The sequence below is a fragment of the Fundulus heteroclitus genome, chromosome 14, assembly GCF_011125445.2.
Source record: "Fundulus heteroclitus isolate FHET01 chromosome 14, MU-UCD_Fhet_4.1, whole genome shotgun sequence".
In the NCBI taxonomy this organism is placed as follows: domain Eukaryota; kingdom Metazoa; phylum Chordata; class Actinopteri; order Cyprinodontiformes; family Fundulidae; genus Fundulus; species Fundulus heteroclitus.
This window is the reverse complement of record NC_046374.1, coordinates 5,324,096-5,390,713: the sequence shown is the minus strand read 5'-3', so window position 1 is coordinate 5,390,713 and position 66,618 is coordinate 5,324,096. Positions and strand designations below refer to the sequence as shown.

At 41.8% G+C, this 66,618-nt stretch overlaps 3 protein-coding genes across 6 annotated transcripts; all 3 read right to left on the bottom strand.

The window, feature by feature from the left end:
- Nucleotides 1-6,447: 6,447 nt before the first annotated feature.
- Nucleotides 6,448-26,945, bottom strand: spata6l (spermatogenesis associated 6-like). Of its 3 annotated transcripts, none has more exons than XM_021307249.2 (10): nt 26,802-26,945; nt 23,553-23,690; nt 23,238-23,286; nt 22,814-22,855; nt 20,024-20,166; nt 19,767-19,859; nt 16,838-17,086; nt 7,981-8,102; nt 7,815-7,899; nt 6,448-7,594 (listed from the first exon to the last, which is right to left on the bottom strand). In XM_021307249.2, the coding sequence occupies exons 1-10, from the start codon at nt 26,847-26,849 to the stop codon at nt 7,529-7,531; spliced, it is 1,035 nt and encodes a 344-aa protein (XP_021162924.2). In that variant the 5' UTR covers nt 26,850-26,945; the 3' UTR covers nt 6,448-7,528. The 3 variants fall into 3 exon arrangements, with proteins under 3 accessions (XP_021162924.2, XP_036002014.1, XP_012735502.2); XM_036146121.1 differs by having other exon boundaries at nt 7,815-7,896; XM_012880048.3 differs by having other exon boundaries at nt 20,024-20,148.
- Nucleotides 26,946-28,258: 1,313 nt separating this feature from the next.
- On the bottom strand, nt 28,259-37,199 carry trmt10a (tRNA methyltransferase 10A). The gene is made up of 7 exons (XM_012880166.3): nt 36,895-37,199; nt 35,761-35,929; nt 35,591-35,662; nt 35,432-35,506; nt 31,894-32,043; nt 31,707-31,812; nt 28,259-28,812 (listed from the first exon to the last, which is right to left on the bottom strand). The coding sequence occupies exons 1-7, from the start codon at nt 37,038-37,040 to the stop codon at nt 28,616-28,618; spliced, it is 915 nt and encodes a 304-aa protein (XP_012735620.2). The 5' UTR covers nt 37,041-37,199; the 3' UTR covers nt 28,259-28,615.
- Nucleotides 37,200-47,114: 9,915 nt separating this feature from the next.
- Nucleotides 47,115-60,291, bottom strand: c14h4orf54 (chromosome 14 C4orf54 homolog). 2 transcript variants are annotated; one of them, XR_002426675.2, is made up of 3 exons: nt 55,429-60,291; nt 47,793-47,889; nt 47,115-47,357 (listed from the first exon to the last, which is right to left on the bottom strand). XR_002426675.2 is itself a non-coding variant. In XM_021307267.2 (2 exons), the coding sequence occupies exon 1, from the start codon at nt 60,054-60,056 to the stop codon at nt 55,449-55,451; it is 4,608 nt and encodes a 1,535-aa protein (XP_021162942.2). In that variant the 5' UTR covers nt 60,057-60,291; the 3' UTR covers nt 47,646-47,889; nt 55,429-55,448. The 2 variants fall into 2 exon arrangements, 1 of the variants encoding a protein (XP_021162942.2); XM_021307267.2 differs by lacking the exon at nt 47,115-47,357 and having other exon boundaries at nt 47,646-47,889.
- Between the last annotated feature and the right edge of the window lie 6,327 nt (nt 60,292-66,618).

Here is a 66,618-nt window from a genome sequence, read left to right as displayed (position 1 = left end):
CACATTCAAAGCAATGCTGTGTATTTTTTTGGATACTCTGGTATACCGTCGTACTTTTCTATCCCAATAGTTTCATCCTATAACGACGTTCGGTGAAAGGCCTTATGGGAGTTGTGGTTCTTAAACAACTTATCAAGGTTGCTGGTTCCTAGAGGTGGCCTCCAATGGATCATGATGGTTTTATCAGTGCAGACAACCATTGATATGTATTAACAGATAACCACAGGTTTCAGTTACTATTTCTGAGTTCCAAGTTAGAAAATCAAATCAACTGGAACGCCCCCTACAGTGAATTTCCATGTTGCACCACATGAAAACTGATGTTCCTTTCCAATGCTGACTGTAGATACAATACTGTGTGTCTGCATTGGTTTGGACTGACTGGAGTTGGCCTGGTAATCACCACAATAAGCAAAACCTCATCAATGCCTGGCTTACAAACACGGTGGCTGGTGTTTGCACATTGCAAGTCATTTTGTGTCAAAACCAGACAACCTAAGATGGACTTTTTACCTTTTTACAATGATTTGGGTCTGACTATGTCAGAGTTATAAGTTGTTATGAGTTTGTCAGGGATGGCAAGCCAGGAGTATGTTGTGTATTTGGAAGTCTGAATTGCTGAATTTGAAGTCAGAGAATGGAACAGATAGACCTTCATTGAAGGCAGAATCTGGCTTGCATGTTAGGAAATCTCAGATATTTAATTTAACAGCCCTTTAATTAGACAGCATAGCAGATTAAACAGCATACATCTCTGACGGCCTGGTGGAAATGTCTGAGTGAATAGGTCTTCAGTTCTCCCGTGCACATGGACACCCATTTGGAACAACCCAGATATCCTGCAAAATAAAAGGGCTCTCAGCTTTTCAATATGAAACAATAAACAAATTACTCATTTAGAGGACATTCCACATTTGATAAAGCAATATTTAATTCTCTTTAATGTTGTTGAATGTTTATATGGTAATGATAAAAATACATTTCTTGAATCATCATTAGCTAAGATTTGTTATTCAGTCCAAATTTAGGATTAAAGAAATGACGATAGAACTTTCTCTAGTAATAGCTAGCTCCCTTAAACTTCAACTCCCCAAAGTTATGCTCAAAAACGTATACAAAACTCTCTGAGGTAGATTTATGAGAAGTTGATTTATCTACCTGGGCAAATTTTAGCTAATGGAATAGAATTTGCACAAAGGCCTTTAAAATGACCCAAAACACAAATCTGCCTCTTGTAGAATATGGATTCCCCACATATCACGGTATACAGGACAAGAGATGTCCCACAAGGCTTTTTATAAACGGACACATGACCAAACATCATAGGACATTTACCTCATGACTGTCTACATCAGGGGGGCCAAAGTGTGGCCAGGAGGCCATTTGTGGGCCCTTGTTTGGGACATATTTGGCCCTCCAGCACAGCCAATCGGTACAGATGGAGACATTTTTTCAAATTATTGCAAAACAGTTACAGAAATATTGACATTTTAAAATGTTAAACCTTTGAAAATACACAACGTATTTATCATTTAAAATGTATGCTTTTTGCTCCCTTTTTTGTTTTCTTGGGTATGGGACTACAAACATTCAGCAACTTTTACTCGATAGCCGAGATGGATACATTCAAATCTGCATTGAATTTAGTTATCAAACTTAACTAAATATAGGAAACGTTTTCAAAGAAAGATTGACTCAAATCCCATCTTTCTCACTGAAAATACGCAAGAACATGATTAATCCGTCCACTCCCCCCGAAAATTTGAAAACTGTCATTTATATTTCAGCAACCCTAAATCCTGCATGCAGAGGCTGCAGCAACAGGAGATGGCTTTGAGCAGAGCAGGAACATTTTAAACGAAGTAGGTACAGGGGCTGGAGGCGAGATGGCCGAATGTCTGGAGATTCTCAACTATGGAAATAAAGTTTTAGAGCAAAAACCTGGAGCAGACTTTAATCCTTATATATTCATACTACAGTATTTAGTTCAGCTCAACCTAATTTTAAACATTTCTTCCTGCTGTTCTACATCGTGTCTTGATGCCTTGGGTTTCTGGCCAGTGTAGTACGGGACAAGTTGGAAGAAACTGTGAAGTAGTCCAATATATATATAAGAAAAACATGTTTTACTAATATACAATAGCTACCAGGCTTGGCTTTGGCAACTTTTGTTTTGATGGAAAAGCAAAAACAGCTTTCTGACACCCAGCAGGCTTCTAACTACACTATCGTGGGTGCAGGCAATATTGGTGACAAGATACTTCCAGATAAAATGTCTTTTTCCATCCTTGGAATATAATTGACCAGTGAAACATGTAATGGTGGGACCATGGACCAGAACCTGGAGCTAGAACAGCAGGTTCTGTCCAAAGCAAGATATTCCGAACTGGTATTACGGCTATGTTTACTGGTTAAACTTGTATGTTGTGATTGATTTATTGTTACGGGAAGCCTAATTTCAAAGCAATCCAACAGGTCCAGTTCTTTTGCAGCGTTCTATCAGGTTTGAAGGACCACATATCTCAGGCTTTTTCTGCTCAATGCCTTTAAAGTTACCTTGGAGAAATCAGTATGTTCAGATCAATATTCAGCATGTTGTCTTTAATCTCATCATTTCTCCTCTCGAAAACTGTCAGAATGGCCGTATGTAAAACGACATGTGGGTCCATGAACATGCCTGCCCGGTCATTTCCCACATCTGAAAAGCACAGTCTGATGGCATCCACTAATCCTTTCCTGTCGAGCCCACTGCCTGTTATATGAACTAACGTGTATTACGCTATTTCAAATAGAACAAATAAACCAAGTGAAAACCTCTCTTTGTCTTCTTTTCCAAGTCACTTAGGGGTGCAAACGTTCCATTGACGGTTGTAGTGAAATTTGGCTGAGGGGGATTACTGTCCTCAGCCCTGTTCCCGTGATTAGGATGGACTAAACCAAGAAGATGATACTGAATGAAAGTTGGACACACGACAGGACCCAAACTTTCCAGGGTAATGTGGTGCAGAGGACACAGTCGGAGAATCTCAGCCGGTTGCACATCATCACTGAGCATGAAAACATTCTCCTTAACTTCTATATCTGCATCATCCACAGTATCCTGACCCGCTTCATCACCGAGGTAACGCACCACACTAAAACAAGTATCTGCAGAGGTATGTCTGGTCCAAAGGACATCTAATACCACTGCAGGGCTGAGCGCAGATCCATTGACCATACACATGCCCTGCAGATTGTTTTCACTCTGTCAGCCTCAGCTAGAGAGTCAGATGTGTGAATTGTAAGGTGGCTGTAACGTCAGAGGCAGCACATGTTCCGCTGCAAGCAGCACTAGAGCCAAAAGTAAGCAAGAAGAGCACTGATGAAGCAGCACAAAGGCTGCAAATATGTTGATGAGGCCATCGGTGGTTAACCAGTTTATATTTGTTCAGCATCACATGGTACTCACTAAGCCCAGAGTAAACGGACTTCAACGAAAGAAAACCAACAGCAAACAGGCTTAAATCAGAGGCAACTGGACTTTGACTCAATTTTCTGAGCGAAGGTCAGGTTGCCTCCGAATTAAACCCATTTGCCGTTGCAATAACCCGGATAACGGAGAATTTGCACCGGCAGATAGAAAAAAACACTTTTCTGATTTTGGAGTGAGATTTGTCTGGGCAGGGTGAGAAAAAGTGTGAATCTCATGCCATATAGGAGAATTAACAGCTAGTCAGGACTGGTGGCCAGTCAAAACGACACCAAAACTTTTTTTTTTTTTTTTTTATCATGTTCAAAATAGATCACCTTTGGCTTTATTCACAGCTTCTTCATAATAATTCTTGTGCTGGTCCACAGTATGTTAGCATTAATATTACACGTGAACAGGGGTGGAAAGTATTTTGGCACATTTACTCACATTACTGTAGTTAAGTACAATTTGTATGTAGGCTACTTTTACTTTTTTAATTAGTTTTTAAACATTTACTTTTACTTGTACTTGAGTGTGATTTGATTCAAATATTTTACTCCGTTACATTTGAAACCATGTCCATTATTGAGTAAAAAAAACAGAAAAAGAAAAGAAAAAAAGAAACAGAACAAAAAGACCCCAGATTCACCGAGTGGGTTTGAGGTCAGTGTTATCAGATGCCAACATGGAGGCACATCAATCAGACATCAGTAGCACTACCAAGAACACATCAACTACAGTTGAAGTTGATCACCAAGAAAAAGAAGACAGTATACTGAGTAATGTTCAAGATGTTTTATTTTTGTGCAGCATATTCATTTATAAATATGGTCCTTTAATTAAAAACAGTTTGAGGCCAATACATTCTATTTTCCTCTGTGAAATGCAAAAGAGGGACTTTCTTCTGCTCATAAAAAGTAACTAAGTAACTTTTACTTAAAAAGTACAATTTTACTGAGCCTTTTTCTTTTTCTTACCTTAATATCTAAGTAAAATCTTATGAAAGCAACTGTACATTTACTTGAGTACATTATTTTGGTGCTCTTTTCATCTGCATGTGAGAAAGTATGTGTATGAGCAGGCAGAGTAACAAGCAATCATGAGTTTTATAGAACTACAAGAACTAAAAACCAAAATACAGGAACAATTTACTGACTGCCGGCTATTATTTTGATGTTTTAAACAGAAAACTCTGCTTGCACAGCTACTCTCTCAGATGCATCCTTAATGAGACATGCTGAGCAAACTAAAGTACAGAGTTAGACTATTATCAAGGAGCCACAAAATATCGCCCACAGCACATGAAAAGATCTAATGATGCTTTTTGTGGATCTTTACATATCAATATACGATCAACATGAAGCAGATAAAACAACACATTTACAGTTTCAGCACACATTTTAGAACCACTGCACAGAGGATGGAGCAGTATCTTCCCGTCTGTTTCCCAATATATTTTAGGTGTCAAGAGCTCATCTTTCTATATATAAGCAGTGTGATACAACTTCTCCAACAGATCCTAATGTTCCTCATACAGCCAGTGTTTATTGCTTCACAGTTAGAACTATCAGCTATTTTTGTAATATGCTGCAGTAGCTCACATTAAGCACCACTGCCACAGACCCAATTTGCTTTTAATGGCCTGTGGCTGATTTACCTGAGGACTCCACAATGTCAGCCGGATAGATTACGAAGCTAAGCCTATAACACTGCCGCTGAGCTCCGAGTTTCAGAGCAGATGACTTTATTTCACAATGAAACAGTTTATTTCCGTTTTGCCATTTATCAAACCATGGCTAACAGAATATACGTAATTCAAAATGCATGCAAACACCTGCAGAGGTCACAGAGTTCACCGAGGGTGTGGTGGTCTTCTTTCCTGAAGAAAAAGATTAAAAGGAAGGCAAGAAGTCAAATCAGGACAAATCTGTTTACCCTTAAGCAGCGATGATCCGATCCAGCCCAAATGACCTGATGATGGTACCAGTCAAGGTATTTTTTAAATGATTGTTACTGAGAGCCTGACTAAACTTAACTAATACTACCTGTTGTTTGGCAGCTGGCTGCAATTTTATGTCAGCTGCAAACCAAATGAGCAATGCAGCCATGCACGGCACAGCAGATTCTTAAACATTAGACCACGTGTTCATGTACACAGCATGCATAGCTCTGTTATTGGCTTCACAATGACATTAATGGTAAAGAAGAGACCGTCTTGGCTGCTGCAGCTGTCGGGGTCATGTGACCACACCTGTGTACCTACATTGCTTCTCATGTAGGGGAGAGTCATGCGGAGAGAAGCTGAAATTCCAGCAGAGGTCCCAGACTCCAGTCCTGGAGGGACTCAAGGGTTGCAAAAAAAAAGTTGCAACGATTTGAGTTTGAGACCATTTTGAGTTTGAGCTTCTCTCTGCATGGCTCTCCCCTACATCAAAGGTTGTGTAGGTACAGCAAGTCACACAGAGCTGCAGCAGGCAATAAGGGCTCTCCTTCACCATCAGTGTCACTAGCTGTCTTTAGTTTCCATCAACTTTTTTTTTTTATATATAAGCACTTTGAAATATTGCATGAGAAAAGATTGATGGAAACGGCGAAATCCTAAATAACTTCCTCAGTTTTGCAATAAAAGTTTTGACGCTCGCTTGAAGTGGTTTTTGGATTTTGCAAAACAGACTTTGTGCAAAGCCAGAAATGGAAACACATTTGATGAATAAGTTCTGACGTAGCGAACATTCACCCCACAAGACTGATCAACTGTTTTCACTATCAGCATCCTCCCAGATATTCCCATAACGCGTATAGAACTACACTTTATTCTCAACGCCTCTGAACATCAGCAACACTAGTTGACATGACAGAACAACTTGCCTGATAGCAACACATTCCTGAAAACTTTTCTCCTGTAATTAGATGAGTGATCCATGCTAGTTTGCAACCTCTGCTTCTTGTTTATTACAGCCAAGAGTAACGTCAACCTCTGGTTAATTCGCCTGGTTAATTTGCTTTAAACCAGTGCATGGAAGCACATCTAATTCACATTTTCGTTTTTCAACATTTTCATAAGCTTGCTTAAAATTCACGACAGTTCGATGGAAAACATAGCTATTGTGAAGGGTGAAATAAACACCACTAAAATGTACAATGTTCAAAGCAAAATGCTAAGTTTATGAAGAAGGAAGAGTTTTTCTTGTTAATTTGTTGCTGTTTTTTTTTATCTGCAACAGGAACCACATTAAAATACATGTACATTACAATTGCCTTATCTGAGAGTCATATCAACATAGAGCGGCAACATGCAAGTGTTCACCGAGCACTTTGGTAAATTGCTCCACTTGTAAACGTTGGAAGCAGAAGCAAAATGTGATTATTTTTTAAAAAACAAAACTGCATGTGTTAGGTAAATCTATCCTTAGAAACAGGTGATACAGCTATGTGTGCTTTGGTGAACATTATATCAGCTTTTTTAACTTAGTGACAGTGTCGGGGCCAAATGTTAGGACTGTCCTGCACAAACTATGGCTGGAAAAAAAGTCCCTGTCAGGAGAAGACAGTAGGAGAGGCCGCAGCATCTGGAGCATCATGGCTGTCTAAGGGTTTATATATACAACGTGGTGTGTTATTTTGCTGCACTTGAAACCTTCTGAGTTTTGAGGGATTTGTATGACATTCATTTCATTGGCTATAACTCTGTATTCCCAAATACTTATTCTTAAATAACTTGAATCTTTAAATGAGACAAAAAAACAAAACAAAAAAAACTTATTGGGACATCCTGCTTTTGAAGATTCTCTTACCTGGGCAAACACTGTTAAGGGGATAAAAACTAGACCTAACCCCATGTTTATTAAGACATTTTACAGCAAATTTAGCATTCAAAGCAACCTTTCAAACTAACACACTGGGTTGAGAAAAAAAACCAAGTTAAGTTTTATATTATATCAATATTTGTTTGATCATACAAACATCGCCTAACCAGAACCACACCATTGATGCTCTGGTATTTATCTTGGACCGTAGATCCTGAAACTCACAGCAGCAGAGCGGCACCATCTGAGCTCTCCTTACTCTGACCAGCCATCAGGGTGGACCTGGAGAAATGGACCTCCTTGCTAACACTTCATCTACCTCAGAAACTGTGGTACCCTGAAAAACATGAAGCATTTTTCTAAATTGCAGATATCATCTTTGTGGTGCTGAGTGTGTTTCCACAACTATTTCATCCATTAGGACCAAACAACCTGGCCTTTAGCTATAACAACAAAGAAGAGGCCAATGTAAAACCAGCAGAAGTTTTGAGGCTATAGCGACTGCTTCTTATGCTCAAATGCCCACAGTCTGAATGAGATCACCTGTAATTACTCACATAGACAAGTCGACGTACAGCTTTTGGTGTTGTTAGAAGACCTCGAACACGCTCATGGAGCTCTTCCCATGTTCTGTGACACCTTCTAAAATGAGTGACAAAACAGAGTGAACCTTTTTCCCGATACTTAAATTGTTTGAGTTGGACCTGTCGTTGAGAAACAAACCTGCTGTGCTGGGGTGGTTCTCTGTAGGAAAGCTGTAATGTTGAGGGACTGGGACCATCATGCCAGTCAGAGGGCTCATGTGCTTCTAAACAGCTGGAATCACACTCAGATCTTTCTCTGACCTGCTGAAGCAGGAACAAAGAGTTACAGCATGTAAAATGCCACACCATCCATGTCACTGAAAAATCAAGCAGCTCTGATAAAAGTTCAGCTGACGAAAAGAGGACACGTAAGCAGACGGTGATGTGACCGAGGTCAAAACTGTTCCTGTCTACAATCCTTGGGTTCTCCAGAGGGAACGTTACATCTGCACCACGCCCACAACAGCTCGTCCAGCTGTTCAATTAAGCTTTCTACATCCAGCTGAAGGAACCTGAATTAACTTAAATGAGGGGGAGTCTGAGCCAATGCAACTCGGACGTTCTTGGCTCTCACCTAAGGATAAGGACAGATGGTGCAGAGAAGGGCGCTTGTATGTACTGCAGTCAACTGGGGCATTTAGTAGCCCAATGCCCAGAAACGCCATCTAAGCTGTTGGGCCTAACTACAGCTAAACCCAGCGTCTCTCCACTTCTACCTGCCTCTCCACTTATTAAAGGCCAGTCCCACTGTCTTACTGCTCTAATAAGTTCTGGTGTTGACCAGAAATTCATTGATTTAACATCGGCTCAAAATGTATTACTAAATCTCACTTCTCTCAAAAATCTGTTACAGTTGCACTTGATGGGTCCCCATTACCTCAAGTATATATTATTACTTATTACTTACTTATTACATGGAAATCACAAAGAAACAATAAGGTTGCATGGGTTTAAATGTCCATTCTCACCAATAGTTATAGCTCTTCCACAAGCGTCATATAAACTAGCAGGCAGACAGGGCCAACCCAACACTTTCATGTAACACCAGAAAATACCTTCACTGGTTTGTCTCCTTTTCTCTTTTTCTCTAGGATACCAACCACCACTTTTCCACCTCAAGAGCTAGAATTGCCAGAAGCATATACTGAGGATAATATTATATTATGGTTCTGGATCTGAAGACGAACCAGAGCCTCCCTTGTCCAGGCTTCTGTGAATATGCAGCATTATGCCAACTGCCGTCGTTCTCCAGATCCACAGGACAAGGAGGGACAAAGTTTGAAGTATCTCCCCTTAAGACAAGAATCTAGGAAACCATCTCTGCATTTTATATGTTGATATTAAATCAAAGGCATTTTCAACCTCTGTGCTGTTTATCTCAAGTTAACCTCATGAGACTGGTTAAATCAATCACTGGGCCCACCCTCTCCAACCCCTCCTCCTCCCATGATGATTGACCAGTGGCCAGCATACTCTATGTGCGGTCTACTGGATGTTTGCCGTTTAGGACATGGATTCCAGTACCTTGTAAACTATAGAAGCAGAAGCTGGCTCTTGGGACGTGGAATGTCACCTCTATGGTGGGGAAGGAGCCTGAGCTTGTGCGCGAGGTTGAGAGGTTCCGACTAGAGATAGTCGGACTCACCTCGACGCACCGCTCTGGCTCCGGAACCAGTCTCCTTGAGAGGCGCTGGACATTCTTCCACTCTGGAGTTGCCCATGGTGAGAGGCGCCGAGCTGGGGTTGGCATACTGGTTGCCCCCCATCTCGGTGCCTGCACGTTGGGGTTTTCCCCGGTGAACGAGAGGGTGGCCTCCCTCCGCATTCGTGTGGGGGGACGGGTTCTGACTGTTGTTTGCGCTTATGCGCCAAACAGCAGTTCTGATTACCCACCCTTTTTGGAGTCCTTGGAGGGGGTACTGGAGAGTGCCCCTCCTGGGGACTCCCTCGTTTTGCTGGGGGACTTCAACGCTCACGTGGGCAATGACAGTGGGACCTGGAGGGGCATGGTTGGGAGGAATGGCCCACCTGATCTGAACTCGAGTGGTGTTTTGTTGTTGGACTTCTGTGCTCGTCATGGATTGTCCATCACAAACACCATGTTCAAGCATAAGGGTGTCCATATGTGCTCTTGGCACCAGGACACCCTAGGTCGCAGTTCAATGATCGACTTTGTTATCGTTTCATTTGACCTGCGGCCGTATGTCTTGGACACTCGGGTGAAGAGAGGGGCGGAGCTCTCCACCGACCACTACCTGGTGGTGAGTTGGCTCTGATGGCGGGGGAGGAAGCCGGTCCGACCGGGCAGGCCCAAACGCACTGTGAGGGTTTGCTGGGAACGTCTGGCAGAGTCCCCTGTGAGGCGGAGCTTTAACTCCCACCTCCGGGAGAACTTTAAACACGTCCCGAGGGAGGCGGGGGACATTGAGTCTGAATGGACCATGTTCCATGCCTCTATTGTTGAGGCGGCTAGTTGGAGCTGTGGCCGCAAGGTTGTCGGTGCATGTCGCGGCGGCAACCCTCGAACCCGCTGGTGGACACCAGCGGTGAGGGAAGCCGTCAAGCTGAAGAAGGAGTCCTACCGGGCTTTTTTGGCCTGTGGGACTCCGGAAGCAGCTGATGTGTACCGGCAGTCGAAGCGGCAGGCGGCTCGGCTGGTTGCCGAGGCAAAAACTCGGGCGTGGGAAGAGTTCGGAGAGGCCATGGAGAAAGACTTCCGTACAGCTTCGAAGCGATTCTGGTCCACTATCTGGCGTCTCAGGAGGGGGAAGCAGTGCAGTACCAACACTGTTTACAGTGGGGGTGGTGTGCTGCTGACCTCGACTCGGGACGTCGTGCGTCGGTGGGCGGAATACTTCGAAGACCTCCTTAATCCCACCAACACATCTTCCATTGAGGAAGCAGAGCCTGAGGACTCTGGGTCGGGTTCTCCCATCTCTGGTGCTGAGGTTGCCGAGGTTGTTAAAAAGCTCCTCGGTGGCAAGGCCCCGGGGGTGGATGAGATTCACCCTGAGTACCTTAAGGCTCTGGATGTTGTGGGGCTGTGTTGGTTAACGTGGCTCTGCACCATTGCGTGGACATCGGGGGCAGTTCCTCTGGATTGGCAGACTGGGGTGGTGGTCCCCCTATTTAAAAAGGGGGACCGGAGGGTGTGTTCCAACTACAGAGGAATCACACTCTTAAGCCTCCCAGGTAAGGTCTATTCAGGGGTTCTGGAAAGGAGGGTCCGTCGGATAGTCGAATCTCGGATTCAGGAAGAGCAGTGTGGTTTTCGTCCTGGCCGTGGAACACTGGACCAGCTCTATACCCTCAGCAGGATTCTTGAGGGGGCATGGGAGTTTGCCCAACCAGTCTACATGTGCTTTGTGGATCTGGAGAAGGCATTCGACCGTGTCCCCCGGGGGATCCTGTGGGGGGTACTCCGGGAGTATGGAGTACTGGACCCTTTAATAAGGGCTGTCAGGTCTCTGTACGACCGGTGTCAGAGTCTGGTCCGCATTGCCGGCAGTAAGTCGGACTCGTTTCCGGTGAAAGTTGGACTCCGCCAAGGTTGCCCTTTGTCACCGATTCTGTTCATAACTTTTATGGACAGAATTTCTAGGCGCAGCCAAGGTGTTGAGGGGATCCATTTTGGTGGCCTTAGGATTGCGTCTCTGCTATTCGCAGATGACGTGGTCCTATTGGCTTCATCAGGGCGTGATCTACAGCTCTCACTGGAGCGGTTCGCAGCCGAGTGCGAAGCGGCCGGGATGAAAATCAGTGCCTCCAAATCCGAGACCATGGTCTTGAACCGGAAAAGGGTAGAGTGCCTTCTCCGGGTTGGGGAGGATGTCCTGCCCCTAGTGGAGGAGTTCAAGTATCTTGGGGTCTTGTTCACGAATGAGGGGAAGATGGAGCAGGAGATCGACAGGCGGATTGGTGCAGCGTCTGCTGTGGGCGCTGTACTGATCCGTTGTGGTGAAGAGAGAGCTGAGCCAAAAGGCGAAGCTCTCGATTTACCGGTCGATCTACGTTCCTACCCTCATCTATGGTCACGAGCTTTGGGTCGTGACCGAAAGAACGAGATCCCGGATACAAGCGGCTGAAATGAGTTTTCTCCGTAGTGTGTCTGGGCTCTCCCTTAGAGATAGGGTGAGGAGTTCAGTCATCCGGGGAGGACTCAGAGTAGAGCCGCTGCTCCTCCACGTCGAGAGGAGCCAGTTGAGGTGGCTCGGGCATCTGGTCAGGATGCCTCCTGGACGCCTCCCTGGTGAGGTGTTCCGGGCACGTCCCACCGGGAGGAGGCCCAGGGGAAGACCCAGGACACGCTGGAGGGACTATGTCTCCCGGCTGGCCTGGGAACGCCTTGGGATTCCTCCTGAGGAGCTGGTCCAAGTGGCTGGGGAGAGGGACGTCTGGGCCTCCCTACTGAAGCTGCTACCCCCGCGACCCGACCCCGGATAAGCGGAAGAAGACGGACGGACGGACGGACGGACGGACTTTTTATAGTCAGACTTACCACTAATAGCCACATTCACACACCATTACGCAAAATAGTAGGCAACTTCATTACCTTGAACAGGGACACGTGAAGCTAAACTCAAACTCGAACATGCAACCCTCCAAGTGCAAAACAACCACCATACCCACTAAACCACAGTCTCCCCAACTGCTGGTCTCTGGTCTAGCATCTCTCCCTGGAGCTTCTCTCAGGACACTGAAGTAAAAAACCTCAAGGACCCTACTTCAGTTTTGCCCATCACAAGATTTGTAATGAAACACAAACTGCCTTTGAGTCTTGATCTGTTTTTTGGGTCCGCTAGTCATGCACTTTACACAGATGTTGGAATGGAATAATCCTTTATTGTCTTACAGTGGGGAAAATCAGGAGCATCAGCAGCAAGCAAGGGGAAAAGTCCACAACAGAAGGAAAAATACTGTACATCTATTAAAATGGCATACTCAGATTAAATAAAATGGGCAACTGTGTAAGATGACCAGAAAATATAAACAAATAAACACATGTAATTGTGCATAAAAACAGCAGCAGACAGTCTACAAAAAAATGGAAAGCACTGCACAATTGACAGAAGGGATATAAACAACTTCTGGAGCCTGTTGGGAGCAATGCTGCTTATGAAGTCTAACAGCTCCTGGGAGGAAGGATCTGTGACAACGCTGCAGCAGGCTTTCACTAAAGGAGCTCTCCAGCTCTGCAACAGCTTCATTCACGGGGTGGGAGACATGTACCCAGAACAAAATGCATTGTATCTACTTAATTCAATAGTGTACATTGGTTGCACATACACCTTTTGCTTTCGCAACAATCTACAATGTTGAGTTAATTCAAGATGAATTGGTCACTTCACTTCAACACAACTCAATCACTTCCCTCTAAAACTATTTGATCAATTAAAACTTCAAAGTAGCTACACAATATTATTACATTACTTTTATGACATGAAACAATATTAGTGTTAGTGTAACTAAAGATGCTTAAATAGAACCTCTTATGCTAGATTTCTTCTGTTTTGTAAGTGCAGTTCTCACCAAACTTTAGGATAAAGTCATCTACTGGAAGCAAAGCAATGGCTCACTACAAAGTAAACTGAAAGAAAGAAAAATAATGCTTTCTTGGGTAGAGAACTGTAGGCTACAAAACACTGACTGCACAAAACAAGGAGTGTGTTTCAGATAACTGGGTTAGGTTAACAGGGCAGTAAAGCTATAACTTTGATCAAATAAGCTGGAAAGGTCAGTTCTCAGGCAGTAAAGTGTAATTAGTATGAGCAACAACAGTTTTATACAAGGGTTTCTACCTGTGGAGGAAGACCTGGTCAAAAGGGAAGAAGAGAGGCTGGTAAACATTGCAAAGTGTTTTGGGCAAGGCAGCTCTTGGCTGAGAGGACAGCATTTGGGACAGTCGAGACATAGTGTGAATGACTTCAGTTAGTAATCCTATGTTCCTAACAGAGCACTTCACTCTCAGACTGCAGGTCTGCTGGTGGTTCCTAGAGTCTCTAAAAGTAGAATGGGAGGCAGATCCTTTACCTATCAGGCTCCTCTCCTGTGGAACCAACTCCCAGTTTTGGTCGGTGAGGCAGACACCCTGTCTACTTTTAAGACTAGGCTTAAAAACTTTCCTTTTTGATAAAGCTTCTCGTTAGAGTGGCTTAGCTTATCCTGAGTTATCTCTGTAGTGGACCTGTCCAGGGTGTACCCCGTCTCTCGCCCATTGACCGCTTGAGATAGGCACCAACACCCCTCGCGAGCCTACAAGGGATAGACGTGTTAGAAAATGGATGGATGGCTGGATCTCTGTAGTTATGCTGCTATAGGCTTAGGCTGATGGAGAACATCAGGGTCTATTTTCTCACTCTGCTGAGTTCTCCTACTGTTCTCCAATTTGCATTGTTTGTTGTTATTTCAACTTTTAACTTTTTGTTCTCTGTCTTTTTTTTTCTCTTCATAGTAGGTACACCTGGTCTGGTGTTCTGTTAGCTGTGACGTCATTCAGGGGAGACAGATGATCCGCTATGACCATCCATCCATCCATCCATTTTCTGACCCGCTTAATCCCTCATGGGGTTACGGGGGTTGCTGGTGCCTATCTTCAGCGTTCGATCTGCTATGACCATATAACATAGAAAGGATTCCTGGATCAATGTGTGCTTCTGTGCTTTTTTGTGTCTCTGCTCTGTCTTCTGTAACCCCCAGTCGGTCGAGGCAGATGACCGTTCACACTGAGCCTGGTTCGGCTGGAGGTTTTCCTTCCTGTTAAAGGGGAGTTTTCCTCTCCACTGTCACTTCATGCATGCTCAGTATGAGGGATTGCTGCAATGCCATGGACAATGCAGACGACTGTCCATTGTGGCTCTACGCTCTTTCAGGAGGAGTAAATGCTGCTGGTCAAGACTTGATGCAATCTGCTGGGTTTCCTTAGATAGGAAACTTTTTGACCAGTCTGTATGATTTGATTGAATTTGACTTTGTAAAGTTCCTTCAGATGACATGTGTTATGAATTGGCGCTATGTAAAAAAAATTTTTTTATTGAATTGAATTAATCCACGTTAACAAGGTGGTGGCATATAACATGAAATATGCACTCAGATGCTTATTGCTTTCCCATCTAAATGCTCCATAATCCAAGAGGTCTGTTGCCACAACAAAATCTGAATAAATAAGTGAGGACATCTGAAAAGCAAGTACAAATAGAGAACAGTCTTGATGCTAAAGCTTTACTGGCTACAAACAAAAGCTTATGATGTCAGAAAAAAAAACATTAAACATTTCTTTCTTTGTCTTCTTTTTTTTTTTTTTTTTGCAATGGTTACCTCAAAAGAATAATGAGCCTCCATTACTTATTTGCGCCAAAATGGCCTCACGCACAGGAAAGTCCTGCTAAAGTTGTTGCTGCTGACAGAAGAGTTTTCTTAATCAGCCAGAACTTCAATCTGAAAAAATCAACTGCAGAAAAGTAGCCCCCAAACACTCGGACTGACTCCTCCTGGAGACTGTGCTTCTGGTGTAAAGTTATGAACATTACCAGTTGCATATAAGTGCATCTGCATGTAAAACATAGTAAAAATTTTCATACAAGGGTATTGAAGAATCCACAATAAGAGAAACATCAGAGCGGACATTAGGCAAGAGGTGGGGTACACCCTGGACAAGTCGGCAGTTCATTACAGGGCAACGATACACACACTCTAAACACAGTGGTTGGACCGTGGAAGGAAGCTGGAATGCTCTGAGTTAACCCACCCACACACAGGGACACATGCACACTCCATGCAGCAAGACCCCAGACTGGGATTCGAACCCAGGACCTTATTGGTTTAGGGTCAACAGTGCTAATAACTGTTCCACTGTGCATGCCTCCAGGAGCATCTTCCTTCAAAATTCAGGAATATTATTTCCCATCATGATGGAGGTTAAATTGTCAACAACATAGATGGAAAATCATGAACACCACAAACTAAGATCACATCTAAGCACCAAGACAGAATGGCTCTCCATCAGTCGGGGTTTCATCAATAAGTTAATGTCTATCATGCCAGTGTGGTTTGCAGACTTTATGAAGAAAAATGTTACTTAAAATGTTGTCTCTTCATATGTATTCTTCTTCTAATTATTATTCGTATTATTATTATTATTCATATTATTATTATTCATGTTATTATTATTATTATTATTATTATTATTATTATTATTATTATTATTATTATTATTATTATTATTATTATTATTATTATTATTATTATCTATCCATCCATCCATTTTCTAACACGTCTATCCCTTTTGGGGTCATGAGGGGTGTTGGTGCCCATCGTCAATGGGCGAGAGGCTGGGTACACCCTGGACAATGTCTGTTATTATTATTATTATTATTATTATTATTATTATTATTATTATTATTATTATTATTATTATTATTATTATTATTATTAAAGCTTTAATTATACAGGTAGTCTCGTTGACATACAGGTTCTCATTAAAAAGAGATATCTGTACATTTGATGCATTTCCTAGGAAAAGCATTAGAAAACTTTTTACAATCTTTCTAAGGGAATATGTTATATATCCAATAATGTTAAAGCCACAAAACACAAACTCTGTGTCCCTACAGACATCGGTATGTCAAGAATGATATCTTCATTAATTACACAGTACATGTAATACACACATTACAGTTGTATTACATGTACTGTTACATTTACAGTTGTGTTTAATTCCAATCTGTCATGTAATACTAATCTGTCGTAATGGAATCATTCGTATTCCAGTTTAATTCTGTTCTGATACACAGAAGGTATCTATGGGAGGAAACATGTCCAGAATATATACTGAATAGGCCACAAGAGAAAAGGTTCTAGTATTTACAACTTAGTGCAGGAGCAGGATATGCTGCATGGAGATGCCCCACACAGCTCTTCTCTGCCCCCTGCTGCCTGTAAATGATGGTCAATTCATGGTTTTAAAAAAACTGTCAGATGTAGAAATTGTGTGTGCTTACAGGTTGAGAGGTGGTGGTCTCCCAGTCAGAGGGGCAAGAAGGTGCAGAGTAAATACTGAGCTGGGTCAGATTCTGGGTGTTCCCAACTCTCAGTGGAACCAGGGACTGGGATCTGGAAATGTACGGCCCAGGTGGGGCAGTGCTGGGTCTTTCTCTGTCCATCCAGACACTTTTCCTTCCCTCAGGGGTCTGAGGAGATGTGGATCGTGGTATGTTGGAGCGTCCCTTGTTTCTTTTTATCACTGGCCTCTGGGGAAAACAAATGAGTGACAGCTTCTGAATTGCACAAGTAATAAACAGCGACCTATGGTGCAACAGTTTATCTGTAGCTGACAGGAAGCAGCTGGATAAACTCATTAGGAGGACCAGCTCTGTCCTGGGATTCTCCCTGGATCCAGAGCAGATGTTGGGAAAATCCCATCACTGATGGACAATGTCTACAACCCCATGCATGGAGCTGTTTCAGAGCTAGAGAGCTCTTTCAGTGACAGACTGCTGCATCCCAGATGCTCTAAGGAGCGCTTCCACAGGTCCTTCATCCCAGATGCTGCTAGACTTTATAATCTCTGCTGCTCACAACAGACTCAGTAACTGTTTACATCCTGCTAATGGTAACACGGGGTGTGATCTGATTATGTATCATTTAAACTGCCTCTCAGATGCTAATATCCATTTGCACACGACTTAGCTTCTTTGAGTGTTTGCTTGTGCAAACATGCATAATGAATATTTTTCTTAAATTGTTCTGTAAGTTGGCTGATGTCTTTCCTCTATTTAACTTGAATGTTGCTCTTTTTTAAGCAATGTAAGCATTTTACCTGAATATCGCCATGTTATCAATTAATCACTCAGTAATTTTCCCTTTGTGTTTTTTTTTTCTCTTTTGCTTTACAGCTTAACTTTTAATTTGCCATGCTTTCTGTCAGTCATCTGATGGTTTTTGGGTTGGCTGGCTGTTTCTCTCTGCTCTGCTGCCCTCCTCTCAGTTAATTAGTGGAGTAGCTTCACCTGCACTGAGCCTGATTGCCTGCATGAGCTTCACCAGGGACTCTGCCTATTAATGTCTATTTATGCCTACCTCTCACAGCCAGGCAGCACCAGATCTGTCTTCAAGCCTTGTGCGAGTTGCCTTCCAGCATTTGTGTTTGCATCATCTGTTTCTGACCCGGTTTTGCGTATTGGATTCTCTGTCTCGCCTTTTGCTCGCTGGATACCTGATCGGCTTTCTGATTCTTGTCATGACCTGGTTTTAATTCCTGTGTTGCTCCTTTGACAGTTCTGCTTGGTTCTGCCGCCCTATCGTGTATGACTCCTGTCCATCTCTCGGATCTGCTCTGTGCATCCACCACCACACTCAAATTTACTCATTGTGGGACAGTAAAGGTATTTATATTCTAAATCGTTATCAACATTTTTTACAAATAAAAATGTGAAAAACTTGGAGTACATTTGCATTCATCTATCCTTAATTTTGACACTTAAATAAAATCTGGAGAACCAATTTTCTGTAGAAGTAGCCTAAATTACTAAACAGAATCCAGCTTTGTGTAATTTAATCTGCATTTAACTGCAGCTGATCTGTTTCTGGCCTTACAGGTTTGTTAGAGTGCTTTAGAGAATAAAAAGCATCATGAAGATCAATAAACCATGGTAACTCTGGATGAGCTGCAATGATCCACAACTCAAGTATGAGAAGCATTTAGCAGGACAGTCATTTATCGTGCATTTCACAAATCTGGATATGTTTGTTTGGAAGAGCGGCAGAAAGAAATTGTTGAAAGACAGACAGCCTTAGGGGTTCTGTTTGCAGTGTGCCATTAGTCATGTACAGTTGTGTTCAGAATCATTCAGCCTCCACAGCAGTAAAGTGAGTTTGAAATTAATTTTTATCTTATTTACAATCGGATCAAATAACGCATAAAATAACCAAATGCAACTTGTATTTCAACAATATCTTTGTAAAATCCCAACAAATGTGTTATTTTGTGATTACCTCATTGACAAGCTTATTCAACCCCTTAGTCACATACGTCCACAGTAGTTAGTTGCACACCTTTTGGCAATAATAATGTCCTTCAGACATGAAATATAGCTTGACACCATTATCTTGCTGCGATCTACAGGTATTCTAGCCCATTCCTCATGGGTCAAAGGCCTCCAGTTCATTGACAGACTTGCATGCTGCGAATGCCTTCCTCAGTTACCAGCAGAGGCCTTTTATGGGATTTAAGTAAGGAGATTGTGATGGGCATTCCAGAATCTTCCAGCCTTTCATCTGCAGCCAAGTCACTAACTGTATGACATTTACATCCATCATCTCCAGGTACCTAATTGAATTCATGTGTTGTGCAATCCAGCCATGAGGAAAAATCAGGCTGAGTTGTAAGCAACTTTTTTTTTTAGATTTTTACAGGCACCAAGGGACTGTCTCTCACAACAGGGGAGCTCACTGTATAAGACTTGCTGTCCACAGACAATCACTTTCATTTCACGCTGCTACATTGGAGCAGCATAGGGGACAACACTCGCGTCTCTTGCATTTCCCTCACAATTATGTCCTACTTTGTGTTGGTTTGTGATAGAAAGGCCAAAAGAAATAACTGCAGTTTGTAGTTGACAAAATATGCTAAACTTCCAGGTTCAAGGCTCTGTATGATAGATCTCTTAAAATTATTCAGGGTAATTGAAGTCTTAGAGTAAGGGTGCACTACTATCTTCTCCCAAAGGCCCAAATGCATCAGAAAAGAAAGCCGTGCTTTAATCTGACTGCCTTTATATTTCATAGACTTACAGACATTCATTTTCAATTTCATAGTGACTGGATCTTCTCTGATGGGCAATGAACTGTACGTGACAATTCAGAAAAAAAAGACTCATAACTATTCATTACACTTCTCCATACATTTAAATGTGCAAAATATGTTCTTACAAGTAGAGTTTTGGGGTAAATGGAGACCTCCGTATCATGTGGGCACTCAGTAATGGTTGTCTTGGTAGAAAACTCCAACCGAGGAGCAATGCCCTAAAGAAGAGACAGTAGCATTTACAAAATGATGCTTCACAATCCACCGCTGATGAAAGGAAAATGATCTAATAGAAAAACATTTACTTCCATTAGATCAGAGACTGAACCGTTGTTTTAGAGACATTAGTCAGTGAAGCTAAAAAAGGCCTAACTGTACTTACAGGGAAGTGACCGGCTCTCGTCATTAGAACCTCTCGGCCTACTCCAGAGAACGGGGCAACAAGCTTGGGCTCTGGAAACAAAAAGCTTCGGGCGTCTTCTTCAAAGCATGCCAGCGTGTCTCCATCTACAAAATGAATATGGTCTGAAAATGAGTCAAACATCAGTCTTGTGCCACCATGCTTTGAGTTAACAGCAAAGTCTTAATTTTTCTGCATCAACTCTATTGCTTTTTTTTTTTTGACTCCATGTGTTAGTTAGTATTCACCAGAAGCCATATTTACTGCCATGTTCTTGCTGTTCTTGTGTTTTTCTCATCATTCTGACAGGAACATTTCAGATAGTAAGTCCTTCATTCCCCCAGCCTTTGAAAACTCAAGGTATCTATTCTTTTAAATAATCCTAATTGAAAGTGCTCAACAAGAAGTAACCAAAGGCTCATTTAATGAAACAGTTTTGACAAGAGTCATTGAAATAGTAAAAGAGTTTAATGACACGTTGTTGTTTTTTAGAGAGATGCTTAAAAAACTTTTGTTTTGGTGTCATTGAATGTGTTGCATGCCAGAATGGGTGTCCCTTGATAATTATGAATGAGAGTCAAGTAAAACCACAAGTGCTTTTCCTCAATGATCTGTTCTTAGGCCTCTTGTCTTTTATTACTAATTACAACTTCAGTTTAATAGTATTGAAACATGTCTTCCCATACTAATGCCAATGACACACAACTCTATATATCACCTCATGATCACAGTCTCTTAGTTAGTCTCTTGCAATAACAGTGAGTTAAAACTTTTTACTTTACTGCTGCAAATAAAATAGTTTATAATGGCCAAGTATTTACTAGGTTAGCATTAAGAAGCACACAGAAAACTGACCTTGGGCTAATTTTCATACAACAATCTCAACACTCATTTTCTGACCAAGAATTGTGACATTGCAATTAAATAGATACTGTACAGGTATTACATTTCCAGTGGAAGTGTTAATATTGTAATTATGAAAATAAATATATTTTCATCACGTGTGCAGTTTGGGCTCCCAGAAAAAGAGAACTTGCATTCAGACAAGACTGATTTGATAAATGTGAGACTGATAAAAATAACACATTCGAACTCAGATCAATTTAAAGCGTAAATAAAACTATTCAACTAACTATCACAGTTAGTGATACATTGTATATGAAACGTATCATTTCAGTACATACTGGTTCTTCCCATGCACCATATGTCAGCTTTAGGGAAACATTACCAACCTATTTACTGCACTGGAACCCTACATGTTCACTATTTCACTTGTAAGTTAATGTTTTCTTTTTCTTCAACCTATTCAGACAAAACTAGAGGCACCCTGGTTTAATCAGTTGGACATAATATTCCTTCTGTTTCATCCCTCCATTCTGCTGTATGCCTTTACTTGAAGCCATGTGAAGGTAACGCAAGCACCATTCATACACAAGCCAATCCAAAGTGTTTTACAAGCAATAGAAGGAAAGACAAAAACACATTAATTATAAAAACATTACATTACAAAATACAGATGTAAAGATATCAGATATTAGATTAGATTCAGCCCAAATCCCTCTCTCATAGACTGACTAATCCAGCCTATAGAGGCATCTGCGGTAAATAGAGAAAAACTAATTTTACACTTAGGATAATTTTAAGGTCATTGGAAAGAAATTAAATAATATTTGACTTTAAAAGTTCTAATATGCACCTTTAAGTTGAAATGTACATTGCATCCAAATCGAGACGTCCGTCTCACACTTCAAACTGAAAAAACTGTCCATTATTCAGACTCTTTGAACACAGGTTGCTGTAAACATAAATGCTTTCAATGCTCATATAAAGGAACCAACAGTTCTAGTCCATCCCTACTGAGTGCCAGAGTCAGTGCTGAATATTGTTACGTACTAATGTCATCAAAGTTACGTGTGACCCCCAGAGATCCCCGTAAGTAAGTCTAGTAGTAGCACAGTCACTTTTGATCTTCTCGCGCTCAGGTTTGTTGAGTCAAGTGGAAAGAGCTTTTGCTTCTATTGCTGTCAGGATCTCCAGGGTTTGATTACTTCTTGTAGCTCCTGAGGATCCTGCAGACGTTTTAGGTTTGCACCTTTTAATATTGCATGTATGTAACCTCCAGAGGCTGCACAAGCTAACATTCACACAACTAGTGTTTTTCTCCAACTGGTAAGACATATAGATGTGACCACATACACTCACTTGTATCTCCAAGGGTCACACATGACTCTGTTGACGTACGTACTAGACCTGCACATCCACATGAATGATCATTCAGTGCCTAAAGCAGCCTCTGGCAGTCATCCAGAGTAACAGAACTACAGTTACTGTTGTAACTTTCATTTCTGCACATCTCAGGTTTTCCTTCAGTTTGTTCCAGAGCTGAGGGGCAGATAAACTAGATGCTTCTCTACCTTGTTTAGTTCTGCTCCCAGGAATCCTGAGAGCAGAACTGGTTCATACAGTATTTTATCAGCAACTCTCAAATGCATTTCAGCTAAAGACCATTTAGGGCTTTTTGGACTAGTAGCAGGATTTTTAAATACATTCTTTGACAAACAGGGATGATTTGGGCTTTCAGAGGCTTATGAGGGTCAGCTCACTCACATGTGCTGTTAACGTGCCTGTCAGAAAAGCTAGACCAAACAATTTAAGCTGCTGTGAGACCGACCATCAAATTAAGCTGAGTCTATCAATACATATAAATTAAATAAAAAATCTGATAATAAATATAGTTCTTTTGTATTATATTTCTTATTTACTGTTTCCTACCTGGAGGTATCAGCTGCACCAGTTCTATCCTGACAGCTTCATCTGCAGAGCAGTTCAGAGATGAACATTATTAAAATTAAATGCTCACGTAGCCCACCTTTTCAGTACAGTTGGTATTATTTATAATACAGTCTACAAAAAGAAATCTAACATATATCATATTCATGATCTGCGTTCTTTATTTTCTCAGTTTTTTGTTAATTGTTGCTTGTTGGCATCTCAGTGTGATCATCAGCAGAAAAGCTTTCTTAGCCATGGCAGCATCTTAACAGCACTTTGTTACTGATAAGCGCTTTATAAATAAACTTGACTTGCCTTGCCTTAACCTCCAAAAAAATAAAATAAATGTAAGTAACTTCAACAAAATTAGCTGTATATTGAATGAATCTGTGGACAGAAACTAGGACAAAAAAGAGTTACCTACACTCAAGCAGTGCAGCAACGTCTCCAGGGTCAACTGCCTCCCAGAAAATCTGTAGGAAAACAAAGAATGATGTTTCTGAATGCACCAGCTACATGTGTACATTTATGGAAGATAAATTACGTGTTGTAAGAAATTCAGTTTATATAATGCAAGTCTTTTATTGTAGACAAACTTCTACCGTAAAAGCTAAAGTAACAGAAAAAATAAGGCACATACAAAAGAATTTGCTTATGAGCTCCTAATAAATGTGAAACTCTATAGTCTGGCTTCACTTTATTTTACTGTGGCAAATGAACAATAAATGTATATATCTGCCTTTTCAAACGTCATCTTTTCGTGGAACAACAAAGGAAAGACGGCAGGAAGGCCTTCAGACTGGTAGAACTGGCCCATGAAGAACACGCTGAGATAAACATCATCTTTGGCTGACAGATGAACTCCAGGACAAGAAACCTGAGAACATTGGAGAAACAAAAACAAACAGAGTCAAAACGATGGAAGATCGTTACGATAACCATTAGGCTTCATTCATTCCCTCCTGGCTACCAGTAGAGAGAGAAGAGTTAAATGTCTGAATGACTATGGCCTGGTTTCCTCTCACCCGAATCATCATTGTTTTCAAAGACTCGTCCTCCCACACATTAAAACTGCTCCATGACCAACGTTCATCTTTATACAGACCCTGACCCACCTGGAGAAGGACAACACCTATGTCAGGATGTCAGTTCTTTAACATTGTTAATCCCCATAAACTCGTTGGTAAATGGAGCAATGTGGGCCTGGGTAGTTCACTGTACAGATGGATTCTGGGTTTCCTCAGAAACAGACCACAGACCATCTGGATGGTAAGAACACATCCTTAGCCCTCATCTAACCACAGGGACACCCCAGGGATGTGTCCCCAGCACCCTTCACTATTCAATATTCACGCAAGACTCCAGTCAGGTTTGCTAATGGCACCATTGTTGCAGGTCTGGTTTCTGATAATGATGAGATGGTCTACAGAGAGGAGGTCCAGTACTTGACACTATTGTCTTGGAGAAATAACCTGGACCTCAAGTTCTCAAATATGAAATAAGTAACTATGAACTCCAGGATATGTAATCACACCGGCCACACTCCTCTTTCTACGAGAACTACAGGTTCCTGGGTGTCTACATCTCTGACCTCACCTGGAGCACACGTGTACCAAACATGGTGGGGAAAGCCCAACCAAGACTTTATTTCCTCAGGAAGATTTCTGTTCTTCTGAGAGCAGCTCAGGAGAACAAAAAGAACCTGCAGCTGGTGTTGAGGTCAGCGGAACACGTTATTGGATCACAGCTGCCCGCTCTGGTGGACATTTACATCTGCAGTCTCCAAAAGAAAGCGATTTCCATCGCTACAGAGTCCATTCACACTGGGTAATTTTTTTTTTTCCTCCACTCCCATCTCGAAAAACTTTATTTTATTTTTGGGTGGGGGTTGATGATCACTTTTAAGTCTGGTCGGTCCAGTCCAGCAAAGTTCCTTTATCCATTTTTTTCCTTTATCAAAAGTGTTGTGAAATTTTATTTTGTAAATAAATGACTGAATTTTCTTTCGCTGTCGACATTGTCTTCTGCCTTCGTTGTTATAGTCTGACTTTTCCATTTCCATTTGTTTGTTTCACGTCTGCGCATCTGAGCAAACAGGGATGTGGTTTTGATCCACAGGTATGACTGATGAAGAATGACACAAGAACTGCTGACAGGGCGCAGAGAGGTGCAACCCAAGGAAAAAGTTTAAGTAACCAGTTAGAGACCAGAATGAAATCACAAGGAAGGTAAAAAGTTAAAAGCATAACTTACAAACACACTCATCTGTCTGGCATCTGGTGGCTTGGAAACATTAAATTTATGAAGCCTATACACAAAAAATAACCCAAAATACACCCACATGGAATGTTAGAAAATTTAAAGTCAGAAACATTTTATGAGAGAACAGATTTGATAATGACTTTTTATTTCGTAATTTATGCAACTTTCTTGCAACTTTGGCAGGTTGGGGCTCGTCTGATTTTATTCTCTGCAAAGATGCAGGCTGGAATTTTCCTTTAAACATTTTTTTATATTTATATTTGTGTAACAATAGTGTGATATAATTCAGTTTTAACACTATAAATATACTGTAAATGTTTAAAAAGTTAAAATAAAAAAATATGGAAAAAGGTCTGTCAATTGGAATGAGTTTGGGAATTACCCCAGAGCTCCTTTTGAGCTATTTCTAAAGTTATTTTTCATAATAAACAACAAGGTTACATAATTTAATATCCTAATATCACAGAAGTTAAAAATCAACATCAAAAGAAAAAAATAAATAAACCACCTTGCATTTAATGTTGGAATCAGTCTGAGTTTAGCCGCTGACAGCCTTAGCCTCTGGTCATTTTTGACATTTTAGAACAGTTTTGGTAAAACACAATAAAATGTCTTAAAGTCTAAATTCAGCAAGGAATTCTACATGAACAAGATCGACATGATGTGATATGTTTTTCATATGGCATCAAATTGCCAGTTTAATTCTTATTTGGGGGAAAAAACAACATCACAGTTTGTAGAAGGTGAAGATTTAACGTGACATGATTGTGAACCAAAGTACTAAAGTACAATCGCTGGTGGCTGACTTCTCTGCACCATATGCATCTTATATTTGTTAAATTACAATATGCATTCTAATGAGGCTTGTCTGTCTACTTAAACGTACCGTTTGAAAATAACATTGTATAGGTCTGATGTGATATTTTAATCTTAAATGTTGTTTTCATCAACTGTAAGCAGGAAATCATGATTAACACAAATAACACAAATGTGAGGTGTCTATTGACTAAATGTTGGACCTGTCGGTTAACAAAGGATGAGTTTAAATGTGTCATGCAACCTGCTAAATACACACCGGGACACAATTAGAATGTCAATAATGTGTATTATAAAGCTTTGATGTAAGTTACACATCATACAGAGCTTTAGATAACAGCTTTTATTAGTGCGCTAAAAATGTGTCCACACTATTTTAAATTTATTTTAAGAAACATCACAATTTATCTAAGGATCTTAACTCCCGTTAATCTTCTTCCTCATTAAAGTAAAGAGCGTTGATAAGCCAGCAAGATGTCTACCTGTAAACCGATAAGTTTGCCCTCATCGTGGGCAAATGTGTCGGTTTACAGGTAGACATGAACATGTGATCTCTACTATAGGAAGAATTTATGGACATTGTCAAACCTTAAACAATGTGTTTTATTCTGTGCGTCTATTTTTAAACACTTCCAAAAATAAGATGATGACAGATGTTTAGACTTGAAGTAGACCAACCTCTCAGGAAATAACGGGTCATGTTTCAACGCGTGTGGGATGAAGTGGATCAAAAACTAATTTTCTGTGTCAATAAGCCCCAGAGCGGCTCTAGCAGACCCGCGCCGCCCCGGACCCGCCCCGGCCCGCCGCCCGGACCGGGCCGGGGCGGGCGCACCTACCGGTAGGGCGCACCTACCGGTCTTTGGTTCCCATCCAAACGCATTGCTATCAGGGGACAGCGGGTTCTTACCGCTCTGAGCGTTACTTCAGCCAACACCTTAAGCGCTTTCCGGGACATCCTAGTCTTCTTTCAAGCAACCTAAATCACACAGAAAACAACGTCTACGTGTAGGCGCGCTCCGCCTGTTTAGCGTGATATGGTTACCGTGGCTACCAGCACTTCCGGCTAGACCTGCTACTAAAATATCAGTATATTTAAATGTCTATATGGTTTACAATATATTTTGCCATTGTCGAGGGAAACTTCACAAAGAGCTGCACGTCCACCATCAGCAAACTGCAATCTATACAGCCAGAAGAAGTTCCAAAAAAAAGGAAAGTTTGAAGACGTTTCGCTTCCTAAGTCAGAAGAAGTTGTTACTGTGACCAAAAAGCATCACCACACAGGCCAACGACTATCCATAGATGTAAGGGACGCAAGCTTTCAGCCAGACACACCAGGCAACAGTTTTATTGACATACTCTTATCTTTTTATACTTTTTTTTTTTTTTTTTTTTTTTACCTTTTTTGGGGTTAATATTGTTGCAGTGCTGCGAATTTTATACACAAAGTGATGCAGTTTCTGCGCCTGTCCTGAGCCGTTGGAACTAATCTCACCTAGATATTTATTTGATGATGCTACTCTGAAAGACAATAAAGTCTAAGACTAATCTAGGGCTAAAAGAACAGCCTGAGTAAATAAAAATGTATTTCATAGTTAGATATTTCAGAATGACTAAAACATGTAAATAAATGCACTATATATCTCTGAATTAATATAGACCAATATGTTTTGATTAAAACTAAACTTCATTGTCTTTTAAAGTTGGAACTGATTATTATTTTACAGATCCTGTGCTGCAGTAGACCATGGAAAAATTTTAAGTGTCCACCTACACCAGGGGTGTCAACAACTAATTTTTATATAGGGCCACTTTGGCATCATGAAGTCATTAAAAGGGCTGCTTGCATGTGTAGAGACGATACTTTTCATTTCATAATTTCATTCCACTTCACACAGTAGTATAAAAAATGCACATAAAAGTAGCACCCTTAGGCCCAGTTTATCTGCAAAAAAAGTTGATATTGGGGTGAGTTACACTTACAGGAGGCACAGATTTAGCCACTTTATACACTTTAAAAGGATATATGCCTTTTTTTTTGGCTCTTGAAGGCCGGATAATTTACCATAACGGGCCGGATTTGGCCCGCGGGCCTTGAGTTTGACACCTGTACCCTACACCTTACCAGAACTCTTCCCACAGACTCTATATCCTGTTTGGCCTCGGACGCCTTGGCTGTTGCTGTGAAGAGGAATATCTGGGTTTTCCTACTGGAACTTTTACCCCCTGACCTGATGCAAAGCATCTTAAATGCTTTGAGTTTGCACTGGTATGTGCATTTTCAGGATGAAATATTTAAACCTGGTCTGATTGTGTGAAAAGGGGGTGAACATGACTTGCACTGAAGTGACCAATGAGCCTCAAAAGAGCCAGAACATAAATTTATTCAGATTAAAGTCCAGTTAGGTCAACAAACTGGCACGTGTTTTATTTTCTATGCTTTATAAATCTTAACATTCTTTAAACAAGTTAGTTTGGCACAGGTCAGACAGTTCTGCTTTTAAATCCAAACAGCAGAAATATTAAAAGGAAATGATGTGCCTGAGAGCTGCTGAGAAACACATAACTTCTACACATACCTGAAGCAAAGTAAAACATTTCAATAAATATCCAGTAAAACAAAATGAATGGGAATGAAATATAAAAAAAACTAAAAGTTTACATTTTCCTGCTTTTACATCAGATGTTGGAACTCTGAGATGCGTCCATCTAGCCATCGTTTTAGTCTCTGATTTCCGTTTGCTCTGCCGCGTCCAGGTCCGAGTCAGAACTGGACTCTTCTTCTTCGTTGTCGTCGTTCTCCTGGGGGTTTGTTTGGTCCTGGCTGACGGCCACGGCTCCTTTTCTCTGAGGGAGGACGGTGAAGAAAGCCTCCTGCCAGCTGCCCTTCTCAAGATAAGCCAGGATGATCTCAAAAACTGCAGGAGAAATGAGAACATCTATTCACATGAACCACACTCAAATACTGAACAACACTTGTCACTTGCACTTCTATAAGTCAGGTTCATTTAAATGTTAATATTTTTAAATGTGAAATTTTAGTGAAAATATAAAATATTAGTTAAATTATCCTTTACCATTTAACATGTATGGATACAGGTAAATCTAAAAGTATTTGAATATTGCGAAACAGCTCAATATTTTTGTCCCTCATTTCAGGAACTGAAATTCATTATATAGATTCATTACACAGAGTGAAACCTTTATTTATTGTAATTTTTATGACTGTTGCTTACAGATAACAACAACCCAAAATAAAGTGCCCCAGAAAATTGGAATATCACATTAGATTCATTTGGAAGAAAAGTATGTTTAATGTATAAATGTTCCATAATGGCCAAATTATGCCTTCCAAAATCCCGGGGAAGACTGCTATATGCTTATATATCAGCTCGAACCAGTCTGGCCATTCTCCTCTGACCTCTAACACCAACAAGTCATGAGATGGTTGTGGGTGAAAATCCCAGTAGATCAGCAGTTTCTGAAATACTCAGACCAGCCCTTCTGACAACAACAATCATGCCACGTTCAAAGTCACCTTTCTTCCCCAGTCTGATGCGCGGTTTGAACTGCAGCAGATAATCTTGACCATGTCTACATGCCTAAATGCATTGAGTTGCTGCCATGTGATTGGCTGATTAGAAATTTGATCTAACGGGCAGTTGGATAGTTGTACCTAATAAAGTGGCCGGTGAGTGTAGGTTATCACATTGTTCCTCTAACATTGACAGTTTTCATCGTTTCAGCTTTGGCTAGTTAAAATCGGGGGAATGGGTCTTTTATTGTGCTGCAGTGAACAATTCTCCGGGTCCAAAGAGCACAGTTTAAAGTCATTTTTAGTGACTTTTTTATCATCCACCCTGAAACTGTCTAGACTGCAAGTAGTTGAGGAATTCAACACAACTACGTAGTTTATGGCTACGTTGACACTGCAGATCTTGACACTCAATTCAGATTTTATTTTTTTTTGGCGGTCATTCATACCACTAATAAATGCCACCGTCATCAGACTTCTGTCTGAACAGTTCAATACCCGAAAGTGACCAGCATGCGCAGATAACAGAAGGAGACGTCACAGAGCATAGCACAGCTATTAATAAAGGTCTTTCTATGGAGCGCTAACTGCTACTACTGTGTGTGGATGTGTAGTGAGAGACAGGAGAGTGATGTGAAAGATGGATAAAATGTGACATGACCGCTCAGACGGCAGATGTTTTGAAAAATATCCGATACATATCCGAATTAGTACCACATATGGAAGTGGCAAAAATCTGATATTAATCGGGGGGGGGGGGGGGGGTGAAAATACTGGAATTGGGCCGTTCACACTGCCATGAAAAAGAGATCAGATTTGGGTCACATTTCCCTGCAATGTGAACGTAGCCTATGAGGATCATAGAGACTTTATATTTTATCCAGCATGTGTCTGGGTCAGCTCACACCTGCTGCTGCTGGTGGAGGAGTATAAACAAGCAAAGACGACCGTAGATCATTCTCTTTGTCGTTTTCTGTTGAAATGGAGGACCACCCATACTCTTTGCCCAGCAAGAGGGAAGAGAAAGTAAGTAACCTCAAAAAAAAAAACCAAAAAAAACACAAGAGCCTATATAAGCGTAGCCATTATTACCAAGTGGAGTGGAGATAATTCTGAGGGAGTAGACTCAGAACGGAAGCGGAGGTTGCAGGTTTTTTTGCTGGACAGGTAAGTTAATTTAATATATTTTTGCCGTTATGTTTGAAACAGGGCAGTTTAAAGCAGCAGCAACTCTGTCCTTCTGGCAGAAACAGGTCGTTTTGTTTGACTCTCTCTACCTGACACCTCTCTCTCTCTCCCTCAGGAATTGAGAGACAAAGGGTATGTATGTAGAGTACGCAGAGGGATGTCGGCCCGCCCCTTCACTGTCTGCAGTACAGCAATAAGATCGACCAGGTCTCTTTACTCGTGTTTATAGTGTCTTATTTTCGAGCCCAAATAAGCGGCTGCACGTTCAGAAAGGAGCCCAAAAAACTCATGTAATTTACGACTTTAGAAAAAAAATAAAAAATAAATCAGACTTGACAACGGTGCCCAAAACCATCTCACACGATGGCCTATGTACCTATTAGCTATTAGCAGTAGCTAATAAATGGAAGGCATATTTACATTTTCAGACTATAAACAGCAAAGTCGTTTGTAATTCATTTAGCGCACCACTAGATGGTGTGAAAATCTTACACACTGTGACTTTTAACTTCAGCTGTCAGCACAGGGGACCATAACGTTCTGCTTTGTAGGCTGAAGTACTGGGGTGTCGCATCAGGATCTGCCTTGGAGTGGTTCTCTTCATAATTATCTGACAGACCATTTTCTTTAGCTACCTCTAAGCATAGATCTTATCCAGAACATCTCAGTGTAATCCAAGCTTCTGTTCTGGAATCTCAAGTGTTTAGTGTTGTATTTGCCTCCCAAAGAGCATATTGAGTGTCTTGACTAAAGATTTCTCTTAGCACTGCTATGCAGATCCTATTCAGTTGAACAGATCATAACTACTAAACTCCACAAGGTGTTAAAGTGCTTAGACTCCGGTGAATAATGGATGGCTGACATTTTTCTTCAGTTAAATCAAGACAAAACTGAAATATTGTTCAACGTGAAAAGACGGGATTTAAAAGCATCGTCCCCTTATGAGAAATACTTGTTTTCGACAGGATAATGATCCATAAATCAACGCAATGATTAAACAAATCAACATTCTCCCATGGCCACTTCCGCCCTGAACCTTAAACTCATATAGATTTGTTTGTATGGCGATCAATGAATGTCACAACTTACCATGGTTGACTGCCAGAACCTTCCGACTGTTCATTTTAACGAAACTGCTCAGAGGAAGCTGTGCGTGCTCGATCCCCAGCTCCTTCGCTCGCTCGTAAGTGATGCCCTGCAAAACACATCCCTGCACGTTATCCTCAGAATGAGAGCGGATCCCCACGCCTGGCTGACGCTGGGAAGCAGGGCCCACCTTATGGTGGTTGTGGTCCACCAGACCCCCGATCACGTAGGCCTTCTTTTGGTCCAGCTCCCCCAGCACATTGGGAGAGTCTGAGGTCAGGTACATGAGCTCATCCTTGGCCACAACTTTGCTGTAGTGCTCCTCTTTAATGGTAATGTCCTGAACACACAAAAACAACCAAACACCCGTGGGTTACTCACAGGGACACGAGAAGAGCCAAAGAAGCAGACAGCTAAAGCACTGCAAAAACCGACCTAAAAATAAGTAAAATGTTCTTAAAATTTGGGTTTTTCTCCTTGATTTGAGCAGGTAAATGATATTATCTGCCAATGGAACAAGTATTTTGACCCCTAAAATAAGATAATTAGACATCCTGCACTTGAAATAAGATGATGGAGATGATTTGTTTTTACCTGCTCAAATCAAGGACAGATACACTAATTTTAAGAAAATTTAGCTTATTTTTAGTTGCGTTTTTGCAGTGAGGGGCTCTACAGCCAGGTATGTAGGTAAATTATGGCTTCCTGACACAGACCTATGCAGTGTCTCAAACATTTTTAAACCACTTCATCTAGAAAGAGCTATAAGTGGCACCACTCTGAGTGTTTTTACTACCAAAACAGCCTATTTTATATTTCATAATGAAGGGAACGGCTTAAGCAATTTTACTCTGATCCCATCCAAAAAACACAGCTGCATGAGAGTCCACAGCAACTAGTGTGGGAGGGGTCGGCAGCTCGCCGTTCTGGGGAAAAAGACCTGAAAAATCCCTGAGCTGTTACTGACATTTGATTGGCTGTTTAAGTTGCAGTAGCAAGATGACTTGTCTGTAAACCCATGCTTTACCCTGAAACCCAGAACAGGTCCCAGTGGATCCACAGAGCGATAAACCAATCAGCTCTCTACCTCTGGAGAGAAAGAAGGTGATTACTTTATCGATAAAAGGAAAACTTCTCAATTACCATGGCAGCGTTCCCAGACAAAGGAACAATTACCTCTACTAATGTTTAAATTGAAGCATTATGACCAGCTACAGAAAGTAAATGAATCAGAAATAAGAACAAGGGACAAGTGGTGAACACAAACTGAACCTCTTTGTCACAGGGACCAGGATTTACCATGTTTGTGTAAAAATGCCACGCTCTAAATTGGGCTTTACTCTCCTGTCTTTCTTTTGCTTTGCTTTTTTTTTTTAATCAAATCTTTGCAAAAACATCCGTTGACTTCCTGCAGATAACGTGGGTCTGTGCACGACACCATCTGCCAAACACAGTCACGGATCTGAAGACGAAGCTGTTAAACTTCATAGTCAGCTGACTATTCCAGTTTATCTGCGCCAAGGATGTCAGAGTTCACAGAATGAAACCAGAAGAGGGTAAAAGTTGGGCGCAAGTGGGAATTTCTAACAGGAAAATATTCCAAAACAGGCCAGCAGAAAATGAAAACCAACTAGTTTAAATCAACTCTACCATTTCTGTTAAAATACTCAGCCAGAAGTATGGCAGCAGCTGTTAAAGGTCTCATTTTTAGAAAACATTTATACAAGCATAAAGGTTTTGAGTTGGGATCCCACAAAAAGTCTAACTTGTGCTCCCAGTTAATTTTTTTCCCTTTTTTTTTTCTTTTTTCTTCTTTGATCATTTATCATGTCTTTGTTTATTTTGCCTTTCTCATTTTTCATGTTTTTCCATTTGTTCAAATAAATTTACTGTTACTTCAATGAAAAACTGCACGTGAAATGATGCTTTGCTACTGTTTTATTTGTAACAGAAAAAAAAGTTATTTTTGCAAGGTTTTTTTTCAACATTGCCGTTGCCAACATTTTTTTAAATGACTCATGACTTTGTTAAAGTATCACCTGTAGTTTCGGTACATTTTTTTCACTACTAAATTACATTTTTAGCTCATGGAAGGTAGACTGGAGAGATGTAAATTTTTGTCTTGAGCAAATATTTCATCCATCCATCCATCCCTTGTCCCTACTGGGGTCATGAGGGGTGCTGGTGCCTATGTCCAGCGTTCACTGGGCGAGAGGTGGGGTTCAACCTGGACAGGTTGCAAGTCTGTCACAGGGCAACACAGAGAGACAAACAGGACAAACAACCATTCTCGTACACACTTACACCTAAGGAGAATTTAGAGAGACTAATAAACCTATAAACCTAACAATCATGTTTTTTGGACTGTGGGAGGAAGTCAGAGTACCCGGAGAGAACCCACACATGCACAGGGAGAACATGCAAACTCCATGCAGAAAGACCCAGGGCAAGGACTTGAACCCAGGACCTTCTTGCTGCACGACAATATTTTCATATTGCTTATGTATAATAACATGCTTAAAACATTTTCAATTTATATTTGTCTTTTTTTATGATTACTATAGCTCTGATTTCACTCTGGTTGGACAGATCAAGAGAAGGTTTCTTATGTAAAGGTTTAATAACAGCTACTTTAAAAGCATGTAGTACATATCCAGTGACTGGATAGATTAATCATGTCTAAAATGGGGACATTAATCAAAGACAACACTTCCTTAAATGACCTGGTTGGGATTGGGTCTAATATACAAGTTGAATGTCTAGATTAAGCTAAAATTTTAGATAACTCAGAAAGCTCTACTGCATCTAAACAGTCAAAACACCAATACAAACACCGTTGAGGTTCTAAAGATACCTACAACGCTGCCTCACTTACTGAGGATGAAGTAATCATGTTTAGGAAAATGGCAATTCTTTTACTTTTAATAGCATCAATTTTATTTATGAAGAATCCCATAAAGTCAATAATGCTGAGAGCTAAGGGAATGGATGGACTCTGGGTAAGTTTGGCAACTGTACTAAAAAGAAACCTTAGATTATTTTTATTCTATTATTTATGAAAAATATGCTGCTCTAACTCTTTTTATACAACATTAGACTTTTTTCCAAATTAGGCAGGATTCCTCTAGATGTGTAGAGCAGCATTTTTCACTCCAAATTCCTAACAATGTGCTTCAAAGAACGAAGCTCTAAATTAAACCAGGGAACTAGCTTTCTGTAAATAATCACTTACTTTTTCAAGAGGGCTACGTTGTCTAATACAAAAAGCTATGAAGAAGTAGGAACATCAACAAGAAAACATTTATACAAGCATAAAGGTTTTGAGTTGGGATCCCACAAAAAGTCTAACTTGTGCTCACAGTTAATGTTTTTCATCGTTTGGGGCGAAAGGGGTGCAGAAGCTAGAAGTTCGTCCTGTAACCAGTGGGTTGCCAGTTCCAATCCCTGCTCCGCCTTGCCTGCTTGCAGTGGTCAGAGGACCTGGCAGCCCTGCTTCTGGCTACAATGTAGCTCACCGCTGTTAGTGTGTGAATGTGTGCCTGACTGAAAGTACAGTAAAGGCCTTTGGGTCCTCAGGACTTGTAAAGTGATACAGAAGTACAGGAAATTTACCATTCGTCATTCCCATCTGGAAAAACGGCTCAAATGCACTAAAGGACCAAATTAAATGTGACAATAACAGTCATGATAAGAAGTTGGAGAAGCAGCTTCAAAGCTCTTTCAGGTACCTTCCAGTTCACCCATCCTTTGTCCTTTTCATCCATGCTCTGTTTAAGCTGTCCTCCCAGACTGGTTAGATACAACTGGAGAAGGAGAAAAAAGACGCCGTGGTTCACGCTTGTGCAGGATATCAGACGCTCACATGGACCACGGCGGTAATCGCTGACCTGAACAGGATGTAAAGCCCGTCTGTTCTCAGCGTAGCAGCGCTGGATCTGCTTGTGCAGCTTCCGAACATCCTGGAGATACAGCAGCGGTTGAAGTGAGGGGGTCTGGCAGTTAATCCGGCCACAAGCCGAGTCCTCAAACACGTAGATGTGACATCGGACCTGATTACCTTGATGAGCATGAGGTCGTCGAAGCTGCAGTCCACCACCAGCCTCAGGGCGCTGGGCGCCACCTCTCGCCGTGGCCGTTTGCGGGCGCTCTGACCGTCTCCCCTGTTCTCCTGCTGGGTATTCTGCCTCTGCTGCTTGCGCTGCTGCTTCCTCTCCTTTCTTTTCTGCCTGTTGCAGACACAAGAGAGTGATGATCACATGCTGGCCATTGTAGAACACTGAATACTTGCCGTAACTGGAGCAATACATGAATTCGACACTCGTGGCTTCTCCTCCAGTCTACCTGTTCTACAGCTTTTCTCGTTTTACGTGTCTGCCTCTCAGTCTTGCCTGTTTGGTTTTCCTATGGAGCTAGTCCTGGATCAGTGCTTCTGTGATGTTTTTATGTCTCTGCTCTATTTTCTCAAGCCCCCAGTCGGTCGTGGCAGATGGCCGTTCACACTGGGCCTTTCCTCTCTACTGTCGCTCTATGCATGCTCGTGTGAGGGACTCCTGCAGAGCCAACAACACAACGCAGACGATTGAGCTCTGTGGCTTCACACTCATCCAAGTGGAGTGAATGCTCCTAGTCAATGAATCTATGCAATTTGCTGGGTTCCCTTAGATCAGGGGCCACCAGCAGGGGGCCCGCAGGCACCATGTAGCCCCCAGGACCGTAGGTGGTGCCCTCAAGCCTTTTCAAACAAGTAGCACAATCCTCCAGTGAGCTGCATTTAAAATGCTATTTTATAAAGTTGCTCTTCCTTTTTAATCACACTTGTATTTACATAGATTTCAAAATGAAAAAGCATTAAAAACATGTTTATATTACATAAAGTTAAGGTGATCATGGACTCCTGTAGTTCAAAGATCGGGACAGGTATCACACAGTACTAATGAAGTAGCTCCCAGTGTCACAAAGGTTGGTGATCTCTGCATTAGATAGAAAACTTTGAACCAGCCTTTCTGTATTATTTGATTAAAGTAACTTTGTATAGTGCCTTGAATTGACATGTTATGAATTTGTCCTATATGAATACAAGTGAATTGAATAAATTGGACATTTTCCTTCATCTCTGTATTTATAAAGGAAAATGTCCAGCTTTGAACGGAGTTCTAAAAATCCTCCATCTGGGAGACAGTGCAGTGCTTACTTTCGCAGCTCCCTCTCTTCTTCCCATTTCTGCTGCTTCAGGAGCTTCTTCATCTGCCTCTTGGACAGGCTCTGGTTTCCTGAGGCAGAGTCTCCGGTGCCGCTCTGCCCAGCAGAAGCTGCAGCCTCCCCGCTAACATCAGCCATCCGGGCCGGTGGCTGCTCGCTGCTGCGGGCCTGTCGATGGCAGCTGACCGGCGGGGCTCAGTGGCCGCTCACAGGTCCGGCGGAACACTCAGATCACCGCAGCAGACGACTCTCCCGTCCACACATGTTGTCATGGGCGCATGTGTGACGTCAATCAGGCGCGACAGATACCTTCACAAAAAATAGGAATTATCAGAGATCTAGGTTTTAGCAAAAGTGATTTTAGACTTACACTGAAGGAACTTTTCAACACAAATTACTAAAATAATGTCTAATCCGAGTGTAAAAAACTACAACTAAGCTAATCCAAAGGACAACACCACACACAAAAAAAAAAAAAACAGACTACGTGTTTGGGGCGTTCAAGGACGTCGGATGTGTGAACTCAGACAACAACGTTATATCCAGTTTTGGCAGTGCCGGTGTCACGTTAGCTGAGTTGGCAAAATAGTCACATAACAAATCAAACTTTGTCATTACAAACAGCATTAGAATACTTTGCAAATGTAATTTGTGTCCCCCAAAACTTCTAGGTTGTGATTAATTTAGATGGTTATGAGTTCTAAAAAAATAAATAAATAAATAAATAAAAATAAATAAATAAATAAAAAAGACAAGCATGTGTTCATATTTAAAATACAGGTTGCTAAAAACAGGAGCAAATACTTTTTGTTGGTTTTAGAATTCTGCTCATCTTCAGGGGAATCAAACATGTTATATATATATATATATATATATATATATATATATATATATATATATATATATATATATATATATATATATATATATATATATATATATATATATATATATATTTTTTTTTTTTTTGCAATATTACAAAAAGGTATGAACAAATAGATACACGGATGTTCGCTTTACACTACCAACAATAATGATCAAAACAGCACCTCCGCAACAGCAAATTCAATTAAATCAGTTTGTTTATATAGTGTCAATTTGCAACTCGTCATCTCAAGGCACTTTACAAAGTCAATTAAAATCAAATCATCCAGACAGATTGGTTAAAAGTTTTGTATCCAAGGAAACCCAGCAGATTGCATCAAATCATTGTCCAGCAGCATTCATTTCTCCTGGATTAGTATGTAACTAGTAAACAATCGCTTTTGACAACTGCTGAGGATCAGTGGGTATAGTGCCGTAGTTGTTTTGCAAACAAAAGGTTCTTTTGAAAAAGGATGATCAGCAATCAAAGAGATGCAGCCCATAAACTCTAGACATGCTGACAGACACATTCCCATCAACAACATTTGAGTTGCAAGTTATAGAACCAGTAGGATTTAGATAGTTGCTCTGGGAGCAGTCTTACTGCTATTAACAATGAATTGATCTCAGTATCTAAAGGCCAGTATCAACACACTCACATATGACGAAAACCCTTAAGAGCTTGGTCCACAACAACCTACCTACTAAGGAGACTGACGAGGCGGCCTCTAGTTCTTCCTGCCTCATTCACTAAGGCCCGCCTCACCTGGTTTGTAGATTTGGCAGCAAAGGAAGAAAACAATTATCAGAGACAAAACACTTGAAATATACATATATTTATTACAATTAGAACTCCAAGGGGAGACAAACACTTACAACGTTATCATAAAGCTCACATAATATAACCCGAAGTCCACCCTTCTATGCCGGTTGTAAGTAGCCTCGTGAGACCATCCTGATCTCGCGAGCTTTCAAGGTTTCACTCGCAGATCAGTCTGGCTACTCTCCGTTAAAGAAAATTTGGAGCCGTTCACCAAACGAACGTCCAATCAGCGTTGGCTTTGAGGCGGGTTGAGGTGTGACGCAACGGGAAGCGCGACAGTTCAGCCTAAAGAACATGGCGGCTTCAGCCGATGAAACTAGCGTTAGCGTGGCTATCGAGCAAGTTTTATCGGAATTACAGAGTATTTCTTTGCTGAGCTAACGAGCCTTTACCTGCAGCAGCAAGAGTAGCTTGGCTTGTGATTGTGTTTTCGTCGTCGCTCGTAACAGAGCGACGACGAATCTGATTGGTTCATTTGGCCCGTCTATCACCAACATAGGCCAATCAGCTAACCAGTATTTTCGCCCCTTCCCAAAATTACTTCAACGGAAGGTTTCCAGATGGATATGCGGAGCAAATCCATCTGGCGGAGTCAGGTAAGGTTGTAAGCAAGTGTCTGCTCGAAATCGCCCAGGGGCGCATTTTTTGATAGGCTGGCCGGCCCCTCACGGAGTGACCTGATGACGTTGGGGGCTGTTTACATACTCATTCTATCTGTGCTTGTGTTCTCACAAGCAAAACAGATCCACAGTCCAATATCAAACAGGGCACCAGATTCTTTATATATTTCTGCCAGATGTTCTATGAGTCTACTAAGATAAGCATTAAGAACAATAAAAAGCTTTGAAACCGTAAACCGTCTTGAAGGGTACCCCATAAAACCTAATGTAATTTCCACTTTGCCTAGTATCCCACAAGACGGTTGAATTAATTTATTGCCTGTTAGTGACCCTGGAAACCCCCATCCCATGTAGAATCCAAGCCACACTGTTTAACCATATTATTTAAAACTTGGGCAACTCTTGTAAAAATACATGATTAACACAAAAACTGATTATATATTTCCATAACAAGACAAATCTTTTGTAGTGAAGGAGTTCACTCCTGTAGACTTTTTTGACTCTGTGGAATCGTTAGCCATGTTCTGGTGTAGTTTGTTGGAGCAGCAGCTTATCTACAGCGAGAGAAAATGATTAGATAAGCTCACCAGCAAGGTCAGCCCTGTCCTCGCTCCAACCAGACTTCCCTTTACGATTACTTTACCATACTTTAATTCCTCTCCTCACATCTGTGTACGTTTTCAATGCTTTTAGTTTAGGGGGCAACACAATCACGTAGTTGCTCTTCTGGCAGAGAGGTAAATGTACTAGCTGGGACGATGTCGACTTTTCTGAGCATCACTCCCATTGTGCTGTGTGGAATGGCATGGTATGGTAGCAGGAACTCCTACATGAAAGAGTATGGCTTCCTTTTCCTGCTCTGCTGTGAGTAGTGTTTCTTTAAGAACATGGTTACAGTGTTCTACAGCACAATTTGCTTGAGGGTAATATGGAGACACTTTCCTATAAGTGATGTCTCTCACTGCTTGATATCAATTGTGTCCCATTATCACTTCTGAGCGCTGTAAGATTCCAAAAACCAGAAAACAAAGGAGACAACAGGTGGTGATTGCTGTGGTGGTAATGGGAAGAGTAAAAGTGACCTCTGGCCACTTTGTGTAGTAGTCAGACAGAGTTACTGCATAACAACAATTCCCAGTTTGCTAACTGAAAATCATAACCCTAACCCTTTTCTAACAGCCTTTCCAGCTTGGCTGAGACAGCTTGTTTGACAGAGAGCGGGAGTCTTCACAGCTTTTGTTGAACAGTCTGGACACACTCGCTGACTTTTGTTCGGTGAATGAACTCTTTAGTCAAACCCATTATCTCCCTATTCATAATGGTCCTGTTTTGATTTCTGTAACATCTGCAACTGGAGCTGTGGTTGAAGTGACTGCTGGAGAGGTTGATCCATCTGAGCGCAGAGTGTTGTTTTCAATACAGCATCTCAGTTTTTTGATTAGATCCAGTCTCAGTGTCACTGCTGCAGTTACTGTAGCATCTATATATCAGAGTAATAGCAAGAACAGGAGAAGCAAATGATGCAGTAGGACCTCTGTGTGCCGAGTTAGTGATAGTGCCGTAGTAGTAATGCCTGCATTTCTTTTTAGATCTGCTTGATCTTTTTATTTGTGACATTTCCTTTCTGCAGTTCTGATTGGTAGGTGCACAGTGAGCAGAGGGTTTCATTGAGCTAGGAGTGGGACTGGAAGGACTGGGTGGGTTTTGTGGATAAAGGAGACCAACTATCCAGAACAGACCTCAGTGTACATCCCTAAGCTCAAGGAAAAGAGTGTGCTGAAGGCTGAAAGAGGCAACACAGGAGGAGAAGTGGAAGGCAACAGGTTGTGGTGTAGCTGTATAAATATATTGGGTTATATCAAAAGAACAAAAAAATTCAAAACCCCAAACCAGAAATTCCGCATGGATGCATCTGCTGAAGAGTTTCATACTTAATAATGTCAACATAAAATCAGGTTTCTGTTTCAGGGCATTCGGAATAATAGTTTATTGGTTTCATCATCCTATATGCATTCAGCTTGGGATGAGCAAAAGTTGATGACACAATGTTGTTGTTGTTTTTTTTTTTTTTTTTTTTAATACCTCAGACTTAAAAACCAGTATGTCATGAGCTAATTTCTTATTTTTTACCTATAATGACCCAGTCATTATCTTCTGTATGATTTTAAGCCACTCACCTTTTTTGTTTCTGAGCTTTTGCCTCCTCATCTTTAGAGCAACACTTCAGTTTATTAAGGTTTACAGATGTTCCTTTATAGACAGTTCTCCTTATATCCTATCAAACTACTGTAGTTAGAGTGAGGCTTGCATCAACTTGTTTTAATCGTTGTCATGTTTATTGGTATGTGAGACCCTTGACAGCTACAGACACAGAGACGTTTAAATTTTTTATTGACAACAGCGAAATGTAATGCCATCTTATGACGTGACAGACTCCAGCTCCCAGCATGCAACACGGTCAAACCTGACCAACAGCCCCTAGTAACGTTATGTTGTTGCTATGGAATGGCATAAAAGCGCCGCGCGAGCTCAACTTATTCTTCTTCACCGGCCAACTGAGAAGACATACAGCTGTTCATCCCATTGGGATTTCCCCCACGTGGCACAGGTTTGAGTCCTCGCTGGTTCGAGTTGCTGAACCAACTTCTCCCTGTTTTTCTATGCAGGAGGTCGACTTTAAAAGTACTTTGAATTTATTTTTGATCCTACGGGGAGCCGGTATCTCCCAGTGATCGCCAGACTCAGCTTGTTTTAGCCAAACAAAGCGTCTGAAAGCCCAGAGACTGTGGTTTCCTGGCTGCCTCCTCCCAGATCCAAGCTGCCCTCCCGCGCTGTTGGACTCACTGACCTACAGACGAGCCAGGACATCCTCACTGAGACAACGTCAGAGTATAGAAAGGATTTTACTCTTTTTCACCCATAAGGTGATATATTTTGTGCGCGGGCAGAACCTATTGGGAGCTAGTTTAATGCATAATTACTCTGAGACAGAGTTGTTTTAACCATGCTGGATATTTCTGATGTGTGTGCATGCATTTCATAAGTGATTTTGGCTGTCTGGTTTTTTGGGTTGATGATAAACTGACTCCGCCGAGAGCCGATTTTCTCTTCTCTTCCTTTCTTCATCTTTGATCTTTTTGTCTACATGTTCAGTTTGGCGCACTTTCTTTGACTTTGTTCAGGAGTGAAACCGCCTCCTGATCAAAGCCCGCCCTGCACTTGGCATGTACGCTAGATACGTCTTTAGGAACCTCCTCCTCACGCGTCACGCAAGTTCATAGGTCATATGTTGTCATAGTCGCCATCTTGGGAAGGTGCAAAGGTAGCCCTAGATGGTTAGCTTAGCGTGTTGTAGAGTACAGAAGTGTTCCCCATCTAGCTTCAGGTCTGTTTTCTCTAAACTATTTTGTCTTTTAGTGCTGCTATGTCAAGGTGCCGACTTCTTGAATGTGATGTTAAACAACTGTGAATTGAATTAAGAATTGCTACCTCTCATTTAATCCATTTTGACTTGTTTTATTTTCATTTATTTTCTTTTGCATGTTCCTTGAGTAGCAAGTAGTGTTTCCTAGTGTTTTTATTAAATATAATAATTGCTGTGACAGGGATTATTAATTTAATAAACAATAACGTGTGAAATAGTAATTGTTTGTGGTTATTTGATCCAGAAGTTGAATGCTCTCTAAGAGCAAAAGAAGTACCTCTTTTTGAGTTAACAACTGAATTAACTGAGACGTTTTCATTGGTTTGTGATAAAGAAGTAAGGGTTAAAACTCCAATTGTGGTTATGATTTGAGTTATCAACGTTTGCTGGATAAGTCTAATCGGCCAACAACCATCACACTTTTCCAGCATAAATAAGTTCATAACAGCTGATTAATAAATGCATTGTTAGTGTTAATCATTACAGGCTTATAGCCCTTGGATCACAACCATTTGAAATATATTTGTTATAGCTACTATTTGAGCTTGAATGATCTATTATTAAATTGTGATTAATAATAATATCCATAATAGAACAGGTTTCTGGCATAACAGAAATAATTAATCTTTCTTCCACTTTAAAGAGAGGAGTCCAGGTTAGCACTGGGGAGGATGTTATTAGTTATATGTGAAGCAATAAAAGGTATTTTATGATGATCTTGGGGATGAAAGAGCATTAATGTTCTGGTGATTATAAAGATCACCACAACAGGGAGGACTTAAGTTAAAGCACAGAGGCAGAGGTTGGCAGGTTGTGGTGAGCATTGTGGGTTGGTAATGATCCCTGAGTTATGTTTCCAGCGAATGATGGAGATGGCAGCAAAGCGTTGGAGGGTGGGCACTGCAGATGAGTGATGCTGGTGGAGTGATTGAGTCCAGACAGTAGAGCCAAAGAAGAGACCAGAGGAGCAGGGAGGAGATTAGTGGAAGGGACCCTGGGATAAGGTCTCCAGTGAGCTCTGGGAAGGAGCAGACAGAGGTCTAGAGACAGACGGTGGGTTGGGTTCTGGTTTAATGGAAGGAGGGTGACGAGAGGTAAGTGAGTGGCATAAGGTGAACGAACAACAAGCTGGAAGGAGCACTAATTACCACTAAATGAGTTGGAACGATCTGGCATCTGCCTCAGGGGATCCATTCGTCTTAAAGGTCCTCCTGATTGGACCATGCTAAGCAGCATCTGTGAGGACATACCCGCCGGTCAACCCCTGCAAACAGAGAAGGTAAAGCACATACACAACCTGCACACAGCCCTGTCGGCATGACGATTCTGTTCTCACACATTGTCTCTTTTTACTTCTGCCCCGTTCAGAAGATTGAAGCTGATCCCAGCAGACAAAAGGGCTGGAGGTAGGGCCGCACATACCCAGGCTGCTGGTCCACAACAGGGCAAACACAATGACCGGACACACAAGAACTAAACTAACCTAGGCAACTTAACAAATAGCTAATTCACTAACGCCTGTTTTTAGAGAGTCAAAGGAAAGTGCAGCATTTGAGAAAAAGCTATGAATGAAGAGAGGAACATGCTGGGATTTAGACCAGAGGCCTCTTTGCAGTGAGCCTGCAATGCTAACCACCACTTTTATTCAGTCTTTTTATATTTTCAGCATTTCTGTTGAAGATTCAATGTTATGCTTCAGGACATTGACCTGTATCCAATTGGAATCATGCTGAAAACTTGGGTGAAGTCGTATATTTCATAAGAACATGCAAGGCTGCTGGTTTGTTCAGACACAGATTGGCAAACCCAAACCTTTGTTTTGTTTTGTATTTGAACTTCTCCAACCAACATAGAATTGCTTGCAAGCTGAAATTTCTGGACAGAGTAAATACAGATATTAATAAAGTGTCTATTTAAACGCCAGTGTTTATAAAAGCCCCTTAAGCCAGCTAGAGTGTTAATTGCAGGCTGCATTGCACATTAGTCAGGGTTATGTGAGTGTGTGATACGGCTCTGGGTGTGATGGTATGTGTCATCGACACACTCAGATTGGATGAGTGAGGATATACAGTTTGAGTTCTGTAACCTGACCCTGCATGTACCCCTCCACCACCTCCATCCTTACCTGACCCACTTACCGCGTGGATCCCCAGGCAGCAGAGGAACCTTTTAATGCTCACTTACTGCTCCGCATCAACAGTGCCTGTGAGCCACACTTTCAGAGCCTGGAGTTTGGCATTGAGCTGTGGCTGTCTTCTTTTAAATACCAGCACAACCAAGCTCATCAGAGTGTGTTAAGCCCTAACTGTTTAGGAGAACATTATTTGCCTCATATTTTTGGGACAAAGTGCTCCAGTGGAAATAAAATGTAGCTTCATATTTACATAGTCAAATATTACTTTTTTGTTGTGTCCTGTTGTGGCAGCTCAGGTTTGCTGGGTCTGACTTCTTAGCAGCGCCAAATCAGATTTGGTCCATATTGCCATGGTTGTAATGGCTGGACCAGGAAACCTGATATTCGAGCTGGACACAGTGTTGCGTTTTCTTAGAAAGTTTATTAAAAGGTTTTGAGGATGTGACACGCAACACAGTCCGATGATGGTTGGAACGGTTGACGAAGACTGGTGGCAGAAGTAGACAGAGGCTGACTGACCAGAAGAAGATGGCTGAAGCAGGTAATGACCAGAGGAGTAGCCGACAAATCCCCAGAGAGGGCAGAGCAAGCACTAAACCACACGAAGCTGGCGGTGCACACGAGCACTGGATGATGAACTAGTGAGAACAGGGCGGCACAGGAACACAGGACAGACAGGCTGAGCACACAAGCACTGGGAACAAACACGCAGGCAGTGAGATGAAGCGATCTAGCAACGAGTGGTTGTGTGAGGCAGGTATAAGCTGGTGGAGTCCCAGGTGAACTGACTTGATGGTAATTAATGGCAGCAGGTGACGCTGATAATGGTGAGTGGAGCCTGGATCAGGGAGAACCAACCAGTCAGCCCAACATAAACAAAAAGCCGTATATGTGACAGTGTGACAATGATAGGATCACACAGCTGCTGCAGGTTTGTCAGCTGAAAATCCACAACGCCATTCTCCTGTTCCACCACGTTCCAAAGGAGCTCTGTTGGATGGAGATCTGGTGAGTGTGGAAGCTATTAGAGTCCAGTGACCTTATGGTCATGTTCCAGACACACGTTTGGGATCTTTTGAACTTTTGTGACTTGGCGTATTATGCGGCTGGAAGTAGCCATCAGAGAATCGTCACACTGTGGCCAACAACAGGACCCAGGCAGGCTGTATTATGCTCACTTTATACTAAGGGGGCAAAAGTGTGCCAAGAAAATAAAGATGCTGGTCATATAATTATAATATCATGAAAAAGTTTTTTTTTCTTCGTAATTCCATTCACAAAGTAAAATTTGTATATTATATTCATTCATTACACACAGAGTGGTATATTTGAATTGTTTATTTCTTTTAATTTTAACGATCATAACTGACAACGAATGAAAACTCCAAATTCAGTATTTCAAAAAATTTGATTATTTAAGACCAATAAAAGAAAAACCAACGATTTCCACAAATGTTGGCCAACTGAAAAGTATGAACATGGAAAGTATGAGCATGAACAGTACTCAGTACTTAGTTGGGGCTCCTTTTCCCTGGATTACTGCAGCAATGCGGCGTGGCATTGCTGCAGTAATCCAGCACCTGTACCTCCTACGCCACCCTACCACCATGACCAGGCTGAACCGCTGATACAACGCAAGCTGGATGATGTTAAACCACATTTTGACTTTGAATGTTGCACAATACATCACTGTGACTGCAGAAACATGATTGTAGAAATGTTTATTCTTGCCATAATAAACCACAATATAACAGCAGAAACAACCTCAACCTGACATCGTAAATTTGCTATAAACAGTTACACTTCCAAGGTACCGTTTTATTTATATATATATGCCAACTTGACATCAACAAGTTAAATACCTAACTTTGTAAAGTCATTATGTTATACAGAGAAAACGTCAGAAAAGAAAATGTCAGTTGAACAAAGTGAAAAACAGAACAGAAGGTCATCTTCAGCTTTCTGCCCTACTTATGGAAAGTCCCTCCCCACGTCACCCCCACTTTCTTCACAAACTCCTAAACATTCATTTTCTCATCTTGCAAACCCTGCTTCCATTTACCTCTCAAAGTCCTACAGTCTTTTCAGAAGGTTCATGCTAAAATCTCAGCAAAGAGTACCAATATCAGGCCTGAATTAAGTATGTACAAAGAAACTACGTACAAAGAATCTACAGAGGACAGTTCACCCAAAAGACACAGAAATCAAATGGCAAAGAATGACTCATAGAGAAACTGGTGGCTTGGTATATATATATATATATATATATATATATATATATATATATATATATATATATATATATATATATATATATATTGTGTGTGTGTGTGTGTGTGTGTGTGTGTGTGTGTGTGTGTGTGTGTAGTACTTTAGACAAAAATTAAAATGGAGAAAATGTCTAAAAATGGGAAAATTGATTTGTATCAAATACAGTTTTCCCTCTAATAACAAACATTAGTGTCAGTTACGCATAGCATACATTATAAAAGACTAATCTGGAATAATGGTGATGCCAAACATCTTTGTAACATTTACCTAAACATCAGAGTAGCAGAGACTGTCCAGCAGCTCCACATTCTCAAAGAAACTGGGTACAAATAACAGGCAACATGTGACATCAGGTTATTTCAAAATAAATTTTAGAAAAAATGTGCATTAAATAAAATATGCACATAAAGTGCTTTTGAATCAACACTGATTTGTGTGCATCGGAAAGCACCAACATATAGAAAATCACCATTCACCAGTAAGGTTGCAAAATCAAATCATACAGCTAAGAGGTTCTTGACTTCAAAAGTGTAACACACGGTGTAAAATGTCTTTAATAAAGCTCATTTCTTTCAATTTTAAAATAAGACTTTGACATAATAAATAATTTTCCAAATCAAATTCTATTTATTTTCAGGAGCGAAGAAAGAGCTCCTTCTAGGGCCATTCATTCATTTTTTGTCAGTGAAAAACGGATGCAACACTTTCTAGTAGAAAGTCAAAAAAAAGTGAAGCAGCAATCACATACAAATACCTGAACAGCAAAGATATCGTTCATCAGATTTAACAGCAGTGTAAAACCACGAAGAGGATAAACCCGGAGCAGGCCAGCATCCACAAAAGCCCCAGTCCTACAGGGAAGAGAAAACAGAAGAGAGAAAGTTCTTCTGAGTGCAGCACGATCAAATAAAACCCAGGTGACTCCATCAGTGAGATGGGAATGTGTGGAAACTGTGTGGCAAACCTATGGCTTTCTTCATGGTAGTCTGTCTTCCTTTAATTCTATTTTTTCTGTACATTGCCATTGGTTATAATGTGCTATTTAAATAAAGCAGTGTGCCATGGTAAAGAGGCCATCATGTAGAACTTTTGGAAAGTCAAACAAACAGAAGAAACTCCTTAACTAGCACATTCTGGGGAGGTGTTGTTAGGAATACAGGAGATACGAGATCGTTTTTATTGAATTTTTATAGACAGAACCTATCCCTGGGATTTATTTTAAGGAACCTTCAACATTTGCTTTAGTCCTAATCAGGTGAGTCTCCATGGAGGTTCCATGTAGATGTACGGCAAACGAGCTGGAACTTAGCAGACAGATTGAGAAGAAGCTCCCATATACGACAAAAGAAAAAGACCTACAAAAAGATTCAATAGTAGTTTCTATGGAATAACAAAAGCTTAGAGAGACAAGAGGAAAATAAACTAAAATCAATGCAACTAACCTTCTGTTTTTGTGAAGTCTTACAAACCAGCTCCGTTAGGGTCAAAGGAGAAATGATCATTGTCTGGACTAAAATGTTTTGGTAAATGGCTTGTACTTGTATAGCACTTTAACTAGTCTGAAGACCCCTAAAGCGCTTTACACTACAGTCAATCATTCACCCTGACGGTGGTGAGCTATGTTAGTAGCCACAGCTGCCCTGGGGCAGACTGTCATAAGCAAGGCTGCCATACATCAACGCCACCGGGTCCTCTGACCACCGGCAGCAGGTAATGCGGGTGAAATGTCTTGTTCAAGGACACAACTGAGACGGTCAGAGCGGGGGATCGAAGTGGGAACTTGCCAATTGCAGGATAAACTCCCTAAGCTCTGCGCCACTGTCACCCCAATTAAAGTTGTAATAATACCTACAACGAAACAGAGAACGCACCATCATCTTACATGGCAACATCAAAGAGAACCCATGAGGGATTAGTTCTTTAACACAAATTCCAGATTCATGCTGCTGGCCTGGAAGTTGGGTACTTTTAACCAAAGATTGGGTCAATAATTGTGAGCTGGTTCGCTGAGTCAGAGATGAGAAGTCTTTACAGACTGGCAACCACACAACGACCTGATCAGACACCCCTGGACGTCTTCCACATGAGGAGAAAAGAAATGGCAGGAGAGTAAAATAATGCCGGTAATGTCAGGTATTATATTATATTATTATCTTGTGTTCGTGTCTTCAGTTCAAACCAAGAAAGAAGTTTGTTCGTTTATGATTACATTACAGTTCCAGCAAAAGTTTTAATGGTTTGGAACATTCACAGATTGACCAAATAATTGGTTAGACAGTTAGGATAAGGCAGTTTTTATATCCATATATCAGCACATTTTGCTTTTTTATACAATAGGCAGAAAAGTTCTGAAGTTAGATGCCTTTCAGGGTTTGCCACCAGGGGCTTAAAAAGGCATTGAAGAGAGGCCATGTTGGCTGTTAACACTGCTGCCTCTCACCAAAAGGTGGCAGGTTTAACCCCAGCTGGGACCTTTCTGTGTGTGGGATATCTAAAAATAACTGGCCAATCTAAAGTGCTATAAGGTGGTAAGTATGTGTACATTTTTATCTGACCTAACATGGACGGGCCACCCTGGTCACCTGGTCCACCAGTGAACAAACAATGGTAAAGAGTGCAGAAAATGCGTGGATGGATCATTTGGCCTCTGCCATCACCCTAATCTTTAGCTCCCCTCACTCTGTCAGATTCAAGTCAGGACTCAGCTGCTCCAAAATAATAACATTACATCTATTATTTGATCAAGCTTGGCACATATTAAAATGTTTAACCGTTTTATTTTTTTTAATCCTTGTTGATATGTTGGATATTGAGTGAGGAAATTGTGTAGACATGTGTCGATTAGTTTTCGATTGTCTTTAATTGCTGCTGTGCACCGAATTCCTGCTTGTGGGAAAATAAAGAAATGATTTAAACTAAAACTGAACTTAACAAAAAAAAAGCATGTTGTTCAAATCAAGAGATCCCTTTAAAACTAATTCTGCCAGGGGTGCTTGTAATTTTGGATTTAACTGTAGCACCCTCCCAGATTGAAGCTTCAGTCTGAAGGTAATCTTAAACAGGGTTCATTTTCAGAGGTAGGATTCCTTCCCCTGAACTTTACTTTAGCTTTATTCTGAAGCCTAATTGACCGGGGAAAGGCCCTGGGAAAGGCTCCAGCAGTAAAAATACACCTGTAAATTGTTAAAGTGGGCAACACTGTGTTCAGAGATCGCTTGGCTGCCATATTGGATTTAAACATACATCCTTCTGCTCAGCGCCAGCTTTCCCAGTCTCTAGAGAATATCTGAAGGCAGCCTATCTTTTTACCTTATATATACAGGACTGAGCGCTTCAGAATGTGGGTCTTATTGTCAAACGAGAAGGGGAACTCCAAATGTTCCTCCAGAGTGCAGCTGAAGCTGTTTGTTGCTGTGTTGCATGTTGTGTTTATGTAATGGACCTGACTTCTCACCCTCTCTGTCTTTAAATGACAGCTCCTATAAAAAGCCAACTGATACTGCTGCAACTCTGAAGCTGCCAGCCAGAATGCTGATATCCAGCAGCAGCTGAAGGCTTTTCAGTGCACACAGACAACAGACGCCCTGCTATCACCAGAGCCTTTCCTCCTGCACATTCTCTTACAAACATGCAACATTCTCACCAATAAATATTCTTACTTCAATATAATATTGTGATCATTTGGCAATAAAACTTCTCATGCATTACAGAGCTTAAAACGTTAGATGATTCTTTGAAAGCATACTTGTCATCTTTATACAGACCTGAATTATTAAATAGACACTGTAATATTATTTGACATCAAAAGCAGGATGTTTAAAAGCTTCATGGTCTGGGTCAATACTCGATTCTGACTGGCTGCAGGGTCTCCCGTTAAAAGGTGTAATAGAACATTTATTAAAAAAAGGTCCGGTCAAATCGCCTGATTATTCTAAATTAATGCGCTGACTCAAATGAGAGATATTAAACAGTTCTCTCAGCCGCTTCTTATAAAAAGCGTAAGATTTTAACAGTGAAAAAAACATTAAAGTATTAATAAATGATTCAGTATTACTTTCTTTCGTTAGTGACCATGGCATAAGCAGGATAATGCCCTTCGTGGTGTTCATTATCAGAAATAAATGGACTTCGCTGAAGCAACGGTTCATGCCTCCGAGTCGTCCATTCATTTCTGATAATGGACTCCTTGTCGGGCATTATCCCTTACATATGTATTTTTATTTACATTTTCTTTTGCCTTTTTAGTCATCTGTTTGGTGATGGTGGATTTAGCTGCAGGAATCTCCAGCAAAGAACTTTTTTACTGTGTCTTTGAAGTGATGGCTTGTCTTTTTTAAATCTTGCACATCACTGGTCATTTTCACAAGCTTTTTTTTCTATGTATGACATGATAACACTGCGTTGACTGCATTGTTAAAGTGGACATATCATGCTTTTCAGTTCTTTCTTTTTACATTGAAAGCATTCAATTGTGGTCCATCTAAAGTTGAACTACAATTCTTTGGCTGAATTTCTTAAATAATAACCACATTCCCCCTTTTTACCACTGTTCTGAGGTGTGTAATTTTGGTTTGGTCTCTTTAACTCTAAAGGAAGCCCTTACTTTACTCCCATTCTCCTATAGGTAGCAGAATGTTCCACTCCACCCCATTTGACCATTTATGTAATATGATGTGGTAGTGTAATGAACAACTGAACATTTACACTTATCCACTTGTAGCTTTTGCATCATTGAGCTTGGTACATGTTCTGGCACACGTTTAGCAGATCCACAGCACATACTGGGATGTAATTGTTCAAAAAATTTATTAGAAAACAGAGAAAACTGAACAGCGTCAAAAATGTGACCCAAAAAGAATATAAAGATATTCTTTTTGGGTTACATCTTTACCTGAACAGACTGCATTTATATTTTCTGCACTCCTACAGGCTCCAAGTGCAAAACAAAATATATCTAAGAGCTAAAGAGGTGGATTTTGCTTGATACGTTCCATTTAATAAGATGTCTTCTCACTTTTCGCCTTTTATGTCTTGTGCAACTGTCATCAGATAGTTTCAGTCAAATGCCTTTAGGACATTGTAGACACAAAAGTTTCTCAGCTTTCACTTTCTAATCAGAGACCTTAGTGGACTTGTCCCAGTAAATGTCTGTTCTACCCTGATTATCCCATTTGGACACAAGTGAGTTTCATTCTGTGGATGTGTGTTCTACTATGTTAAGCTTTCTTTGCCATGTAGTAAACAAGATTTATTTTCAACATTGTGAATAAGGCAGCTTTTCCTCTTTGGTTTTCAACAGAACATAGAGGTTGGTTAATGGAAGGCTTTTCAATAATCTTCTGACTGAGGGGGTGGGGTTAACGTACGCTATCTCACTAGCCACGTCTCACTTATAACCACTTTAATTCACGGTGTGCTGTGAACACAAGTCTTTCTGCACACTTAAAGGACAATTAATGGTTGGATGCTGTAACAAAATCTCTGTGTTGTGTGCCATGAGGAATGAGGAAAAGGTTTATGGAGGCTCAGTGAGTACACTAAGATCAATACAACAGGAACAAAAAGTAAAATGGTGACTTTAATTTTCTGACAGCTGACGTGCTCTTGGCACCAGGACACCTTAGGCCGTAGTTAAATGATCGACTTTGTTGTCGTTTCATCTGACCTGCAGCCGCATGTCTTGGACACTCGGGTGAAGAGAGGGGCGGAGCTCTCCACCGACCACTACCTGGTGGTGAGTTGGCTCCAATGGTGGGGGAGGACGCCGGTCAGACCGGGCAGGCCCAAACGTGTTGTAAGGGTTTGCTGGGAACGTCTGGCAGAGTCCCCTGTGAGGCGGAGCTTTAACTCCCACCTCCGGGAGAACTTTGAACACGTCCCGAGGGAGGCGGGGGACATTGAGTCTGAATAGACTGTGTTCCGCATCTCTATTGTTGAGGTGGCTAGTCGGAGCTGTGGCCGCAAGGTTGTCGGTGCATGTCGCAGCGGCAACCCTCGAACATGTTGGTGGACACCAGCGGTGAGGGAAGCCGTTAAGCTGATGGAGGAGTCCTATTGGGCTTTATTGGCCTGTGGGACTCCGGAAGCAGCTGATGTGTACCGGCAGTCGAAGCGGCAGGCGGCTCGGCTGGTCGCCGAGGCAAAAACTCGGGCATTGGGAAGAGTTTGGAGAGGCCATGGAGAAAGACTTCCATATGGCTTCGAAGCGATTCTGGTCCACTATCCGGCGTCTCAGGAGGGGGAAGCAGTGCAGCACCAACACTGTTTATAGTAGGCGTGGTGTGCTGCCTAACTCAACCTGGGACATTGTGTGTTGGTGGGCAGAATACTTCGAAGACCTCCTTAATCCCACCAACACGTCTTCCATTGAGGAAGGAGAGCCTGGGGACTCGGGGTTGGTTCTCTCATCTCTGGTGCTGAGATCACCGAGGTGGTTAAAAAGTAGATTACTTGGTGCAGATCACCATTTTATCAGACATAGGTTCTGAAGATGAGTTTTTAACATGCTGAGAACATTGCAGAAACCCAACCCATAACCCGTACTTTAATGCTTATTAATTTGTTTTCTCTGTATTTAACAAACTAAGGCTGAATTACGTTGCCAAATGAAGGACCTGGAGTTACTAAACAGTTGCTAAACAGTCTCATTCAGGGTATTAAGCTCCTGCCCAGTTGCAAGCAAAGTGTAAGACTGGAATGACCTGGCGATTTAAAACCTTTTTCCAGTCTTAAACTGTATGAATATGGATATAAACAGCAAGCAAAAATATTGTTGTTGGTGTGAAAGCTCAGAATTAGATGTGTGTGTGAGAGAGAGTGAAAAAACGAACAATAAAACTTATGACTTTATTGAAATGTAAAATTTTTATTAATGCCTAATACCATGTCTATCTTTGTTTAAGAGGCAAAAAATATATCGGCATGAAAATAGGTATTTATTTACAAATTTATTTACACATTGTGTAAACATTTGGGCGTCATGATTAGTCATTTAGCCATTATAGTCCAGAGTTTACTTTGGCACTAGGATGTTTTCATTTCAATTCTCAAAAGTGCTAGAAAAGTAACAAAATATAAATATTTTTTGTACAATCATGTGTTTTATTAGTGTCATTTATTGCAAAATTGCATAATAAAATGCCCAAATGGGCTATTACACTTTCAGAAATAAAAGGATAAAACATGCGATTAATTTGCAATTAATCTCGAGTTAACAATAGATATTATGTGATTGATCGATTCAAATTCAATCGTTTTAATCGTTTGACAGCCCTAATATAAATTCTTCTTGTGTCCTTCACATTTGTTAATTTAATTTTTTGTTTGTTTTTAAAGAGTATTATTACGTTTTCTGCTCAAAGCGGTTAAAGTAAACTAATACCCACTCCCGAGTCCCGACAGTAGATGGCGCAAATTTAAAAACAATAGTCTAACCTACTGGATCTAGCTATTTACCTGAAAGAGCAGCTGCTAGCTAACCATTATTAATCACACTTTTTATTCATTATTAAACTTTTGAAAGGTTTCCCCCCTCTGTTTTTTTTTTTTTTTTTGCAAATCGCACACTGTATATATTTATATATATATATCAAACCTTCTAATATTTTAACAGCTTTTTCCATGTTTCCTTTGGTCTTTAGCTTTGGTGGTGAGCTGCAATTCTGAAAGGTTTCCTTGCCATCACCCTGATCTTTAAGTCCTTTAGAGACTATACTTGACAGTAACGTTAACTCAGGGAAAAAAATAAATTAAATGGTGATTCAGTAAAGTTTAGCTTAAGGATGTACAGACTTCTGCAACAAGGTTATAGCATATTTTTATGGTATTTTGCATTTTCACTCTAGGAAATTTGTTTCTAGGTTAATGACACAGAATATAAGTATGGAAAAAATATGAATAAAGTTCTGATATTCGCAAGATTCTCATATATAAAAACCTGCCATCTTTGAAAGACTGTGCACACATTTTATAGCCAGAGTATTTGGAAATCTTGCAATCTTTAGTGATGCAATAAACACTGTTTTGGTTTATCTCAATTTACAATTAGTTAAGGAAATCTAAAATCATATACTTTGATATTGTGACAAATGGTTTGATGACCAATTAACAGATCATGTAAATTATTACAGTTGAAAGGTCAGAATCAACCCTACTTTTAGTGACTTTTTAAAAATATCCAGTAATTTCCTAAAACTCAAACTCCTGGTTATTTCATTAGAACATGTTCAGATCTATGTTTGTTCTTACCATAAAGAATGTTACCAAGATAAAAAACCATCAATGTGCCTCAGACTGAAAGGTCTCTAACAGGGCAGCACAATTAAGTACAAAAGATTAAGGTGGACTGTGATCTCCAGTTCCACGAATAAGGGAAAATGTGAAGGACTCACCTGTCCAGCTGAGCTGCAACTCATCTGTGCTCTACCACAAAACTCATGGTGGTCCCATCGAACGAGGGTGGGGCGATTATCCGGGGCCCTTGCTGAGAGGTGATGCTGATGAGTGGCTGATTGAGGCTGGAGAATCCATGCTGTGGCCTGTTGGAGGGATTCTGTTGTTGGGCCCCTGGAACCGCCTGGGGAGCCTTCCCGGTTGCCATATAGAAGGGACTCTCCATGTACATTCCCTCAGTCTGGTGAGACGAAGCCTTCTCCACGCTCTCTGCCTCGGATGGCACTGACATCTGCGACTGTACCAGCGTTCGGGCAGGTATCACCGAAGGCGTTGGCATGAAGCCTGGGTAGATCATGTAGGTATGACCATATGCTCCAGGACTGAGCGCCAGCGGTGAGATGGGCATCGGTACTGGTGTCATCGGAGGCTGTGGCATGGGTACGTCCACGTACTGCCCTGTTTCTGGGTCAAAAAGACGCCTTGTGGCTGGGGAGAGCGGCGTGTCCACCAGGTAGTAGTTCCCTGTGGTGGGATCCAGCAGCATTTTCCTCTGTGTGGCCTGAAAGGGGTCCATGATGGGGGCTGGAGTCATTGCTGGGGAAAAACAATACATCTGTGGCTGATTAGCAGCCAATGGCAGAGAGTGATAAATAGCAGCAGAGGAAATCTCTGGTGAATGGGTCTCCATTACAATGCTGGAGCGTTTCGTCCGATTGTGGTCCTCCTGACCTCGAGAGGGAGGTTCTTCGTGTCCTGCAGGCGGGGTCGGCTGCGACTGATGGCTAAATGTCTTTTCTACAGGTTTTCTGTAGCTGGGCTGAGATTTAACCGGGATGGTTAAGTAGTTCTCGTTGTCAACTGATGCACCTGAAAACCGATGTTCAAATCGGTCCACACCCCTTGACTCAGCATCTTCCCTCCCACTGATTGCTGTCTGACTGGGTTTAAATGACGCAGGCAATTTAGGGGATTTTGGTGCAAAGGTTTTGCCACTGAAAGGTGCGTGCGTGATGGTGTTTGGCTGAAAAGCATTAGCAGCTGTGTAGGCCTTAGGTTTGGAGCTAAAGCTGGACATGTTCTTGCTCCCTGTGGTGCCAACTGTTTGCATTGACTTAGTAAGCAAGCTTTCATCGTGGCTGCTTGAAGTCTGAAGCACTCTTAGTAGTTCCTTGTCCTCCCACCTCAGGGAGCTGTCAGTGCTGGGAGGTGCTGATAATGCTGGGGAGGTCTTGTCTATATTGGGGTAGGAGTCTCTTCTGGCTGCCTTGTCTATGTTGAACCCTCTCCCTCCTTCCTCGGAATCGTTCTGCTCCTCACTGGCTATCAGTGACAGCACATGGCTGCCGGTCAGACGCTGGGGCTCACTCTTTCTTTTCCACTCATTTTTTTCAAACACATAAAGTTGCTCCATGGTTTTCACGGCGGCCTGGAGTTTCTCCAGAGCCGCCTGATTCGCCACCTTCGACTCCAGCTTATTTTCTGTCGTGTCTGACACTGTTTCTTGCTTTGTCTGGCCTATTTTGCTCTCACTGCTCATCTCGGTGCTTTCCTCTGAGCTGTTTGAAGTATGTGGTGCTCTCCCTGATGTCCTCTGGGGTGGAGGGCTGTTAGCAGCTTCTGGAGATGATCTCCATGTGTCAAACTCAAGGTTGTCTGTAGGTTTTTCAGTATTGTTAGTATTTACAGACTGACATTTTATGACTATAGGAGACACAGAGTTAGGATTCCAGCTGTGCATCTGCTTCTTTTGCTCTGACTGGCTTTCAGAGCGGAAAGAGCCGGCTTTGGTTTCGTTGTTATCCGAAGAAACAAAGTGATAGGAACTTTTAACCAGTTTACGCACATCTCTGACTTGGTGAATGGGAGTTTGTAACTTCCCTTTATTATCTCTGATGTCTCTAACCATGAAATGCGGAACCTTATCCGAGGACTCACCCTTCAGAGCAGCAGCCAAGGCTTGACATTTTAAATCCTCTTTCCTGATCAGGCTCGATGCGCTACAGGTGATATTCGGGAGGCGCAGCTTGGAGACCCCAAACTGTTCCGTTTTGCTGTCTCTGACGCTTCTCAGGTTGATTTTAATTTCCGGGGATTTAGATGGTTTTGCGTTCCTGGAGTCAGTGATGTATAAAGTGTGGTTTCCATTCCGGGAATAAGCTCCCCTGTGCAGCTGCGATCCCATCTCTCCGTCACTGGGCAGCAGTTGGATACTTGGCACAAACAAACGAGACATTTTAGTCACTTTACCGCAGCCTGCTGAGGACGGATCCCCCTCACTCTTTTTGTCATCAACTGGAGGCAACTTGTCCTCCAGAGTTTGATGGTTTTTATGATCCTTTTGAAACCCTAGCACCTCGTCCTTCCAGCATCTGAATGCGCTATTTTGGCTGCGAAGCAGTGCGCCTTTTTTAGTATCAATCCCAGCTTCATTGGCCGAGTTTAAATTAGTTTCTGTTGCAGGAGCAGACGCGTCTTGTCTCTTACTATCACATGAGCCGCTGTCCACAATGTCTCCTAATTCATCCACGCACATTATAGCATAGTCGGATCCGCTCTCAGAGAACTTGGAACTCTGTCTCTCCAGCTCCCTGCTCCCCCTCCACTTACTGTCGCTTTCCTGCTGCACAAAGCACGGAGAGGGCGCTTTCTGTGGCTCACGGATCTCCCCTCGCTCCATCTTGCGCTCCTGCTCGAACTGCATCTTCTTAGAAAGAACATTTTTGATCACGCTGGTGGCGAAAATGGCTTTCTTATGTGTATCTTCCATGGTATTAGACGGGTGCTTGCTGGCCCCTCTCTGCTGGCTGCTCTGCAGGCTCTTGGTAACCTCATCCGTGGAACGTGATCCTGCAGCGTTTTGCACAAAGTTAGTGCGCCTTTCTCCCCCAGACATTCCCGATTTGACATTGCAGCGAAAATTCAGAGTCTCTGTGAGTCTGATCACTCCACCGTGGCCCTGCCCAAACTTCCCCATCAGCTGGATCTGCTTTGATGACGATGCGCTGCGGGGGTTGGCATTCAAAGTAAAGGTTGATGGTTTGATGCCCTTATAAGCTCGGGTTTCTCTGTTTTTGGCTATTTCGTGTGATGCCGCTGAGTTTTGAGAAGAAACCACACTTTGGTCCAGTCCCTGGGACACGTTCATGTTGCCATATTTTAGATCCAGAAACGTGGACCATCTGTTTATCCCCAGGCCATGCTCTGATGCAGATGACTCACTGGAGGTGCTAAAATTGATGGCATCAAAGTAAGGGTAGGCCAGGCTCTTGAAGGCTCTGGCTGTGAGGTTGCGCACCTCCTTGTCAGCGTCGTCCAGCTCGCTGACAGCGCTGGACGTGCCGCTGGAATACTCGGTGACCTCTTTTCCCTTCAATCTGCCGCCAAAGTGCAGGCGTCCGGGCGCCGCTATGAAACACTTCGCCCTGTCACACAAGGTCTCTGCCTTCCCATCCACTCCCCTAAACAAATAGCGACTAATGTCTCCGGCGCGCCTGGTATGATAAAGAATATTTCCCTCTTCTTGGATGCTGCCGGGGTCATTTATAGCTCGGGATGTGGTTCTGATTGACAGGTGGATCTGTCCCCCGCTGCTGCCACCGAGCTGCTTCTCTTCGGGCTCATCTGAGCCACAGTGCTTGGCGGCGTCGCGCAGATCACTTTCAAGCAGAGTGCTGACCGCTGCTGCTGCTGCCGCTGCACCCTGGGAGCGGAGCGAAAGACCGGCCCCCCTCTCCCCCGCAGCCTCGCCGCCCTCAAAGGAGTAATCCACAAACGGGTACACCTGGCTGTCATCTTCAATTTCCCAGCTGGCAGAGGAGCCCACGCCCAGGTCGTAGTCCCCTTCACGATCAGACAGCTCTGAGAGCTGAATCTCGTGCGTGGTAATGTAATGGTCCTCGGTTACGCATGGAGCGGATTCATCAGAGAGCACCAGGCTGACATTATCCACCTCCTCACAGTCCTCCCACTCACTTTTTCCACTCAGATTGCTGTTGGTGCTGTGAGATTCCTCATCGCGCTCTGCGTTACTGCCCTGTCCTCTGGACACGTTGTTTTGCGTAACTGCGCTCTCGCCGCTTTTCACTCCTGTTTGGAGGCAAGGTGAGGAAGATGGGGAGGGGAAATCTCTGCCATTTACCACACATTTCTCACCTCTGATGTTTTCGCCCTCCTCAGCATGCATCTCGTTCAGGCCAGAGTTTGATTCCGACGCGCAAACAGCTTCGAATTCGCCGTTTTTAACAACAGACACTTGGTTTCTCTGACCAAAGCGACTGACCCTCTCGCCCTCTGACTCCAAATCAACGTATCTGGTTTCGTCCTGCGTCTCCAAAATGCCTTGCCCGTCTTTTTGGAGCAGATCTATCACCTGCCCGCTCGCTGTCAGCGTCTGAGCGCATCTTCTCTCAGTCTTCATGTCTGCAGCGGCGGATTTAAGCTTGCATTTGGTGTCCGACACAAAGCAGTCAGCGGAGATGGAGCCTCGCAGGACTTTTGATTCCTTCGGGCAGAGATTGTGCTGTGCACAAAGCTCTGCGTCCGGCGACACAGACTCCAGTGACACCGGAACGCGCCAGACATTCCGTCTCAGCTCACGTGAAGTCCTAAAAGGAACCAGAGACATAGCTGGGTTCTGTCTAGGACTAGGACATATGACCCTTCCATGGACATTTTTATATTTGCAGTCAAAAGTAAAATGCTGAACATTTTAATAAGTGAATTGTGCTCTTAAAGATGGAAAACATTCCCTCCTGTTCCATATGAAATAGGTCTGAAGCACAAATGTTAATGGCCTTGAAAATAAACCTCTTTATACCTTTTTCATAAATCCCACTTTTCAGCTTTACAGTTTCAATTCTGCTTTTAATTTAGGTTATATTTCATTAATTGGCAACAAGTGTCTTAAGAGACTTAAAAAATACAACCAGATTAAGGGTCTATACACAAGTATAGAGGTACACACAAGAATAGAGAAACATTGATTCAGTGATAAAGAAAAAGTAGAGTTGATGGGAGCAAGAGCTTCATTTGTGGCTTAATCTAGGAAAGAAACTGAGCTAAACACAGAACAATGGTCAAGTGAATCATATATAGAAAGACAATTTAAAGTTGTTGGTAATAACTGTAGTTGTTGTTGGCCAAAGTGCTGTAGTTGTTGGCAATAACTGTAGATGATGAATAAATAGAGACTAGCAAGAGAATGTAGCAGAGTGAGGAAAAGTTGTCTTAATGTCCTACATCGGCCTTAACCTACAGCAGCATAACTATAGAGATAACTCAGGGTAACCGAAGCCACTCTGTAAGCTTTGTCAAAAAGGAAAATTTTAAGATTAGTCTTAAAAGTAGACAGGGTGTCTGCCTCACGGACCAAAACTGGGAGTTGGTTCCACAGGAGAGGAGCCTGATAGCTAAAGGATCTGCCTCCCATTCTACTTTTAGAGACTCTAGGAACCACCAGCAGACCTGCAGTCTGAGAGCGAAGTGCTCTATTAGGAACATACAAGATAATCAGGTATCTGATGTATGATGAAGCTTGATTATTAAAGGTTTTATATGTGAGAAGGAGAATTTTAAATAATATTCTGGATTTAACAGGAAGCCAATGAAGGGAAGCTAAAATAGGATACATTTAATCACTTATTGTTTTCTATTCATTATAATCTTCTTAAATTGACACTGATACTTTGCATTTTAAGGCAGACTGCATGTATAAATGTTTGAACTGGGTTATCCAGAGGGTAGCTTGCAGTTGCTGTTGTACTACTGAAGCTTGCGGTTCAACTGATTGCAGTTAAAGAATCATGTTGTTCAGGAATCAGAAGCTGTCAGAACGCTGGTGCTGCTCAGTCTGGCAGAAGGGTCTCCAGTCAAGCGTTGATCACACTATGAATGGAAGGAATGAGAAGAGGCAGTGGTGGCCTGGTGGTTAGAGGGCAGGCTGCTGCAAGGTTTGAATCATCCCACAGACTGACACTCTGGGTCCCTGAGCAAACTCCCCCGACGCTGCACCCCAAAGGATAGGCTAAATGCCAATGACAAATGTCATTGGACTGTACAAAATCGCAATGACAATTAAAGATTATTATTATTATTATTATTATTATTATTATTATTATTATTATTATTATTATTAGAAAGAAACAAGAACAGACTTACTTAAGAACACGTGGGGGGTTATGTGTGGGTGGGGATTGGGGGGAAATGTGTCAGCGTTCACCAAGGGCTGTCTGAATCATTCAGTCAGTAAGGAAGGAGGTTGAAAAAAGGAGCCTGTAAGCTTCCTATCTTAACTCCTGTAGCCTAGGAACCTTGCAATGTCCCATAGTGGCGCTAAGGAACAATAAGGAATCCCACAATCCTTTGTGTGACATGATATAAAAGCACAGCCCACCTAATGAAAACGCCTGGAGAGAAGACATCGCACACTTTATAGTTCGTTTTCAGACGGCTGTAGTACCGGATTTGACTCACATCATCCATGTGCGTCGGAGTTAAAGGCTGTCTGAAATCGGCACAGCAGTCTGAAGCTCCTTTCCTCCCCACGGTAGAGTTCTTACTGTTGCCCCCATGAAAAGTCAAAGAAGAGGAGCTAGGAGCTATAATTATCTGTTTCGGCTGCACCCTCAGCCTCAGTCTGGAGTCTTTCTCATGTCTCATTGTGTTGTGTTTTCTAGTTTCTGGTCTCTGTGTTTAGGTATGGTACTACCATCTATGCTTTTTGGTTCTCTCTGTTCTCTGCTTCTCACTCTGCTAATTAGTATCATCTATGTCTATTCTATTGATCAGTTCTCCTCAGTAGATGTTCCCCCTTGGTTCTTTGGTAACTGCTGGTTCATCTGCGCCGCTCTGTTCAGTCGGCTTTCCTCCTAGTTGCTGATCTCCATCCTTGGATTTGTTTAGCTCCATCTTCTTTGGTTCACCTTTTTGGACTTTGGACTTTGTTTGTGTAAGTTACTGTTTGACTTATTATATATCTTTATTTGTTGAATTCATCTCTGCCTCCCTCGGGCCTGCATCGGGGTCGTCCACACATTCACCTCTACAACAGAAATATTTAGAAGGATAAAAAAACATAATTAATCTCAATCCTAGAATAGCTTGACACCAGCATTTCAAAAAACAGAAAATTGTCTTTCTGACAGACGCCTCGATGATCAGCCAGTGCAGCCCTGCTGGGAGCACAGATAGGGTTTCTGCGCGGGGCCATCATTTGGACTCTGTTTTTAGATATACACTGCGACTAAATGGGAGGAGTGCAGCTGTGTCAGAGAGGTGGAGATGTGTGCTGAGCTGCTTGGTGACTCCACAGATGGGAGCAGGGTGACAGATAAACGCTTCAGCGAGTACAACTCAGCAGCAACATACCAGCTGTTAAAGAGAGAACCACCCAGCACATTTAACTGCTGCTGCCACTGGGGTCAGTCTGTGTAGGCAGGGGCCAAGATTGGGTTCAGGGACCACCAAGGTCCTTAAAGATATTATGGTTGTATAAAAGATCACATCACATATTGAATAAATTGTAGATTTAACTATTAGAAATGTGTCAGAAGGGTAAATTACCTTCACTAAGACGACTAATTCCACGCACCCCTTACAGAAAAATCCCATTTCACTGTGATCACATGTAAAATTTGCAGGTGAAATTCTTGTGACACGCAAAAATTTTCACATGTGAAAATATGGTAGTCACACAAATAAGCTTATTTATAGATGTAGATTTGGAATAGTTCATGGGGGAAATGTAACACATGTGATACACATGTGAAGCTCATGGGTGTCCTTTGTGAGCAGATGTGAAATAGATGGGATCAATCATCCATCCATCCATTTTCTAACACGTCCATCCCTGTTGGGGTCACAAGGGGTGCTGGTGCCTATCTCCAGCTGTCAATGGGCGAGAGGCGGGGTTCATCCTGGACAGGTTGCCAGTCTATCGCAGGGCCGATCAATCAACCAATCAGCTTTATTTCTATAGCACATTTCAATAACTGCAGGGGTGGTCAAAGTGCTGTACATTAAGGCAAGAAAAGATTAAGAAAACAAGTTAAAAACATTCAAAACACAGACACACAACATCAAAAGGCAAAAACCAGGTTAACTGGAGGAGTATTTTAAAATACCATACATGACAAGATCAGTGTATTAAATGCCAGGAACTAATAGTGCATTTTTAAAAGAGATTTAAAAACAGGAAAAGAGGAGGCCTGTCTGATGCTCAATGGTAAGTTGTTCCATAATTTAGGAGCAGTAACAGTAAATGCTCTGTACCCTGTGAGCTCGGCCTAGTTTTAGGGACTGTCAGCAGCAGCTGATCAGCTGATCTAAGGGATCAGGGTGGGCTGTAAGGTTGAATCAGCTCACATAAATATGGTGGAGCAAGGTTATTCAAACATTTAGAAACAAATGAAAGCTTAAAATCAATTGTGTGGTACACAGGGAGCCAGTGAAGGTACGCTAGGATGGGAGTTATATACTCACATCTGCGTGTCTGAGTTAACAAAGGAGCAGCAGAGTTGTGCACTAGCTGCAGACAGGCAAAAGAGGTCTGGCTAATGCCCATATACAGTCAGGCCCGTATTAAGACAATGTGGTGCCCCTGGGCACTATACTTTAATTACAGAGCAACTAGTTTGACAGGAAGGCAAACAAGTAATAACAATAATATTACTTATTTATATTACTTATTTATTATTTATAATAATAAATAATAATAAAATAAAGGAAAAAAGTAATTACATTACTTATACAGTTGGTGTCAAGTTCCGATGAATCTTTTATCACTCCTGACCAGTAGGGTGCGATCTTTGTACATTCCCAGAAGACATGAAAATGTCCTGCAGACACATTCCCACAGTTCCTCCAACATTTTGCCTTCTCCAAAAAACGCACCATGCATGTCCAGGAAAATTCCCTCCATAGGTCAGAACTTGACGTGTAGATCACAGAATTACAAATATTTAACCAAACATCATCTGTTATTGTTATTTTAGCTTCTTTTGCCCCATTTAAACTAAAGATATGTTGTATTACATTTTCTCTCTGTTTGTAGACATGAGTATGGTTTGGATATTGTTTTTTTGGGAGGTCTTCCGTTGCTGGAATCTAATAAGATTTTAAGTATACCTGTCTCATCCTGCTCCAAAAAATGTATATTTTTATTGTAATGGTAAACTGTGGGCGTTCTTTGGCCATGCTGAACAGCCAATAGCAGCGTTGCTGATCATTGTTTCTACTATCGATACATTTCCCCTTTTAAACAAACGCATGAACGCGCAGTTATCTCAGATAACTCAATATTTATTTATTTATTATTTATTTATTATTTTTTTTATTTATTTATTTTTTTTTTGTGTCTGTGTGTGGCGAGTGGGGCACAAGGGAGGGATGGTGTGAATGAGTTTTTTTTTTTTTTTTTTTTTTTTTTTTTTTTTTTTTTCCAGGTTTGGGTTCGGTCCGCTCCCTCTCCCAAGATCATCTCAAGTCTCCCAAGATCATCTCAAGTCTGCCGCGGGGGCGGGGCGCCCCTGGGGCCTCTGGCCCCCAGGGCCCATGGCCAGGACCACTTCAGCGCGGCCGGCTGCCGGCGGAGCCCACGGGCTCGTCCCCGCGGCTCTTGGGGGCGTCAGCATTGCGGTGGCTGAGGGATTTCCTCGGGGTCGTCTCTCCTCTTTCCTCGGGGGGGGGGGGGGGGGGGGGGGGGGTTGCAGATTTCCTGTGAAGGCCCCTCTCGGGCGCACTGCTTTGGGGGCCCCTTTGGGAGTCCGGGGTTATGGGTCCCCTGACCCCTGCCTCTGTGCTCGGGGAAGGTGGGTCTTCGGTTCTCCACAACCACTATCAAGCTATTTCCTTTTGGATAATTTTCACCTAAACTAGTGCACTCTCACAATCTCCCACAGGTGCTGGGTCCCAGGTATTAAATGTTCACTTATATACAGAAAGGCTATAATTTATTTACTTTCTTTTACTTTCTTTTTTAGGTATCACATTACACATGTCAGCTTACATAATAATATCTATGATTTAGCAATGGCATCTAGGTGTTATTCGAGTGTATCTGTTGCTTTATGTCTGTTGGTTGTGCTGTTCTTTTTGTGTCTCTTTCCAGGTGATGGAGCAGACAGAGGACGTTTTATCATTCTCTTCCTTTTATCTCTTCTTTCTTTCACCTCTTCTTTCTCTTTTTTTTTTTCTCTTCTTGTTTTTTATTTTTATTGCCACATTGCTAGACAGGACACTGGAAACAAAAAAAAAAAAAACTCAATCCAGCCATACTAATCATAAGGTGTGTTCGAAGAACCCAATTAGCCGGATCATGATTAGCCGGATGATATTATCTTGGATGTCTCATTTGATCTTGGATGTTTTAAGCAATTTACGAAGAACGAGCCCCTGGACTGTGACAATTTGGAAAAGTTGATGAAAACCTTTCTGAACAACGCTGGTGATATGTTTCTGAAATTTAAAATCAGAGTCAAACTTAACCCCCGGATACATATGTACATTGCATTCTTTCTCTTCTGTGGTCCATGTGACATTTCTCATGTGATCTTATGGGCTTATCATCTGCATCCATGTGTTATGCGTGTCTCTTACAATTCACATTTGACAACAATGGATGCATATTTGGTCACATGGCAATTTTATTTTGTTGTGAATACACTGTCAGAAATCAAGCTGCGTTTTGCCACAAGGCAATAGGAAACTCATATTTGAGCATTAATTATAGCAGAAAACTGAAGCGGAATAACAGCCTTGTGAGAATATCTGATGAGAACCCTTGTCAAATGGTCACTTTGTTAAGCCTCAGGTGTTCTGATAGCTCAAAACATGATTTTTGTCTTGTGAAAAGGTGTGTTTCACAACCTCCTTAATGAACTGTGGTGAATATAGATGCTTGATCAAACACATAATGTCCATCAAATCTGAAATTACAGATTTGACTGCTGTGAACATCAGGGAGCTGTTAAAGTCATGTACAGAAAGTGTCAGGACCGGTGGCATCTCTGCATTTGGGGCCAGTGGGGCCTGGCCCCACCAGATGTCGCTGTGGAGCTCTATGTTTGCAATAATCAGTGGATCTTGACCTTTGGCCCCAAGCTCAGATCGTCCAATAAAAATGCTGGAAATGCACACTTACGTTTACGTTCTGTCGTAAAATGTGCGACAATTTAGTGTTGCTTGTCCTT

Bases quoted from the DNA above. Each gene is read 5' to 3' on its own strand.
- c14h4orf54 (XM_021307267.2), bottom strand. From the start codon at position 60,056: ATGTCTCTGGTTCCTTTTAGGACTTCACGTGAGCTGAGACGGAATGTC.
- trmt10a (XM_012880166.3), bottom strand. From the start codon at position 37,040: ATGGCTGATGTTAGCGGGGAGGCTGCAGCTTCTGCTGGGCAGAGCGGC. The intron at 35,507-35,590 runs GTCAGCGATTAC...CTCCTTCTCCAG, and splicing joins GGGCTTTACATCCTGTTCAG to TTGTATCTAACCAGTCTGGG. The intron at 32,044-35,431 runs GTACCTGAAAGA...TTGTGTGTTCAG, and splicing joins AAGGATGGGTGAACTGGAAG to GACATTACCATTAAAGAGGA.
- spata6l (XM_021307249.2), bottom strand. From the start codon at position 26,849: ATGTCCCGGAAAGCGCTTAAGGTGTTGGCTGAAGTAACGCTCAGAGCG. The intron at 19,860-20,023 runs GTAAGTACAGTT...TCTCTTCTTTAG, and splicing joins CGAGAGCCGGTCACTTCCCT to GGCATTGCTCCTCGGTTGGA. The intron at 7,900-7,980 runs GTTTGTTTCTCA...CACTCATTTTAG, and splicing joins GAACCACCCCAGCACAGCAG to AAGGTGTCACAGAACATGGG.